This window comes from Macrotis lagotis, chromosome 3 (assembly GCF_037893015.1).
Source record: "Macrotis lagotis isolate mMagLag1 chromosome 3, bilby.v1.9.chrom.fasta, whole genome shotgun sequence".
NCBI lineage: Eukaryota > Metazoa > Chordata > Mammalia > Peramelemorphia > Peramelidae > Macrotis > Macrotis lagotis.
The window spans coordinates 135,615,608-135,687,696 of record NC_133660.1 but is presented as its reverse complement, the minus strand read 5'-3'; the positions used below and the strand labels follow the sequence as shown (position 1 = coordinate 135,687,696).

The window sequence follows — 72,089 nt, the reverse complement described above, 5'->3', positions numbered from 1 at the left end:
TGGCCTCAGGCACTTAATTGCTTAGCTGTGTGACCTTGGGCAAGTCACTTAATCCCATTGCCTTAAATAATTTTTTCAAAGAAAAGTAAGCTTTAGTAAAGACTAACAGACTGCCTTCTTTGGGGGAGAGGGAAGCAAAATTAGGGGAAAATGTAAAACTCAAAATAAATAAAATCTTTCTAAAAAGAAAAAAAAAGTATGTTTCCATCTGTACTCAGAAACCATCAGTTCTTTCTCTGGGAATGAATAGCATTTTTCATAAGTCCTTCAGATTTGTCTTGGATCACTGTTTTGCTGGGAATAGCTAAGTCATTTACAGCTATTCTAAGAACATTCTGCTGATCATTTCATATAGCACCCAAAAAATAATCTGTTTCTCTAATCTCCAGCTTGATGGACATTTCCTCAATTTCCAATTCTTTTCCACAAGAGAAGAGCTGCTATAAATATTGTACACAGAGGTCCTTTTCCTTTTTGTTTTTTTATCTCTTTGCAGATACCTAATAGTGCTATTGCAAAGTCAAAGGTATGCATGATTTTACTATTTTTTGGGCAAAATTCAAAATTTCTGTACAGAATGATTGAATCAGTTCACAACTCTATCAACTTGCATTAATGACTCAATTTTCCTAAATTCCTTTAACATTTGACAATATTTCCTATCTTCTCAGCCTTACCTAATTTTCTTTTCAATCAATACCTAGTTTTTTTTTATATGACTATGGATAGTTTTGATTGCTTAATATGAAAATTGTTCATATCTATTGATCATTTATCAATTTGGGAGGGCTCTTATTTTTATAAATTTGACTAAGTTTTCTACATATTTGAGAAATGAGTCCTTTATAAAAAAATTGGTTTAAATTTTCTCCACAGTTACTATTGCTAACTATTTCTTTCCAATCTATTTCTCTGTTCCTCATTTATACTTTTCTCTTTCTCTTTTCACTTTGGCCCCTCCCTTCAAAACTGTTTTGCTTTTGACTACACCTTCCTCCAATCTACCTTTTCTCTTACCTGTCCTCTCCTCTTATTCCCTTCTCCTCATATACAGTAATATAGATTTCTGTGCTCAATTGAGTATGTTCTGTTATTCTCCTTTTGACCCAATACCAATAATATTGTTCCACTAAATCTCCATTACATGTCTCTTCTTCCCTTTCACTGTAAAAACTTTTCTTGCCTCTTTTATTGTGAGATAATTTGCCCCATTTTACCTCTTGCTTCCCTTTTTTATCAGTATACTATTGTGCATGGTATACATTCTACTTTCACTTGTTAAAGTTTTTGCCCATATTTTTGTCAGTGACCAATAAAGGCATCATTAAGATGATGTCAGTGGCATTACAAAAGTCTCATCAAGAAAAAAAGGGCTTCTGGCCAAGATGGGGGATAGATGACAAGTGTTGTGTTAAGTGTTACACTTTCCCCTCAAAAACAACATGAAAGAAACCTCTTAACAGAAATTCCATCAACAAAACCCAGAAAGAGAAGCTAGGAGAGCACCCATCAAGAAAATCTGTCTCAGGGTGGCTAGGTGGCGTAGTGGATAAAGCACTGGCCTTGGAGTCAGGAGTACCTGGGTTCAAATCTGGTCTCAGATACTTAATAATTACCTCTCTGTGTGGCCTTGGGTAAGCCACTTGCCTTGCAAAAAACCTAAAAAGAAAGTCTCTCAGGGGACCATGGGTGAACAGAGAGATAAGAGCAGAAGGCCAGTGCTGGGACAGCAGCTGGGGGAAGCCAGAAGGCCAGCCTCAGCCTTAGAGACTTTGGTGAGTGGCAGGTGTGAGATCCAACTTTAGCTGGCCAGGGAGAGAGGTGCTATGGTAGGGTGACCTCCTGCAACCTAGTTTCAGAGCACACCTGGAGATGAAGCAGCTGGGCCTAGGACCTGAGCTCCAGAATTTCAGTAGAGTTCTTTGCCCAGAACAAGCAATAAACAAGGCCCCACCCCCTCAGGGCAACAGAGTTCACTCAACCAAAAAAGATTAACTCCCTCCCCCAGGGCTCAGCACATTATTCAAGGTCAACTCAGACCCTGATGCTGAGGGCCCCAAATACTCCAGAGAAAGCAACCAGTGATCTGACTAGCCAGCCCTTAGAATTACTAAGCCTAGTGAACAAAGCCCCTAGGATATTCAAAAGCAAACCTCTGAGAGCCAGAGTCCCCCCACCCAACAAAAGATCTATGAAAAAATTTCAGTGTAAGGGGTGGGGGAAGGCAGGGAGAAATACTGAGAAGAAATAGATTCTAACCCAGAGAGATCTAGCACTTCTGAGGAGAATATGAACTAATCTCCAGCCCAGAAAGACTTCCCTGAATAAATCAGAGCAGAGTTTAAAAATCAATTAGAAAATTTGGGAAAAGAAATTCAAAAGAAAATCAACACCTTTCAACAAGAAAACAAATCCTTGAAAAATACAATTGGACAAATACAAAATGAGAATAACTCTCTCAGATCCTCAATTGGGCAAATGCTAAAAAGAAAATGATTCTCTCAAAACTACACTTGGGCAAACAGAAAAATCCTTCAAAAATAGAATTGACCAACTGGAAAAGGAGTTGCAAAATATAAATGAAGAAAGTTCTTCTTCTTTAAAAAAATGGAATTGGTGGAAACTAATGACTTCCTAAGACATTAAGATTCTAAACAAAACCAAAAGATGGAAAAAGTAGAAGAAAATCTAACATACCTTTATCAGGAAAACTGATGACCTCGAGCACAGATCTAGAAGGGATAACCTGAGAATCATAGGCCTTCCTGAAACTATTGAAGAGAAAAAAACCCTGGCCTTAATATTACAGGATTTAGTGATGGAAAATTGCCCTGATATCATGGAACCAGAGGTAAAAATGATTATTGAAGGAATACATCGATCCCACCCAGAAAGAGATACTTAAATGAAAACACCAAGGAATATTGTGGCCAAATTCCAGAACTGTCAAATAAATGAAAAAATTCTGTGAGCAGCCAGAAAGAAACAATTTAAATACCAAGGAGCCACAGTAAGGATTACTCAGGACCTGGCTATATCAACCTTAAGGGATGGAAGGGCCTGGAATGAGATATTCTTAAGAGCAAGGGAGCTTGGAATGCAGCCAAGAATCCACTATCCTACAAAGCTGCACCTTCTCTTCTAGAGGAAAAGATGGACATTTAAGGAAATGGGAGACTTGCAAAATTTCCTGATGGGAATACCAGAACTAAATAGAAAATTTGGAACTCAAACAGGAGGCTCAAGAAACACATGAAAGGTTAAAAGAAAACAGGGGTAAAGAAAAAAAAAACTGCTCTCCAATAAGATTAAACTGGTATAAACCCACTTGTGAGAAAGAGTCTCATAACTCTTGAGAATTGTAACTCTGTTAGGGAGAATATATTTAGCAAGAAGTGATGTACACTCATAACTTTTCTGTGACTCAGATAGAATGATTTAAAATCAATACCTCCTTAAAAAGGGGGACAGGAAGGAGATGGGAGGATGGAGGAGACTGAATGGGGTAAATTTCATTACATCAAGAGGTACAAAAGACCTACTGTAGTAGAAGGGAAGAAGGTAGGAGGTGAGAACCGCCTGAATCTTCCTCTCATCAGACTTGGCTTAAAGTTAACTTAGACACACTTGGTTAAGTTAAGTTAAGAAACTTATCTTACCTTTCAAGCTAAAAGGGGCAAAAGGGAGGGAGGGGAACAGGGAGGGGGATAAAAAGGGAACTAACAGAAGGAAGGGAAGAAGGGAAAAAAGGAAAGGGGAAAGAAATCAGAGTGGAGTGGATATAGGAGGGAAAACACACTGAAAGTGGCAGTATTCAGAAACAAAACACTGGGGAATGTGGATAAAGGAAAAAAGGGGAAAAATACAAACAGGAAGAAGATAGCATGATAGGCAATAAAGAGATAGGAATTATAATTTTGAATGTGAATGGGATGAACTCTGATAAAATGTAAGGGAATAGCAGAGTGGATTATAAACTAGAATCCTACAAAATGCTACTTACAAGAAACTCATTTGAAGCAGAAAAATATATGAAGGGTAAAGGTAAAAGATTGGAGCAAAATATATTTTGCTTCAACTGAAGTGTAAAAAGCAGGGGTATCAATCCTTATCTTAGACAAAGCAGCTGCAAATTGATAGAATTAAAAGAGATAAGGAAGGAAACTATATCCTCCTAAAAGGTACCATAGACAATAAAGTTATTTCAATACTAAATATGTATGCACCCAATAGTATGGCATGCAGATTCTCAGAGGAGAATTTGAAGCAGCTACAGGAATACATATAGAGCAAAAGTCTACTAGTAGAAGACATCAATCTTCTGCTCTCAGATTTAGATAAATCTAATCATAAAATAAACAAGAAGGAAGTTAAGGAGGTAAATCGATTGTTAGCTAGATATGATAGACATATAGAGGAAACTGAATAGGGAAAGAAAAGAATATACTTTATTTTCTTCGATACATAGTTCTTAAACAAAAATTGATTATGTACTAAGGCATAAAAACTTAATGATGAGTTGCAGTAAGACAGAAATAGTGTATAAATTTTTCTCAGATCATAATGTTAATAAAAATCATATGCACCATTGGTCCAGGGAGATACAGACCCAGAATTAATTGGAAACTAAATAAACTCATTTTAAAGAATGAATGGATCAAGCAACAAATTATAGAAAGAATTAATTATTTCATCCTAGATAATGACAATAATGAAACAATATACCAAAACCTATGGGATAAACTCCAGGAGGCTCTCAGGGGATATATTATAACTTAAAATGCTTACATGACTAAATTAGAGAAAGAAGTAATCAATGAACTAAATATACAACTAAAAAAATTAAGAGAAAGAACAAATTAAAAACCCCCAGTTAAATACCAAATTAGAAATTCTAAAAAAATTATAGGAGAAAATGTTAAATTCAAAAACAAGAAAACTATTGAATTAGAAATAAAATCAAGAGCTGGTTTTATGAAAAAAAGCAATAAAATGGATAAACCTCTGGTCAATTTGATTTAAAAAAAGGAAGAAGAAAACCAAATTCCCATTATTTTAAAAGAAATAGGTGAACTCACCACCAATGAGGAGGAAATTAACATAATAATTTGGAAATATTTTGCCCAACTCTATGCCAATAAATTTAACAATCTAAATGAAATTGAGGAATATTTACAAAATATAAGTTACCCAGATTAAATGAATTGGAAATTAAAAACTTAAATAACCCTTTCTCAGAAAAAGAAATTCAAGCAGCCATTATTGAACTCCCTAAGAAAAAATCTCCAGGGCCAGATGGATTCACAAGTTAATTCTATCAAACTTTTAATGAACAATTCATTCCAATTCTATATAAACTCTTTGGAAAAATAGATGAAGACCGAACTCTGCCTAACTCTTTCTATGACATCAATATAGTTCTGGAAGAGTTAAAAAAGAGTAAAAAAATAGTATAGACCTATCTCCCTGATGAATATAGATGTAAAACTGTTAAATAAAATCTTATCAAAATGACTACAACAAATTATCACTAGGATAATACATTATGATCAAGTAGGATTTATCCCAGGAATTCAGGGTTGGTTCAAAACTGTTAATATAATTAATTATATCAATAACCAACTTAACAGAAATCATATGATCATATCAATAGATACTGAAAAATCATTTGGGAAAATACAGCACCCATTTCTACTAAAAACACTATAGACTGTAGGAATAAATGGATTGTTCCTCAGATTAAAAATCAGTAATGCATCAACCAGCACATCATATGCAACAGGGATAGGCTAGAAGCATTCCCAGTAAGATCTGGGGTGAAACAAGGATGCCCATTATCACCACTACTATTCAGTATTGTATTAGAAATGCTAGCTTCAGCAATAAGAGAAGAAAAAGAAACTGAAGGAATAAGAATTGGGAAAAAAGAGAAAATATTCTCACTCTTTGCAGATGACATGATGGTATACCTAGAGAATCTCAAAAAATCATCTAAAATTACTAGAAATAATTAGCAACTTTAGCAAAGTCACAGAAAATAAAGTAAACTCTCATAAATCCTCAACATTTCTGTATATGACTAGGAAGATACAACAGAGCTAGAAAGAGAAATCCCAGTCAAAGTAACTTCAGACAATAAATATCAAATACCTGGGAGTCTACCTGCAAACTTTTTGAAAACAATTACAAATCTCATCTCACACAAATAAAATTAGATTTAAATAACTGGGCACACCTCAACTGCTCATAGATAGGTAGAGCTAACATAAAAAATTACAGTTCTACAAAAACTAGACTACTTGTTTAGTGCCCTACCAATCAAAATTCCAAAAAAAATTGCTTTAATGAGTTAGGAAAAGTTGTAAGTAAATTTATATGGAGAAATGAAAAGTCAAGAATTTCCAGGGATTCAAAGAAAAAAGTGCAAAAGAAGGTGACTTATCTTTACCATATATAAAATTATATTATAAGGCATCAGTCAAAAACTCTCTGGTATTGGCTAAGAAAAAGAGGGGTGGATCAATAGAAGAGACTAGATACAATAGTAGAAAATTATAGTAATCTGCTGTTTCATAAACCCAGAATCCTGCTATTGGGATAAGAACTCTCTCTTTGATAAAAACATTTGGGAAAATTGGAAGTTAGTATGGAAGAAATTGAGATTTGACCAACACTTCACACCCTATACCAAGATAAGATCTATGTGGATACAGGATATAGTTGTTAAAAAAAAATCCAATATTATAAGCAAACCAGAAGATGAGTGAATAGTTTACTTTTCAGATCTATGGAAGGGGAAGCAGTTTATGACTCAGGAAAAGATGAAGAACATCATTAAAAAGAAACTAAATATTTTGATTACATTAAATTTAAAAGGTTTTGCACAGATAAAACCACTGTAACCAATATCAAAAGAAATGTAGTAAATTGGGAAGCAATTTTTACAGCCAGTATTTATGACAAAAGATTCATTTCTAAAATATACAGACAATTGAGTCAATTTTTTTTTTAAAAACAAGCCATTCCCCATTTGAAAAATGATCAAAGACATGCAAATACAATTTACATTTGAGGAAATCAAAGCAATCCATAGTCACATGAAAAATTGCTCTAAATCATTACTTAATAGATACATGCAAATTAGAGCATCTCTGAGATACCACCACACACCTCTCAGATTGGCCAATATGACCAGAAAAGACAATGATCAATGTTGCAAGGGATCTGGGAAATCTGAGACACTAATACATTGTTGGTGGAGTTATGAACTCATCCAACCTTTCTGGAGAGCAATTTGGAATTATTCCCAAAGGGCAACAAAAATGTCCATACCCTTTGATCCCACAATACCACTACTGGATCTATACCCTGAAGAGATTATGAAAAATGGTGAAAACATTACTCGTACAAAAATATTCATAGTAACCCAGTTTGTGGTGGCAAAGAATTGGAAATTAAGTGAATATCCTTCAATTGAGGAATGGCTTAATAAACTGTGATATAGGTATGTCATGAAACACTATTTTTCTATTTGAAATCAGGAGGGATGAGAATTTAGGGAAGCCTGGAAGGATTTTCATGAACTGATGCTGAGAGAGATGAGCAGATAAACCTTGTACATCCTTACAGCAATATGGGGGTGACAATCAGCTTGATGGACTTGCCCATTCCATTAGTGCAACAACCTTTGACAATTTTGGGCTTCTGAAAGGGATAATACCATATGTATTCCAGAAAAATAATGGTGGGGTTGAACAAAAAAACATATATTATTACCTTAAATTTAAAAAATAAAACCTGATATCTTATTTTGTAATTTTGCTATCTCTTTCGCTTTATTTTTTTTCCTTAATTATACAATTTCTCTCTCAACACAATCAACTGAGATCAATGCATACCATGGAAAGAGAATACCTTCTGTGGGGGAGGGGGGAGGGAAGCAAGAATGGGGGAAAATTGTAAAACTCAAAATAAAATCTTTCTAAAAAAATAAGTCATCAAATTTAAAGACTGAACAATATGAGAGGGAGAGCTGGACAGTACACTGGATCTTTGAGTAAGGGTTTAAAAAGACCTTGATGATGGAAACTATTGGACCAGAACACTTAAATATTATTAAAATAGGAACAAATACATTATACACTTGGATTTAAAAATTCACTAGAGTTTATAGCTTGTCATTTACAAAATGAAATGGAAATTGTATATGAGTGAAAAGTGGATAATGTAATCAAGAAAGCAAACAGTAGATTATATTGAACTAAGAAGCACAGCATCAAGAAATTAGAAGATGATAATTAGTTTATTATAGATTTAGAGTTCAACAGTATCTTATAAGTTACCATTCATAATCCAATCATTTTGGAGATGAAGGGAATAATGCCCTTAGTGTTACTTGCCTAAGATAACAAAAATGATAAATCAAATATTTGAAGTTCAACTTCAGGTCCTCCAGCTTTTGAACTCTCCTTTTTCTATTTGTTGGCTTCCCAATGACAAAATACTCTGCTCAGGTCAGATCACATCTAAGTTTAATACTGGCTTATCATATTTGAAGAGGGCTGATGATAATCTAGATAGTGTCCAAGGGTTTTTAGGGTTCTGAAGTTCTTTGAGTTAAGGATTAGCTCCTGGAACTGAAGATGTCTAGACTTGAGAAGATTTCAGGTGGACATGGTTGCTATCTTAAAATATTTGATTGACTGTTATTTGAATGAGAGTTTATGTTAATTTGGTTTAACACTAGAAGAAAAAACAAATTTATACATGAAGCAAAGTAAACATGTCATTACTTAATGCTTCTAGAACAATGGACTGCCTTTGGGAGCATAAATATTTTTCCAAATTGTGTGTATGCAAGCTGAGTTTGGATGAATACATGCTGTATATGTTGTAGCAAGATGTCTTATAGGATGAACTGAATAGTAATTAAAGACACTTTCAACTCTGAGGTTGTATGATTTATATGGTTAATGGAATTGTTAAGTGGCTAATCATTACTGACCAATCTTTAATAAAAGTAGACTAAAAATAATCATTCTGGTTTAGCAGAATTGTTCTGGGTAGCAATGAAAACATTCTGACAAATTAGAGCAAATATCTTTTTCTTTCTCTTTCTTTTTTCTTTCTTTTCTTTTTCTTCCTTCCTTCCTTCCTTCCTTCCTTCCTTCCTTTCTTTCTTTCTTTCTTTCTTTCTTTCTTTCTTTCTTTCTTTCTTTCTTTCTTTCTTTCTTTCTTTTTCTTCTTTCCTATTATGATATATTAAATTCTAGTCAATATTGCTTTCAAAGTGAAGATATCTGAACATAAAAGTATAGCAAAAAAAAAGATAAATTGATTTCCAGATCTATAAAAACTGTTTTAGATAGACAAGGAAAAAAAGTAAGTCTAAGTGGCTGCAAAACCCTGTCTTATACTTGACCAGGAAAATTTTCAACAATGTTTCTACATTATTCTATAGTTAAACTAAGACATTTTCACAAAAAAAGTGAATTTTCAATAAAAATTCAAATAAAAATCAATGATAGACATTTTTATGGTTATAAATTTGTTTGCAGTGATTTGATTGTAGGTAAAATTCAGGGCACACTGGATGGATATGAGAAATTTTCTTCAGAAATTTGCTGAAATTTCCTGAACCAGCTTCAGTGGAAAAGACTATAAGATGCAATGAAGCTATTTGGAATAAACCACTACCATAAAATAAGCTTCCAAAGTTTTCTCTGAGCATCAGTTTATTTGGATAAAGATGGCCATTCATTATGGGTTCTTCAGATACCACCACCACATTTAACAGGACTGTCAATGAATTAACACTTTTGATATTTTTCAGAATTGGGTGTTAGATTTTTTTCTGAAGGAAATCCATATTCCATCTACATTGCTTGAAACTAATGGATGAAGAGACAATATAATAGCATATCATCTGTTTTCTTCAAGAAAATATAAAACTAATAAAAAATCCATAGAACAATAATTATATAACAAAAAATCCACATACTTGGAGTGGATTTAATTTTTCCCTCTTGTCCATTCATTATCATTAATATTCCTCTTTGCATTAAAAGTAATTCAATAAAATGTCAATACCATGTTTTCAATATTTTATTACACATTCTTTTTCTCTGATTTCTTTTCCCTTTGAAGATAAAAGAGGTATTTTAATTAGGATGCAATGGGAATAAAAACAAAATTAGCATATCGTGGTGTTCAATGAATAACTATTAATTGTAATCTTTTCATTTAAAAAAAAGATTATAAGAAGAGTTAGAACAAGCAAAATAAATGTTCCTTAACTTCCTCCCACCCCTATTTAGGGTTGCCCTATCCAAAGTACCTAAGGAATTGACAAATGGAGTAAAAGAAATTGGAATTCTCATAATATCAAAATTTGGTCTTTCATGGGGTGACGTTTAAGCAAGCAATTTTTGCCCAGGTTGTCAGAATAGAAGGCTAATTCCCAGTACAGAAAGGAAAACTTTCATTTATAAAAAAAGACTGATAATTTCATGTTTCAGTCATTGAATAAGATGTCCATCTTTTGGTTATAGAAAATGTTCTTGCATTAGGGTATAAACAGCCAACTTAATAGTTAAAGTGACCTAGGAGCTCTATGATTATAAATATCTTCCATCCCTTTTTAAATGTCTGTAACTGTCATCTACTTCAGTAATAGAAAATAACTGAAGACCCATATGCTTATTTTGCATGGGTTTGCCACATGTAAAACATTTAAATGCTTGAGGTCAACTTATCCATGAATGGTTCCAACTAATTGGACTGGGCTGTAGAAAGCAGGCACAGTGTATTGACTAAACTATACTTAAAAGTTTTTTTTAGCTTGGTAGAATTTGCCAATGCTTGTGCTATGCTGGTATCCTAAAATAATATAAGGAAATCTTCTGTGACAAAAACGAGGCTACAGAATGAGACTTGCTATGGGGGATTTATCAACAAAATACATTTAAAAATGGTTTCAATAATGATTTTGTGAGCACAACATTATTTATGAAGATCACACTTACATGCTATCATTGGTTCAATGTCATACAAGTGTGGAGAATGGCAGATCAAGTCCCAAACAAGTTGGCTCTCAGCCCAGTGTTGTTTAACATTATCATCAGTGACCTATATGATGGAGCTAAGAGCATGTTGATTAAGCTTATAGGGGACAACACTGGGGGAGAGATGACTAACACCTTGAAGGATGGATTAGAATTAAAAAATAACCTTGAGAAACTGAATAAAATAAGATCTTCCAGTTATTTAATAGATTTCCAGAATTCCTGCCTTTTGAACTGTCAGTAGTGTATATTGAATAAGTAGGAATTATGTTCTGCTTCTCTCACATTTGGCACCTAATTAGCTACTAAAATAGAATTATATGTAAATCTATTGCTCAAAAGGACCTCAAAGGCCATAAATTCTGGCACTGTATTTTTTCAATAGATGAAATATACCCAGGGCAGTTAAGTGACTTGCCAAAGGTAACATAGGTAATATGCTTTTGAGGAAGGATTTAAACCCACATCTTCTAGTTCTATAGCTTATTTTCATTTTATTTTGCCTCTTCCTTATTTTGCATGAGTACCTTGAGTTTTATCCACCCAAATAAGAGATGAACATTATGACATAGTCACTTTAGTTGTATAAGTCAGGGTTAAAGAGAGATTCTAGAAGAATAGAAATGCCCTCAAGATTTAATAAATATCATTTTATTCAATTAAACAATCATATATTAAGTATCTATTATTTAACAAAAGTACAACTTCTTTCAATTCAAGAATCATGTATTAAGCAGTTATTATTCACTAATGGTTGGCTTAGCTGACAGAAAGACAAAAATAAAAAGTCTCTACCTTCCAGAAACTTCTTTTTTTGGGAGTGAAAATAACATATAATATGTAAGAAACACAATCTATACACAAAATAATTACAAAGTAATGAGAAGGGCAAACTAGCATAGCACATGGAATGATCAAGAGGGACCTTCAAAAGAGAGTAATATTTGAGCTAAGCCTCGAGGTAGGGATTGATTTGATTTGATTTGAATTTTTTGGACTATTAAAAAAAAAAAAAAACTTCTGGATCACTGAGAAACCCTGAGGGTCTTATTCTCCCAGGTTAATTTGCTTATGTTTTTTTTTTAATTTTCATTCATGGTCTCTTCTCTTCATCTCTCTCTTACCTAAACTTAATGAATGAATGAGAGTTGTCTCAGTCAAGTTTACTCTAGGAAAGACTTAGCTTTTAAAAGGCCAAGGTCTCCCACTGCATTCAGGTCATCTTCAGTCAATTTGATCCATATCTGGTCACTGAATCCAGATGACTGGAGAGGAGAAAGTGAGGCTGCTGACTGCACAGAACTCCCTCTATTAAATCCAATTCACTTGCATGTGATGGTATCACATTCCTGATATCATGATCTTCTTTGAGAATGAAGGACAAACACCATTCATCATAAGGCATTTTAAGAGGTAGAGATGAAAAGGAAAAGCATGTTATATTGGAGTTGATACAGTCTATGCAAATACAGGGAGTGGGAAAATGTATGCTGATGTGACATTGTTGGTGAAGTTGTAAATTGATTCAACAATTTGGAATGATGTCCAAAGGGCAACACCACTACTAGGTCTAAATCCTGAATATGATGAAAAAGGAGGGGGAAAAATCCATATAAACAAAATTATTCATATCATCTTTTCATGGTGACAATGAATTGCAAATTAAGGGGATGCCCATCAGTTGGAGAATGGCTAAATAAGTTGTGGTTTATGAATGTGATAAAACACTATTTTTCTATAAGATATCATGAGGGAAAGGACTTCAGAAAAACCTGGAAAGACTTATATTAATTAATATTGAGTGAGATGAGCAGAACCATAAGAACATTTTATACACACACACACACACTGAATGATGATCAACTATGATAGGCTTATTCATTTTAGCAACAAAATAATAAAAAATATATAAAAACATTGTGCTGGAAAATACCATACATGAACAGAAAGGGAATTGTAGAGTTGAATTGTAGACCAAAGATTACTATCTTCAATTTTCAAAATTGTCTTATGTATTATGTTGTTTTTTCTGTTTTTTCCCTTTGATTTGGATTTGGTTTTGCACAACATAAAACATAAAGATCTATGTTTAGCTTGATTCCACATGTAGAAACTATATTAAATTACTTTCTGTCAGGAGGAGGAGGAAGGGAAGGGAGGGAGGGAGAAAAATGTAAAACTCAAAACCTTGTAAATAGAAATGACTGATGAAAACTACCACTGCTTGTTGTTGGAAAAGCAAATAAATAAAAATATTAAAAAAAAAGAAAAACAATGCTGAATGTGATGGTCAATAATGCTGAAAAAAAAGTGTAGGTTTGAATGGTAATGTAAAGTAATTTTGATCATATTTGCATGTTTAAAATTAAGCCAGTTCCATTCCCCCCTCTAGAACCTTATCATTTCTCCTTACTCTGAAGTTACAAGACATATATTATAATTTGTGCACTTTCTACAATTATCATAAATTCATTATTGTTTCATTTCTGAACTGTCTTCCCCCCTAATTATTTGTTGAAAATTTCAATCAGATTTACTTTTGCAAAAATCCTTTTGTTCCACAACCTTGGAGCAATATAAATTATGGATAATTACCTCTGTTTACATTCTGTTTAATTTATTTTTTCCATTTCATAAAACAATCCCTAGAAATTTAGTTTTTGATTAATACAACACACCACATGCAATTTATTCTAGATCTGTTATAATAATTTTCTCTAACCAAATTCATTACCAAAAATGCATTCCTTGTTTTTATCATGTGGTATTTGTTCAAAAAAAGTAGTCTCTTTTTTTGAATTTTTTTTCATGTGTTCTTTGATGACTAAATAGTTATTCCTTCCAATATAATGTTTCAATGCTGACAGATTTTCTTTTCACTTAATGACTGCATTGGCTATCTTCCTTTCCTAGAACTCACCTTCGGCATGTCTGCCTTTTAGAATTTATTGTTTCCTTCAAAGTTCAGATTAGTCATCTTACATGGAGTCATTCTAGGTCACTGCAACTTCTAGATCTTTCCCCCCTCTATGATTATCATGAATCTAATTTTTTATAAAATATATCACTTATAGGGTCACTAGGTGGCACAGCGGAAAGAGCACAGGCCCTGGAGTCCTAGATACCTGAGTTCAAATTTGGCCTCAGACACTTAATAATTACCTAGCTGTGTGGCCTTGGCCAAGCCACTTAACCTCATTGCCTTGCAAAAAGCTAAAAAAAAAAAAATAAGATCACTTATATAAGAAAATATCACCTCTATTATCACCTCTATTATTAGAATGCAAGGAATTTGACACCTTATCTTTCCCTTTGATATTCCTAGTGTTTTTATTTACAATGCACCAAAGTAGATAAAGATTACTAGGATTAAATTCCTTTCTCTGATACATACTGGTCTCTGATCCCAGAGAAGTAATTTAGTAATGTAAACTCTCAGTGATGTAGTCTAATCCCTAAGACAGTAATTTAAGAGAAAGTACCAATTTACATTAGCAGAGGAAGTTACTTCTTCTGGTCATCCTGTATACCAATGAAATCACAGGACTACTTCTTATTTCTAACCTTACTGTTTAATAAAGGAGTTAGAACATAGGAAGTAGTTAATAAATGGTTGTTTTCTTATAAAAAATTATTTTATTTCCATTTTATGGGGCAAAACAAATCTTTTAGCATGTACAAAATTGTAGGATGATTGCACATAAAATCACAAATCTACCAAGTACAACTTGTTAATTCTTCTAAATATACAACAGAGTTATCATGCACATTTAGTTTTTTCTCATTGATTATCTATATTGAAATTACTTTGTCTTCTTTATAATCTATTTCATTTGATAAGTAGTCTGCCTAATACTTGTATTGATTTGTCTATATCTTTAGTATAATACCTTTGTAAATAAATCCCTTCTAAAGTTCTTGGTAATTTTTAGAAGTTTATGATGCTGATATTTAGAGCTGGTCTGGAGCTATGAGATATGCAGAAGAAGTAAAGAGCTGAGAGAAGGATATTCATCTTTATGCTTTGTCTCAAAGAAATGACCAATAGTGTTTAATTTTCTGTTTAATGGATTCAACTCCAAATAGAACCAGTGAAAATAAAGTGAGTAATTTATTCTTTATATTATATAAAATTATCAATGTAACTATTTTTTCTGTCATATAAAGTTGTCATTTAATATTTAATGTATTCACTGAATGAGATTATAAACAGACAAATAAAAGGAGGCAGCTAGTATAATGGGAAGCTTACTAGTTTTAGTCAAAGGAAAATGTGTTCAAATTGCACCTCTGACACTCCACATGATGTTAGAAAATAAACTAACCTCTCAGTTTCTTAATATATAAAATAAAATTAGTAAATAGATGAAATCTTAGGTTTTTCCTATTATAAAACTAAGATCAGTTCATCTGTAAGCTGAGGAAGTTGAACTAAATGTTCACTGAGATACTTTTCATGTCTAAATCTTCTTTTTAATGAAGGTCACAGTAAAACTAGCATACATAAAGAAATGTTTCCATTAGGTTATGTGGTATTTACTTGTTTTTATTTAACTCTTTTACTTTAGTGTGTAGGAAACTGTTGAAAAAGTCAAACAAAGATGAACATATATAATATGTCAGTCACTTAAAGATTTAGAGAAATATCGAGATTGTTGAGAGGTTGAGTAACTTGGTCACGGTCAATCAACTAGTATTTGACAAAAACAGAATTAGGGCCCAAGTCTTCCTGACTCTAATGCAAAGTTTCAATTTATTAACCAATGTAGCCTCTTAAGTTTGCTTTCATATTTGTTTGAACCTATTTTGTTGTTTTTTGTTTGTTTATTTTTATTATAGAGACCTTCACTTGTATAAACTCTCTCCACAGAAACAAAGTAGTAACATTTTTCTGTAATGAAGTACATTATATTTTTGCTTTGAATTAACAAATAAAATAATCAATTTGCCTATGGTGTCAGAGCAAGTATACCACTTATAGTGGTAGTATGTGAATTCAGAGATTCCTGACCGCAAGGCCAATCCTATAATAGTTATGCCAAGTTGCAACTTTCCAAAAATAAGTCAATTCAAATTCAGATTGCGAGTGTGTCTCTGTGTGTTTGTGTGTGTGTGTGTGTGTGTGTGTGTATCATCAGTGTAGTCACTGATGACTATGATTAACAAATCATTCAGTTATTAGACCTTTTTGTCCTCACTGTGTAGAAATATTAGTTTGTGGTCAATATGAATACTGACATACTCATGATAGAGATGATTCTTATCAGTGAACTGACATAATATAATCTGTATATTACTGTCCTTCCAAATTTTCATTTCCCTTTTGTATTCTTGAAAGACCTAATTTATTGATAATCATATTAGTGACATTGAAGGGACTAGTACTCTTTTAAGTGGTCTCAGAATTACTTTGTTGATTTATAAATTTGCAAGATGTATTGTGTGGCAATAAATGTAAGTTTTGATTTCCAAATTTTTTCTCAATCTTCTTCCCTGCTTCTCCGCCCTTTCCCATGGCTGAAGTAGGGAAGCAATCAAATATAGGGTATATACAGGCAATTATGGAAAACATAGAATCACTCTTAAATCTAATTGGTTCTGCATGCCACTGATAAGGAAACTTTTAACAGAATAACACTCTACAAATGATTTGTCAACTTCTTTAAACGGGAAAACAATAAAAATATAACCACAAAAGAGGACACATGAGCAAAAGTTGATGTTTAGATTCACTATAGTAACTGAAACAAAATCAAACATTGTGGAAGAGTGTAAAGAATCAAAATCAGGATGCCTAATTTCAAATCCTACACATTTCCATAACTACTGGCATCTCTTCACCTCTGATGCTTCAGCTGTAAAGGAAGTATCCCTAAATAGGGTAATTCTTTATCAGTTTAAAGGGGAAGTAGAGAAATTAGTTTTACTAAGTGAAAAAATCAGAGAAGGTTTCTTGGAGAAGGTGCCAACAGTATTAAAATTATGGACCATATCTCTCCCCAATTATCACTAGAAAATCATAATTATACTTACCATGATATTTGAAATTATTATTAAGAATGAATTGTTAATAAACTGAAAAAGAGAAACTTCATTCAACTAAGGTTAGGGATGCCATTAAAATTTGAATATTTGTATATATATCCACTGTCTAAAAACAGTTCTTCATACAGAAAATACTAATGATAGTAGAAGACAAATACATATGTGGCCAGGGAAAAGACATAGAAGAATGACATGATAAGATTTTAAAAGATATAAATATGCTCCATGAATAATATTAATCAAATTTTGTGGACTTGATTTTTACATTCTCTTTTATTGTTTTATTTAATCTTAGATCATGTTGGATTGATCATTGTCCACTTATACTTTCATATCTTGAAGACATCATCATCTTTCTGGTTACCTTATACCAGTGACTTAAATGTTCTTTTTACCTTGAATGATTCTACTATTGCTTCTGACTCTCCAGATGTAGAAGTATTATCACTGAATATTTCCCACCCACCCCCCTGAAAAAAAAAAGGCTTCCATGCAGCCATTTCTGTATGATCCATAAAAGGCTCTGGTTATGTTCAGGATTTAATTCAAATAATAATACCAAGGATTATGTGACAACAAACACAACATATTTTGATTCTTTTCTTACTCTACCTGTCTAAATGCTATTTTCAGTGCTCTATATAATAGCACCAGATATGTCTGGGTATTTGTATTGAGTTCAATTCAATTGAATTCACATATATTAAATGGCTACTATTGTTAGGAGCTGTAATAAGGATGTATGAAAGGGATATAATAAAAGAGTGAATCTGTCCCTGTATTCAAATATATAACTTTGCTGGGGCAAAGTAAAGGTAGGGACTCTATGAAACTCTCCCTCAAACCACTCCAAATATCTTTAAATAATGACTAATCAAATTCTAGAGTGACAGAAATCACAAAAAGATTGAGTGAAACAATTTTTCAACCCAAGACAACTTGGAAGATAGGGCAGGAAGGGTCTTCTGCATCAGAGTGTGAAAGGAGCACATAACAGTGAGGGTCATGACTGAGCTAGCTGGTCACAATAATCCAGGAACAGACAGCTAGGTGACAGGATCAATGGCAGTGGTGGTAATTTCCAGACTTCTCCAGCCCTGAGATTGCCAACTTGGAAGGTCAGCAGGAAAAATATGTTCCACTACAGTGAGTGGGGAGCACAGTCTATCATAGACCTCAGTAGCACAAACTCAAACCCAACAGACAAGGAGCAGGCTTCGGAAGATACTGAATCATCATCAGTAGTAGCTATTTCAGAGCTCTCAGCAAACGGTAAGGGAGTCAGAAGGAAATTACAGAGTTTTCTTCACTAACACTGAAGCAGAATTCTATTGCTTAGTCCATATTCAGGTCTGAATCACAGGCTGGGGCCCCAGTTCCAAGAAGAAGAACAGAAGCACAACAGAGTTTACTGACTATGTGGAGCAGGAACTCTCCTCACAATTTCAGGACAGATAGAAGTGCTTGTGCTTACCTTCAGACTAGAGCAGAGGCCTGGAGAGTAGTCATAACTTATTAGATCATAGCAACTTGGAAGAACTGAAAATTTTCAGGTCCCTAGAAATCTGAAAACAGCTTCAAAACCCCTCAAAATCTTGAGATAGTGTAATAGAAAGAGTTAAAATCAAGTCATAGTCTGGGTAAATGAGCAAACAACAGAAGAAAATAAATCTGACCACAGGTATTTACATTGATGATAAGAAAGATCAAAATATTCAGTCAGAAGATAACAAAATCAAAGCTTGTCTAGGGGCATGGGATTACTCAAAAAGGATTTTGAAAATCATGTAATGTAGGGAGAGGAAAAATTGGGAAGAGAAATGAGAGATGTGGGAAAATCATGAAAGCTAAGTCAGCAGTTTGGTGAAGGGGATACCAAAACACCACTGAAGAAAATACTATCTTAAAAATCAATCTGATCCAAATGGGAAAAGAGGTCCGAAAACCCAATAAGGAGAATGACTAAAAAAATTACAATTGGTCAAATGGAAAAGGAGATACAATGGCTCACTGAAGAAAATAATTCCGTAAAATATAGTATGGAACAAAGATAAGCCAATAATTTTGTGAGAAATAGGAAACTGTAAAAACAAAACAAAAAAAATTAAAAATAAGAATAAAATGTGAAATAATTCATTGGAAAAAGCAAGTAACCTAAAAATCAGATCCAGGACATATAATTTAAAAATTATTGGAAATACCTGAAAGCCAGGATCAAAAACAAAGAGTCTAGACATCAATTTTCAAGAAATTGTCAAGAAAAACTGCCCTGATATTCCAAAAGCAGAGAGTAAAAGAGAAATTGAAAGAATCCATTGATCACCTCCTGAAAGAAATCCCCAAATAAAAACTACCAGGAGTGTTAAAATAAATTTCAGAGCTCCTAAGTCAAGGAGAAAATAACACAAACCTCTAGACAGAAACAATTCAATTATCATAGAGCCCCAAACAGGATAATACAAGATTTAGCAGCTTTTATATTAAGGGATCATAGGGATTGAAATAAGATTTTCCTAGAGAGCAAAAAGAACTTGGATAAAAGAAATAAGCAACTACCCAGCAAAAATGAACATACTTTCATGGGAAAAGATGGATATTAAATGAATTAGAGGAATTTCCAAATTTACTGATGAAAAGACCATAGCTGACCAGAAGAACATTTGGTCTTCAAACATTAGACTTAAGTGAAGCATAAAAAAAGGTAAACAAAGAAGGCAAATTATAAGAGACTTCAACATGAACATGATACTGATAACTCATGAACTTCCTCATCTATCAGGGTTGTTACAAGGCTTATATAAAAACAAGATTCAGATAGGAATGGAATTTAAAGATATAATATATTAAAAAGCTGGGGTAAATGGATGAGAGAGGAATGTACTGGGCAAAAATGGAAAGGGGGAGCTACAATTGAGTAAAGACAGGAAGCATTTTTATTGGCCCGAAAGAGGGGGAGGTTAAGGGGGAGTGTAAGCCTTACTCTCATCAAAATTGTCTCAGAGAGGGAAAAGAATACACATTCAATTGATGTATAGATGTCTATTTTACCCTAGAGGAAAGTAGGAGTGAAAAGGAAGGGGAGAAGGTGGGGGGGAGGTGACAAAAGGGAGGGAAGATTATGTGAAGAGGTATTCAGGTGTAAAATATTTTTGAGGATGGACAGGGTGAAAGAAGAGAGAGAGAGAGAGAAAGAGAGAGAGAGAGAGAGAGAGAGAGAGAGAGAGAGAGAGAGAGAGAGAGAGAGAGAGAATAAATGAATAAATTGGGGTAAGGGAGATAGATTAGAGAAAATACACAAAGCAACTGTGAGTGTGGAAAAATATTTAAAATATTCTCTGATAAAGACCTTATTTCTCAAATATACCTAATAGAGTGAAATGTATAAAAAAATGAGTCATTCTTCAATTGATAAATGATCAAAATATATGAACAGCTTTCAGGTGAAGTTTCAAAGCAATCTACTTAAGTCATTTTTTAAAAAAATCCGAACTCACTATTGATAGTAGAAGTGTGGGTTGGAACAATTCTGAGGTACTACCTATTAAAGTTGCTAATATGACTGAAAGAGAAGGTGACAAATGTTGGAGTGGATGAGGGAAAATGAAGAGTTGGAGAGAGTGATTCAACATTTCTCTACTGGAATATGGAATCCAAAGGACTATAAAACCATGCTTTTCCATTGACCTAACAGTGCCACTACTAGGTCTATATATCAAAAGAGATGGAAAACAGCAAGGAAAGGGATCAATATGCATAACAGCTCTTTTCCAGTGGCAAGGAATTGGACATGGAGGAGATGCCTAATGGCTGGGAAATGAATAAATTATTGTATATGATTATGATGAAATGCTATTCTATTATAAGAAATGAGCAGGATACTTCTCAGTAAAGAATTTTCATGAGCAGATGCAATTGGACATTTACTATATACAAAGTAACAGCAATGTATCACAGCAGTGCTGTGACTCAAGAATAACTGTGAAGGATTTATGATAAAGAATGTTATCTTTCCCAAAGACAGAATTTATGGTGCCTAAATACAGATTGAAGCATACATTTTCACTTTGCTTTTTTGAAGGTTACCTTTTGGGGGGGGAGTGGGTTATGTTTACTTTTATAACATGAGAATTATGATAAAGTTTTTCATGACTACATATTTTAAACCTGTAACAAGCAATTTGTTTTCTCAAAGGGAGATATTGAGATGGGAGAGAGGGAGAGAATTTGGAACTCAAGGATTTAAGAGTGAATATTAAAATTTTCTTTTATGTGTAACTTGGGAAAATAAAATAAAATTAAGAAAGAATATAACTTTGCCATGGGAGACCCAACGAAATACAAATAAATAGAAAGACTCTCAAGAGACTGGAAATATTAATAGCTAGGAGAATTTGTAAAAGAAGTTTCTAGTAAGAGATGATATATGATTGAAATTACCAAATTTCTACAGCATTATTGATTCATCCATATGAATTTTTGAAATGATGAGTTTACCCCATACTTTAATTAACTTATTATAATATTGTTGTTTAAAAATGTTTTGTTAAATCATATGAATACTTTTCTTTCTTCATAACATCTTACAGTGATGATGTATGAACACACTGAGAATATCCTTAATCAAAGTATGAGAAGGAAGCAGGAAAGCTTTTGTAGTTAATTTTCTTGAACAAAACAAAATTTTGTAAGTTAAATAGTTACTTGAGAGGCATAAGGAAAAAATTCTGATGTGTCTATAGTATATTGACTTTTGAAAATAATTTGACTTAGAATCAACGTGAATTATTTTCTAGGAAAAATTGTTTTTGGAGCTAGGCAAGTTCCATAACTATCCAGTGTCTTAGGAAACTAAGTCTATAAGGTACAGAGAAGATGTTAACCTGTACTCAGAGAAGCACTTTATTTGATAAAATCATAAAAACCAGTTCCTGACAATATTAGAGTCAATGTAACAAATTTCAAATGGAAAACTCACACATATATTCCACACAAGCCTTGAAAATATATATTAACACTGACAGACATGACAAGGGATATATCTTTCTTCAAGCATTGACTATTTACATCCATAGACTGATCATATATGGATACATATATTTACATAAAGACTTCACCAATATCATTAAGAATGCCCAATAGAAAAAGAAAGTTAGAGGAAAATAATCTTCTGATAAGATAGACCTACAAAGGATCTCATTAATAGACATCATCACAGTTATTACATTAAATCATAGAACACTACCAATTTAATAAGTTAATGTTCACAGTAAAATAAATATAAAATAAGAGGGAGCAAGGTATATTGGACTAAGATATACCTCCTATCTTGGTGAGTAATTTATCATATTTTGTGTCTGTGTGTTCTTGGATAATTCACAACCTCTTAATGCTTTAAAAAACTCTCTAAGTCCATAAGTGACAGAGAAATTGCCAGCCTGCATTGATCATTGATAAAGAGAATCTCTTCTTCTGACAAATCCCTGACACTCTTCTATCTATACCCAGAATTTTTCAGTGCTCATTAATTTTCCATTATTAATACTTTGGAATTTTGTAGATCATTGTATTGATCAGATTTGCTATGTTACAATTCTTATGACTTTGAAATAACAAGTCCAGTCCAAGAATATGTTTGTGAGTATGCATGTATACAAAATATGATAAATTTGACTATCATCTATTCTTTTAGATACGTGTTACATGAATCACTTACTTTTACTAATTTATATGTTCTTAAATTTAACTTTTTTCACAATTTTCAACACATATTTTGGTAATATATCATTCCTTACTTAAATCACATATAGGTATTAATATTACTCCTTGTATGCATATTATTTTTATTTTGATGAATTGAATCTCATGATCATGAATTAAAAAGTCTTCTGAAAAGGACCAGAATTTGTGCTCAACCCTTCACCTTGCTAACTCACTTAAATAGCACTCAAAGATACCATCTAGTAGAGAGGACTTTGAGTGAGTGGATTTATTATGGAGAAGAGGCCCATCTTCTTCATCTTCTTCATCTTCTTCAATATCAAATTCTTTCTACTGCCTCTAGCAGGTACGTAGCCATGGGAGCCCTAGGAGATGAAGCAGCTCCTAGACAGCTTCTATTTCTAGCCCAGCCTTCTCAGCCCTTATTGATGAGGTGGCTTCTATGAATAGTTAACCCCACCAGCTGACACCAGATGCAACCTAAAATGCAGATAAATCATTCTGTCTGAAACAACAAATCCCCTTGAAGTAAAGAAAGAAGGAAATATGCATCAGACAAGCCAGACTATCAATACCAGCACCACTTTGTTCATAATCTTCTCTCAGACCCCACTGGAGACATCTTAGGACCCTGATCTCATTTGGGAAGAGAAATGCTTTCAGCCCAGTGCAATTAGCAGTGATCCTGAGAAGTAGTTCATGTGAGGATCTTGCTTGACAGCTGCTCCTGCAGATGCTTGAGTTATGTAATGAAGAACCAGAAAATAGTACTCTTACCACCAAAGTCCTTGTCAAATGTTTGATATCAAAAACTGCTAAGTTTTTCAGAGAAGATAACCTAGAAGAGACATTACCATTTGCTTTGCTGCTACATCCTAAAAACCATGGGATCTTTCCATTTCGATTCTGAAACCTTTCATGTACACTGCCTCCCCACTGAAATGTGAGTTCCTTAAAAACAGGGACTATCTTTTCTTTTTGTTTCCTTAGTCCTTTGCAAATAGCAAGTACTTAATAAGCCATTCCTTCCTTCCTTCCTTCCTTCCTTCCTTCCTTCCTTCCTTCCTTCCTTCCTTCCTTCCTTCCTTCCTTCCTTCCTTCCCCCTCCCTCTCTTCCCCCTTCCCTCCCTCCCTCATAATATTCCTTTATTTGCAGCACTGAGATAATAAGTTATTTAAGAGATGGAATTTTGAATAGATTGAGATCATTGAGAGGATTGCATAACTTGGAAAATAAGACCCAGACAGATTTAAAAATAAGACCCAGACAGATTTACTCTTATGACGCAGTGTCCCTCTGCAGGACTTGGAAACAGTGTGGGTCTCAATCATCAACTTTGTCTAATGGGCAGAATTATAGATGTAAAGTTGCTGGAAGAGTAATGAATAGTTTGCTTAAATACATGTAATTTCAATGGAAATATACACAATTTTGATTAGGAAACACACATAGGCATAAAAATTTCATACACACATGTGATATATACACATATATCCATTTATACATAAACAAACCATAGATTCAAATTTTTATTTTTACACTTCACAAAATACACATCAAAATAGATATATCATTATCTAGATATAAATGTGTATCCAGAAATAGATATCCACATATACATACATATAAAAAAGTAGTTCAGTGTATCTTTTTAGACATGCATACCTATAAATCCATATCCATTCATTTCTCTCTCTATTAATCTAGGTATGCTTTTCAGGACTTATAAATGTAGTGACATATACACAAAGAAAACATTAATTCCTAGAGATTCAAATCTAATAACTATAAATACAAATCCAGTTTCATTTCTGTTGCACAGAAAACAAGAAGATGAATTTACAAAGAAATATAATTTTCCCAGGAATTCAGAATGAGAAGGGATTAATTTTGCTGGCTAATACACATGTATATATGCACATTTGGACACACATGCACTCTTTATATTAAAGTGTGTGTGTTAGCATTGACATATAATCTTAACTTCTGACTTGAATGTTTTTATGTACTGAAACCTTAAGCATTATAGTGGGTTTGGGGAATTTCATTTTTATTTAATTGGAAAAATACTGGATAGAAAAGGAAAGCTCAGGAAGGATTTGGGAGCTCTGATTTTATCTGTCTTTGACTGTACCTGAATCATACTCCTTTATGTTGCAATCTAACATAATTATATAGGAGTGACAGACAAGCTCTTTTTGTTCTCTTTTTATCCTCCTTTTCTTTGTTACCTTATTTCTTCTTTCTTTTCATGGATGCACATGGTAGAGCACAGTTATTTCTGAAATTTAACTGACAAAGTTAGTTTATTAGAAATATATTTAATAGAAACCATAGTGGTTAATAATATTAGAAACTGAAAAGTATTCATTTTTTATTTTTCTTTCATTTTATTTCATCCATCTACAATATGATCTTGGTGTTTTGTCTGTTTTGGCAAAAAATGACTTCATATAGAAAGGGTCAAAGAAAATAAGACCTTTTGGTTCATCATTAGACTGATGTGGGTGTGACACAGGTCAAATCCTGTCCTAAAATTTGACAGTTACTTTCAATAAAGGTCTGATGTATTATCATTTGTTCTTAGCAAGCTTTTAACCTCCATATTTTAAAGAGATTTTGTTATATTTTCTTCTTTAGTTCTATTGTCCTTCAAAGAAGGGAAGCAGGGGATGTTAAAAATGTATTATCATAAGAATTTTATATACTTTTTCTCTTATATTATGGGCACATGAACAAGGAGGCAATTACTTATGTGGAAATTCTAGCAATCCACTTTTTAAATGACATAAAACCTCCAAACGGGTAAAATCTTTTTGGTGCTGTTTGTGTTGATGAAACTGAGCAGTACTTGAAAGAGAGCCATGGGGGAGTACAGTAACTTTTAGCCAGTCTTTCTTCACTTGGGACCAATAAGAGAATGCAGGACTAGAGGAAAGATAGTGTTTTTTTTTCTTTTAATGCTCCATACTTTCTAACTCTAATGGATGGGAAAAATAATGACTCGAATTGAAAGCCCATCTGCTCATTTTAAGATATTGATCATACAGTCATGATCTCCCACCAAAGCCTCCTAGTTTACCAGTCCTAAAGGAAACATTACCCTTGAGGTGAGGCTTAGTGGGTAGGGAGCAGACAGATGATTAAGTTTCAATATTTACCCAACTGAAATATCACAGGAGATGAGTCAGAAAGTTATTAGTAGAAAATGTAAACTCATATAATGACAATTTTAGAGTCAAATGGAACTTCAACAAGCTGCTTACTCCAATCCATAATGAAACAGTATTCTTCTCTATAACATACCCAAGAATTTGTCACCCTGACAACCTCTAGTTATGGATAATCAGAGATTTGTCTCAGCTAGATCTTTGTACAGTTTCCATTTCCTTGAATGATCAACTCAAATGTCTCCTCTTCCATGAAATTTTCATAACTATATTACTGCATAACTATCTTCCCTTTTGTTGTGACCCTAAAATATCCTTTAAGTATTTATAATTTATTTGACATAGCATTTTAAGCTTGGATATTATTTTCATAAAATTGAAGTCATAAAATAATGTGAACATTTCAAGGCCTATTTTATTGTCAGGAGCTTCTCTAAAATAGAAACAATGTTGGTACAAAATGAAAAAAAAATTTTCTATCCCTACAAACCCAGTGTCACCAAACTTTTTCTGTCTTACATCCTTATCTTTTTTTTTCCTATTGGCAAGTCAATCAGGGTTAAGTAATTTGTCCAGAGTCATACTGCCAGTAAGAGTCAATTATCTGAATTGTCCTGACTCCAGGGCCAGTGCTCTTTTTGCTGGACTACCTGACTGGTCCACCCTTAGATTTCAATAGGCATTCTTGTATATTTTGTTAAGTAGGAAGTGAAAAAAATTACAATTTACCATGCACAGACACATAAAAAAGTAAAATAAAACAAAGAAACTGATTAATTTTTTACCAAAAAAACCAGGTTGGTATATATGACATTTATTCCCAATGATGTTAATTATTTTGCAGTATTTCAATAGATATAATTATGTACCAATTATTTTTTCATATCTTTTGATGAGTTCTTCATGACCACAGCAATATGCATACCCTAGATTAAGAATCCCTTCTTCAAACAAGCTGAGTTCAAACTCACTGAAATGTTTTAGAATGGTAGTTACTAGACTACTATTTGGTTTGGGGTGACAGTACTGTGCATCAAAAAGATGTGTTTGTTTTCTTGGTCAATGATAATTTCTCAGTATTACAATTTCTTCTCCTATAAAAATCAATGGGTTGGACTAAATACATTTCCAGATCTAAAATTCAATAAATTTAGTACCTTGTAATGTTTCACTCTCTCCAATTGATTAATGTAGATACTTGCTTAATCTGTCCCAATATGGACTATAACAGTAGCATTCCATCAGTCAACAGTTATTATTAATTACCTATCTTTTGCTAGACACTGTCCTCACCACAGGAGATACAAAGCAAAGTAAAACCAATAAACAAACAAACAATCCTCACTCTCAATGAACTCACAATGAAGAAGAAAAAAAATGCAAACAACTCAGTTTTAAATAAGATTTAGACAGGTTAATCTGGATATAATCTTGGAGAGAAAGCCTTGACTAAAAAGGAAAGACAAATGTAGAAAATGGAACTTTACATAACACTTAAAGGAAGTTACAACATTCATAAGGTCATAAGGTAGAGAAAAAGTATTTCATTTTTTCTGAAATATACAGAAAAAAACACTGAAGCTATGATTTTACTGTTACATATATTCTTTCTAATAATGCACATTGTTACTCATCCATGACTACTCATCTATTGCTACATCCATTTCTTTCTATATGTGATCTGCCAATGCTCTAGAGGTTCCCTGCATATTTAATTTATAAAGACCAAACTTTAAATCTTTTCTTTGATTCTTATTTTCTGTGACCTTACACTTCCTTAAACTCTCTGAGGTTCAGAAGAAATAAAACAAATAAATCATAATTCTACAGTGAAATGTAGAATAAAATGACTCTATAAATCTAAAAATGTGTATTACACCAAAAGGCTGAATTTAAAGGGCTGAGGTAGGCCTAAGGAGGTTGCAACATAAAGTAATGAGAGACTCTAAGAAAGTATATGAGTAGCACATACCATCAAGGAAAATGATAATAGCAAGATAAGATCTGCTGCTCATATAATAGGTATGAAGAAAGAGAACTAGTGCCAGGCCTTTCAGTACTCTTGAGATGTTGAAATAAATCAATATAAATAAATAAATCAAATAAATCAAAATAAATCAAAATAAATCAAGGAAGATCTTCAGCAGGTTGCGGACATCTTTTGTGCTGATTTTGTGGAGGGACATGCACAGAACGGGCAATACTTTGCATTGCTAGATAAAATTTCTGAATTTATAAGATTATAAAACAATTTAAGATTTGAATACTGAGAGGGAAATCCCCAAGTAGGATCTCCTTCTACAAAGACTGAAGATCATCCATGACTTGAGAAATAAGTCCTGGGAAGTTTCACTATGAGGTTAGGTAACTTACCCATGGTCAAATCAAGTCAAATCAACAAGTATTTAATAAACATCTATTTTAGTCATAAGGGGCAGCAAGATGGTGCAGAGTTTAGAATGTCAGGCTTGGAACCAAGAACATTCATCTTTCCAAATTCAGATTTGGCCTAGATATTACTAGTTGCTTGACTAATAGGCAAGTCACTTATCTCTGCTTCAGTTTCATCTGTTTCATGAGTTGGAGAAGGAAACAGGAAATAACTGTAGTATCTTTAGCAAGAAATTCCCAAATGAGATCAAGAAGAGTCAGGAAAAATTAACAAAAATTATTAAACAACCAACAATATGTCATCTAATCTTGTAAATGATGGTAATATAGATGCAAGGATAAAGAGAACTATGAGAATTTGAATTCTTTTTAATAAAGTAAATTAATTTAGTTTTCTACACATTTTTGTAAGCTTTTAAGTTCCAATTTTTCTCCCTCCTTCTCTTCCCTCACTCTTATGTTAAACACATTCTCATGTTTTTACATGAGAATGTTGTAAAAGGAGAATCAAACAAAAAGGGGGAGAAAAACATGAGAAGGCAAAAAAAAATAAACAAATTTTGAAAAGAAATTATACTGTGAAGGGAGAAAGGAGCAAGAAGAATGGGGTAAATAATATGACATTGAAGAGCTACAAAATTTCTCTTACAATAGCAGGGGGGAAATCTATGTTTAAAGGAGTTATTTTCTTTTTTCCATTTGCATAATTCAATTTTTAAATGAGTTGGTTCTTTTTCCATTTGCCAAATTGTACTTTTCTAAGAGTTATTTTCTTCATCACTTTTTGTTCTTCCTTTAGCAAGTTGTAGAATTTCTCCAGCATTTCTTTTCCCAGGTTTTTTTTATGATTTTTAAAATTCTTTTTGAGCTCTTCCAAGACATTTTTTGGGGCTAGAGACCAATTTATATTCCCCTCTAGTGCTCCACAAATATTTTTTTCTGCCATCCTCTTCTGTTGTGAGCTTCCTTATCCCCACAGTAGATTTTTATTATCATGACTTTTTTCTGATTATTCTAATTCATTTTAAACTCTGCTCCTGGGCCATAGGAGTGCTTTTCCATGTTTCTTGTGTTGGGGAAGAGGTCAGTTTGCAGATCTTCCATGTTGGGAATGATAGTACCTTGCTCATTTGCCTGGGGCTGTCCAATTGTGTAGTCTACACTGGAGGTCCTGGGCTCCCATCTTCCATCTGCACTTGTGTTGGAGCCTTCTCAACTGTTTTGCTGTGTAGTTGACTCCCTGAGCTGGAATCCGGATCTCTCTTGTGGCCGAAAATCTCTAACTGAACTACTTTGCATCCTAGCCACATTGGTGTCTGCTCCCTGCCCCAGGCCATACATCTCCTCCCAAGCTAGATAGAACTTAGGTATCTTAGGCTAGAAAATGCTCTATCCATCACTCCAGAATACATTGAGAGGCTTGATTGAAGGCAATCTAGGAGACCTTGGTTCAGTTTCTGGTTTCTTTTGCATCTTGACTCTGCCCCCAGGAGTTTCCATTCTAATAGGAGAAGATATCATATAGAAGGGAATTGGAAAATATTGGATGAAGGGAGGAAAATATTGGTAAGTCATACAGTTATATTAAAAACTTCCAGAAGGATGGGAGTGGAGCTGAGAAAGAAGTGAAGTATGGCTGCCTTGGAAACTTAGTCAAAATGGACTTGCCTGGAGGAAGGAATTGTGTGGTTTAATGATATAGTAACTGATGAATGGTGACTGATAAGTGGTGGAATATTCCAGATTTGAAGTGAAGCTAGAGAGGATTGAGTCACAGAGCTAGTAAATAAAATGTTGGAGAAGAGATAAGAATAAAACCTTCCAAACTTGAAATGCCAGTATAGCATCTTTTTTTATTGTCCTTACTAACAGGAAAAAAAAAAGAAAGAAAAAATAATATACACAAGAATCTTTGAATGAAGCTTTTGGATATCTTCTGTCCTTTCACTTTGTTTTTTTAGGGGGTATTTCTCTTTTTCTCCTTCTCTCTAATTTAATTGTCAGCAATTTTGGCTACTTGTCTCTGTCTCTCTGTCTCTCTGTCTCTCTGTCTCTCTCTCTCATTTCTATTCTCTGTTCATGTATGTATGTATATATATATATATATATATATATATATATATCCTTTTTTTTACTGAGAATCAAAGTTTCAGGTAAATGTAAAATTCAACTTATTTTAACCTGTAACTTTGCAGAATACTCTATATTAGGAGGGGAAAAAATTGTTTTTTTTTTTCTATAGCATATATTGTCTGGCTTGGAATGAATTCATTTTTGCTGTGTTCAGGTACTTACATTTGGGAAAACAACAAATATTTGGTTGGGATCACAGAAGTTATTTCCTCTTGTATTCTGTTTAGTTCAGACTGTATCCTATATTGATTTCTTCTCTCCTTCCTGAACATTTCATAGTTGTAGACCTGGACCCTTGAGTGTTTAGCTGATGTTTATTTTGATGACTTTCTTTTTCTTTCCCCATGAACAATGTACAAAATACTGGGCCTGATAGAATAGTAAAGTTTTAAGTACAATATACAGTTTTCAGAATGCTAGAATATCATTCTTTTGATGTCTTTTGGAAGTCTTAAGATGCACATATTTTCCCCTTTGATCTAATATCTGGATTACTACATACTATCTTTAGTGTACAAGTGACATATGGGCTAACATTTCTCATGGTATTCTCAGTAGCATTTGCTGCTTCTTTTCACTGCTTTTTAACATGTGGCAGTAATGTTCTAAATTCCTCAGCTATATATTTCCACAAGCCTTATATCTCTTACCCAAATTTGATCAGTGTTGGTCTGAATTCCAATTGATAATTCTCTTAATTCAACAATAGTACATTTAGGATAAATGAGGTCAGTATTGAAAGTCTGTTAGTCTACTGTGTCACAGTCTGTGTCACAAACACTCAAGAATTCCCTTTTTATGGCATTAACTCAAGTCAATACCTAGAGTAAAGCAGTGGGGAATTTGTTCTAGCTCAAGGCATCAAAGAGTCCCTGAACAATGTAGAAATATTATCTCAAATCAGTAAGAATAAGTAGCTAAGACTGGAAGAGATTAAATGTTCTAGAGTCAATACTTCTCTCGTTGTCCTTCACCCTCTCATCTAAAAGTATGTGTTCTGCTATTTGGTGCATGTACAAAAGTATTATATGCAAAAAGTATGTATTAAATAAACTTCTGTGAAATATTCCTAATGTGCCATTATAAAATCTTAGAGTAACTTACTTGGTGTATTTTAAGTTATTGTTTTCAAAATAAGCTTGCCAATCCCTTCCCCAACACACACACTCAAACACATAGCACACACACACATACCATTTGCAACTAGAGGTTACTTTAGTAAACATTAAATATTTATAATTTCCCTAATGTAGAATCATAGTTCTAGAAAGGTTTTGTGGAGAGATCTAATCCATAGTTAAATCAGAGTCTGATCTATTTTCACTGATAAAAAAATCAACTAATGCTAATTATGAAGTTATCCAGACCTGAGATCTAAATCTGCCTCTCTACAACTTTCTTTCTTTGTTCTTACTTTTGGATTCTTGTGCCAAGTGGAAAAAAATCTATTCTCTCTTCAAAATAGTGGTTTTAAAAATATCTAAATCCATTTATCATCCCAACCTTTCTACTCATTAGTCAAAATTTTTATTCTAGGAGAAAATTGTGCTAAGAATTTAAAAGAAACAAAACAGAAGCATCAACAAAAACAAACCAGAAAGAGAGTTGTTGTCCTGGAAGAATTAATAATTTAATGGCTAAAACAAAAAGTCTACAATGCTGTAACAGGGGGAGTATAAATCTATACTATCAGCATTGTATTCATATGGAATTTTGATACAGAGGAAGAAAAATGAGTGATTTGGAAATATAAAGAGTACAAAGTTTCATGAAAAGGCACCAGACATTCACATAGGAAATAGAGAACAAATTATTGTTTAATATATGTGTATTTGCTGTTATTGAGTCATTTCCATCATCTCATTTCTTTTTTATCCTATTTTTGGTTTCCTTGGCAAAGGAAATATTGAAATACCTTTTCATTTCTTTTTGAAGCTCATTTTACAATTGATGAAACTAAGGTAAACAGGGTTAAGTATTTTCCCAGAGTCACATCGATAATGTGTCTAAACCTGGATTTGAACTTAGATCTTTCTGACTACAAGCCTAGTGCTCTTATCCACTATACCCTACAGCTACCATATATATATCTGCATACATACAAACATACATACATATTCATGAGAAAAACTAGTTCATGTCTGGATAAGTATAAGCATGGACTAACAAGAGGAAGACAAAGTAGTATTTACCATGAGTATGTTCCTTTCTGTGGCAGTGTTTCGACCTTTGGCTGCTTCAGTCTGATTGAATGCCATCATATCAACTTTGACTTCATTCCTAAGAGGAAGTGTGGTATGGGAGAAAGGAAAAAAATTAGTTTAACAAAATCTGAGGTTTGTCCCTCATTAGCTGTGTGATCATGGGTCAATTCCTCTCCCTCTGATCCTCAGCTATCTGTTGTGAAAAGCAAGGGAGTGTGAAGGGGCCAGCTAAGGCCCTTCCAGCACAGAAATTTGATCTATGATTCAAAGGAAAAAGAAGTGTTTGCATGCTTTAAGCACATCATCACTTACCAGCATAATAAGATTAGGCAATGAGAAGGTTATAACTAACAGCACTGACCCTATAGACAATTTCTCTTGAGAGTGCCCATGGTTGCTAATAGGATGATCTTAACGGAAATGAAATGCTTCTGTACCACAAGTGTTTCTCATTGGTATAATAGCTTAAATGAATTAGCCACCCTTGGAAAGGTCACTTTTCCAATAAATGGCAAATCAGAAAAAAAGTTAATACAATTATTCAGACACATTCATTGTCACTTATAAGAATTACAAATGCTGCCAGATATCTATATGTGCATATTTATAAGCAGAGCTCTCAAAATTGTATCGAGCTATTTTTTCAGCTACTTTGTTTTGCCAACTAGTCTTGTGAAGTGAAGCAACACTTCCTTTTTCATTTTTCAGCAGGTGATCTCTCTTTTCATAAATAGAGGACTGTAATGGAACATGTAAAATATATATGCATATCTATCTATGTATCTACCTATCTATCTAGCACCTACTTGGTTGGAGGGAGGTGGATGCAGATTACATAAAGTATAGTACTTGCCCTCATAAAAATTATAATCTAGTAGGGGAATGTTACTGAAAATATATACATAAATATATATATATGCATATATTACTGGTGGTCAGCAGCCAGACTTTGATTAAAACTATTGATTGAAAATGAATATACAAACATTTGGGGATAACTGAATATTTTTGAATATTTTCTGATATCAACCCTTAAATTTGCTTCTTTGGATGCAGGGCACCTAATTCTATTAACTGACTTCCCCTTCCTGATGACATCATTTTAAATATTACATAATGGCTATTAAGTCAGTTATATTAAAAGGAAATAAATACACATTAAAGTGCCTACTGCATACCAGATACCAGAAACTCTTTCACTTCTTTTTGAAACTAAACATTATAATTTTCATCAACAAACCTTTTTGGGTGTCATATTTGAGACCCTAGTGCAAGACAAAGAATATTTGAAGTAAGAGGACCTAAGGAACCTATATGGGCACTTCCTTTTTGGATATCAAATTATCATCTCATAAAAAATGAGAAGGTTCTACTAGAAATCCTCGAATGAACTGAGCTTCAAAGGTTGATCCCATTATTCCAGTTGCCTTTCTGTACATATTTTCCAGTTAGTCAGTGTTATTACCAAACTTTATCATCAAGAACTAAGCACAACACACTGAATATTTTCTAATCATGAATCTAATTCCATGCTTCCCTCACTGCTGCCCCAGATCATATTAAAGTATTTGTTTTGGAACATCTTGATTCACTTTGATCTTATAGTCAACAGTAGAGTGCATCTTATAGAGGATAATCTGTTTATGGTGAAAACTGAATATAGGATTGAGAAAGATTCAAGGAAAATGAAGTTATGACTAGAGGCTTAACCAATGCAAACTAATGATGGGGCTTAAAGACATGAATCCAAGTGTACTCATGGTGGAGGGGTGTTCTGACTTAGAAAAAAAAACAGTGAAAAACCAGAATCATACATTGTAATGGACTCAGAGGGATCTGAGAAATCAGGTAGCTTAATCTCTCATTCATCAGAGAAGGAAATATAGAGAGGTTAAGTAAATTTTCAAAGATTACAAATATAGTCCCTGGAAAAATGAGACTCAAAATCATTTTATGATTCCATCCCATTCTCTTTCACTTGACCCATCAGAACTGTTTCTAAAAAATTAAAGGAAAATTAAATTAAATGCATTGACACTTCAATTTGTACCCTTTCAAAGCATTTAATTCTTCATTGCAAATATATGTCTATGTAAATCTCTACTTTTCACTATGGAAAAATATGCACCTTCACTTACAAAAATAAAAATAAAACAAAGTTTTCAAGTGCCCTTGCCCTTACTATTTCTCTTTTGTGGTGAAGAGCAGGGATCATTTTCTAGAAAAATAAATCCAGTTTATTTACGAACAAATGAAATTTCTAGAATAAAATTCATTAGTATAGTAACTCCTTGATCTGAAGGCAGATTCCCTAGCTGGAATTTATTGTCTGAAAGCAAGGATTCTTAATTTGAGATTTGTGAAACTATTTTAGAATTTTTATACAGTTATTTAAATACAGCATAATTGGTTTGTATTATAATTTTATGCAATTTAACATTTTCATTTAAAATATTATTCTAAATAGAAGCTCTTTCTTTAGTGTGCCATAAAGATGCATCACACACAAAAGAGAAGAACTTAAGTTTTAGAAGATTGTTTGAAGCTCAAGGATAATAAATGGCATTTCCATAATAATATATTAATTGACAGAATATGAACACAGGTATTATAGTATTCCCTTTTTCTATTATATTCTGTTGTCTTTTCATAAAAAGGGGACTATTTATAGAAGATTTTGATTTCTTGCATGATGAACAATTTATTCTCTTCTATCACTTAAATAAGACAATATTGTGTCCTGTGAATTTGGATCGGCAGAGTTATTTTAGCAATTATTAGCAACATTTTTGAGAAGTGAAGATATTTAGAAATTAAAAACTGTCATTAAGTAGAACAAAGTCTTTTAAAAAAGCTTAATTAAATATTCATTTATTTTATTGCTAAATTTGAGAAGAAGGATCATGGTGGTGGTGGTGGTGATGCTCAAAGGAAGTATGTCTAAGAATATATAACCTTCCTTATTTGGAAAATGTGGAGTTTGAACTAGGTTATTTCCAGATATAGAATCCAAATTCTTTAATATACTATATTATTTCTTCATTACATGACCAAGAAGAGGTAACCGAGACCTTCTGAACTTTTTAACAATTTAAGTTGCATCTACCTGATTCCCTTTTAATTTTATCCTTTACACAATTCCTGTTTTGCTTTGTTTTTTTGCTGTGTTCACATAATTCCTGTATTCAAAAAACTTCAAGGATTCACCATGGTTTATGAAATAAAATATAAGTGCCTGATCTTCGAATGTAAGACTTTCCATTTTTTCTCTCTAAGTGTTTTAGCCTTCTCTCATATTATTCTCCTTCATATGATCTATGGTTCATATAAACTAGAATGAATCTTCTTTCATTCCCAAATTTTCTTTTGATCTATTCCCTTTCCTTTCTTGACATATTACCTCTTACTTAGATTGTATCCTCAGCAAACACTCCTGTCCCTACTGAAAACACAATCCAACTTATGAAATTATTCTTTTTTGAAATTATTTTTATCTTTTACAAAGTTTCCTCTAACCTCATAGAATAAAAAAAATATCTTTTTCATATTTTCAGAGCATTTCCATTGGATTTATGTTCTCTATGTGATAATAGTTTTTTTGTGCATTTCTTCTTTTTTATATAATAGTATATTAAAATGACAACAGAGTTTTACACATTAAAGGTTTTAAAATAAAAATTTTAACAAAGTATCTCAAAACTTTTGGAAGGCCTTATATTGGAGGCAACATCAAAGAAAGGACTGAGTTATATCCTTGAATCTGAGTTATCATTTTTTCTTTCACAGTGTCTTGCAAACAAGGAAAGTTCTGAGATTTTTGAATGAATGTATTCACAAACCAGAGGATTAATATATATATATATATATATGTATATATATATATATATATGTATATTAATGCACCCTTCACTTACAAATAAAAAAGGAAGGAAATTTCATGGATATTTTGAAGGGTTTGAAATTTTAAAAGGAGATTTATCATAAAATTTGTGATTTAAAAATTTTACATTTTAGATTTCATCTAGGGAGGTATCTTCATATGGTAGATATAATATTGGACATATTCAAAAGATCTGGTTCTAAAACCCTCTGCCACACTCACTAGCTGAAGATGTTTTAATTTCTATATGCCTCAAGCAATTCCATACAATTTATTTATTAGGTCACAAAAAAGGATCCATTTTACATAAGATGACACAATTATTTAGGAAATCATCTAGTCCACCCAAATTAATTTTATTTTTTAATTTTTTATTATTTTAGTTTTTCATTCTTTTGATTTTGTTTTATTTCATTATTCCAAATACATGTTATGAAAGTTTTTCAACATTCATCTTTATGCATATGTATATTTCTTTCCACCCTTCCTTTCTACCACCTCAGCAGAAAACAGTCAGGTTAACACTGTACATACATATTTGTGAAAAAACATGTTTCCACAGGAGAAATTAGGACTAAGGGAAAAAGATATATGAGATAATTTTTATAAAATGTTCATCAGATTCTGAAGGGTTTTTTATTTGTTTTTTTGCTTTGTTTTGTTTTGCTTTCTCTGAATGAGGATAGCATTACCAATAGTCAGTCTAATATGGTTGTCCTAGCTCTCTGAACTGCTGAGAGGAGCTGCTTCCATCAGGGTTGATCATCTCACAATAATTTTTTAAATGTGTACATTGTTCTCTTGGTTCTGATCCCTTTGCTTAACATCAGGTCCTGTAACTCATTCCATGCTTCTCTAGAGTCAGAGCACTTATGATTTCATATAGAACAATAATGTTCCATAATATTCATGTATCATAACTTGTTAAGCCATTCCCCAATTGATCACCTCAATTTCCAATTCTTTGCCACAACACAAAGAGCTTCTTTGAATAGTTGGGAAATGTGGGCCTTTTGCCCTTTTCATGATTTTTTCTGGATGTAATCCAGAATTGGAATTGTTGGTCAAATGGTATGATTAGTTTTACTGTTCTTTGGGTATCATTCCATATTGCTCTCCAGAATGGTTAGAGAAGTTCACAACTCCATCAGAAATGCATCCATGTCCCAATAGAGCCATGGCCAGAGAAACCAAAAACTAATTGGAAACTAAATAACTTAATCTTAAATAATGGGTGGATCAAACAGAAAAATCAATGATTATATCCAAGAAAATGTCACTAATGAGATATCATACAAAAATTTATGGGATGTAGTCAAGGAAATGTTGAGGGGGAAACTATATTTCTTTTTTTTTTAACTTAAAGATTTTATTTATTTTGAGTTTTACAATTGTTCCCCTAATCTTACTCCCCCCCCGCAGGAGGCAATTTGCCAGTCTTTACATTGTTTTCATGGTATACATTGATCCAAATTGAATGTGATGAGAGAGAAATCATGTCCTTAAGGAAGAGGGATAAAATATAAGTGAAAGCAAGATAAGACCATAAGATATCAGATTTTTTCCCCTAAATTCATGGTAATAGTCCTTGGTCTTTATTCGAACTCCACAGTTCTTTCTCTGTATACAAATGGTATTCTCCATTGCAGACAGCCCCAAATTGTCCCTGATTGTTGCACTGATGGAATGAGTGAGTCCATCAAGGTGGATCATCACCCTGAAACTTTGTATTTCTAAATGTCTATATGACTAAAATAGGGAAAAATGAGATCAATGAATTTGGTTTTCAACTAAAAAAAGCTAGAAAAAGAACAAATTAAAGATCCCTAATTAAATGAAATTTTAGAAATTCTGAAAATCAACTGAGAAATTAATGAAACTGAAAGTAAGAAAACCATTGACCTCATGAATAAAACTAACAGTAGGTTTATGAAAAAGACAATAAAGACAGCATTTTGTTTAATCTATTAAAAAAAAAAAAGAAGATAACCAAATCATTATTGAAGTTTAATGACTATGGAAGAGATTTTGAGACTGATGACTGCTTGCAACTCTGCTTCAATTAAATCCAATTCCTCCACTAGTTAAGATATTGTCCTATGATATCAGTGATCTTCTTTGAAAATAAAGAATGAACACTAACTGTTACTACTGCTATTACTACTAACAATACATTGTTAGCAATAGTAACAATTATGAAAGATAATAATAAACAGATGACTCAGTGAATCATTTCTTTGGCATAAGGAAGAGCTAAGTTTAAAAATGATCTAATTTAGGCCTAATGACCTAAAAGCAAAACAGTAATAGCACACAGCATGACCTATTTTTATTATTATCTATTTACTACTACTACTACTACTACTACTACTACTACTACTACTACTACTAGCACTACTATTAAAATGATAGTGTATTTTGTTGTTGTTATCTTCATCATCTTCAATAGCAATGTCATTTAGCATTTTGTAAGCTAGAAGTCATATAGAGTTAGGGTTTTTTTTTTTTGCAAGACAATGGGGTTAAGTGACTTGCCCAAGACCACACAGCTAGGTAATTATTAAGTGTCTGAGGCGGCTGGATTTGAAGTCAGGTATTCCTGACTCCAGGGCCAGTGCTCTATCCACTGTGCCACCTATCCACCTCCATATAGATTTAAATCTAGAAATCCAAGATGTCCTTCTTTCCAAAATATTTACAGTGTATGGTATAGTGGATACAGTTCTGGAGCTGAAGATTGGAAGGCCTGAGGTTTAAATCCAGCCTCATATACTTATTAGCAGAGTGAACTTGGAAATGTCACTTAAACTCTTTTTACCTCAACTCCTTTAAATATAAAATGGTGATAATAATAGCTGTTGTTATGATCAAACATTATTTTTTTTGAAATGCTTAGCACAATGCCTAAAACATAATAGGTACTAAAACATTCTTATTCCTTTTCCCTTTCTTATTGATCATTTTCTAGGTACTCAGAGTTTTACTGGGAGAGGAAGAGATTGATAATTATATATCTACATATACAGATATGTAATTATATATGCACTTATATATATTTATGTTCAATAGTATTGAATTATTTCTATCTGCATATGTAACTATAAAATTATATGTTCGATTCAACCAACATTTACTGAACTATAACTATAAAATGTCTTTGTGTGTGTGTGTGTGTGTGTGTGTGTGTGTGTGTGTATGTACTGTCTAAGTAGATGCATCTGTGTAATATTGTAGCAACTTAATAAATATTGGTTTAATTGAACAGAACAATTTTGTGAGGTGTCTTTCCATTGAATTTTAGGTTACTTGGAAATTGATTCTTTGGCATTGTGGTATTATTGTGATTTGTGCTGTAAATGTGTCTTAGGCAAATATTGATCTTAAAAAAATATTTTTGTATTTTAAGGAGTAGATTGGTAACTTTGAAAGTGATATTCAATTGCCCAGATCACTACTTTGCCTCCTTCTTTCTCCTATTTGTATATATATATATATATATATATATATATATATATATATGTATATATATATATATATATATATATATATATATGCAATACTTGATTGAAACTTAAATTTTTTTTTTTTTTAGGTTTTCGTAAGGCAAACGGGGTTAAATGGCTTGCTCAAGGCCACACAGCTAAGTAATTATTAAGTGTCTGAGACTGGATTTGAACCCAGGTACTCCTGACTCCAGGGCTGTTGCTTTATCCACTACGCCACCTAGCTGCCCCCAAACTTAAGTCTTTATAAAATAATTCAGAATCACTAACATACATATCATCATCTAAGCAGATGACATTTTCCATCCCAATATTGCTTCTGGGTGAACTGTGAGGTTAATCCCTATATAGTGGTTATGAATAGAATCTGAATTGCTCTGTGACTTGATGAAATCAGCATGATGAAATGAACAAACTATAATATGTGGAGTGCTTCAAACTCTCATCTATAAAAAATTTCTCCTTCATTTTGACATTGTTCAAAAATTCAAGGTCACTTTCAAGTTCAAGATAATGATTACCTAGAATTTGGAATAAGTGGAAAAACATAAAATCATTCATAAAACAATGTATGCAGTTTGCAGGAAGGAATTCCTCCCACAAAACTTCTATAATGTAGTAATGGTGATAATAATGACAATAATGATGATGATGATGGCAGTGGTGAGGGTAATAACATATGTATGTGAATGTCTTAACAATTTGCAATATGCTTTGCTTTTTAATAGTCTACTGGTTTTAAAATGCTTTTCCTCAATGCTAGTTGTGTTCAACATAAGTTGTATTAAAGGACCTCATTATTTTTTTGAAGAAACAAAACTAATTTATAAGAAAAAATTGTGAAATTATGTTCTGATTATAAAATGAAATACAATTTAGAGAAAGAAGAGATTTTTATGGGCTAGACTAGACACAAGAAGAAAATGAAACTTGAATCAGCTTTTACTTTTGGATAGGATTTGCATTTTAAGGGATGTTTGTGTATTTGTATAGGAGATGGGGTAGTAGATTGGGCTTAAGACTGGAGAGAGTAACATGATAAGCATGGGGAAAGCAGTAATAAAAGTGTAGAAGCAGGAATATGTCAGGTGTGTTGCACAATAGGAAGACTAGTTTGCTTAAAAACAAACTTGCAAATTGGAGTTCAGAATTTAAGTTTCATTAAGTAGAATGGGTTAAGATTATCAAATGCCTTGAAAGTCAAAGATAGAATTTTGTATGTGACACAGCAGTTTCATCTAGGCTATTAAAAAGTTATTAAAAGAATGTCTTAGGAAAATTATTCTTGCAGATATATTCAAGACAGACTAAAGGGGATAAAAGAGAAAAACTGATTAAGAGACTTTTTCCCCATTACTCCAGGAAAGAATTTATGAGTTGTACTAGGTATTGATAGTTTTAATAGAAAGGGAAGGATTTAAAAAAAAAAACTGCGTTGATAGATCAATTGTGTAGACTAAAAATGCAAAGAAAAAATCAAAGATGAGTCCAATGTTTATAGTTTGGGAAAATAAATGAATGTTGGTATCTTTGAAAAGGCTGAGAGTTTTGAGAAAGAATAAAGTACAATGAAAGGTCATCAAAGATGAACCAGGAATTGAGAAGAAATAAAGATTGAAAATATCTATAGATACCAATTGCCTATGGGAATAAAACTTAAATTTAATTTTCTCTCTTAAGTTATTATGTCGATGCTTTTATCATGTTTTAACACTTTTCAGGATAAATTTCTTTGTAAATTACCACTGATTTAATTTATAAGTAGAGCTCATTTAAATTGCTTTCCATATAATCACACTTGGCTCATTTCTCCTCACCATGGTAGACTTCATAACCTCTGAGAAACCTTATAACTATCAAGTCCTTATCTTCATATTATCTTACAGCATATTGTAGTATTTCATTTGAGAATTCTGAGTAATGTGAAAAGATAAGAAACATATGAATATCTATATCACTATTGTACATAATAAATAGCAACATTCAATGATAGAAGTTTATATGTTGATCATGCATATTGAGGTATATGCTTAGTTTAGCATCTCTTTCTATATCAAGCATGTTATTTTCCTTTCTTTGTTCAAAAAAAATTAAACAGAAAATAGATCTCCTCCATTATTTCCTGATATGTTGAGAATAATATTCATGACATATCTGTTCTTTCTTAGCAGTGATAGACTTTCCCTTTCCTACATCTTCAGGATTGCACTGCATGCTTCTAAATCCATGATGGAAGTGAGGAAGATTAAATTTTGAATATATAATTGGATTAAAGAATCTAATTTCAAGGTTATTGTTTTTAGAATAGTATTAATTCCAAAATGGGCAGACAAAATACTGATTTAAGAGATACAAATAATAAACATTTGATGCACAAAAGACAAAGAATTCTACAAAAATTTTCCTATTTCATCCTCATAGCAACCTGTGAGTTAGCAAACTTTAAAGATAAAATATTTACCAAATGAAGCTTGGATTTAATTTTGAATCAGATATGACCACAAATCCTTATTTTCTCTAAAAGAGGAAAAAAGAGTTGTTAGAAAATTTAAGTAGCAAACTTCTTGGCATTATTAATGGTAGGCATAACCCTCTATCTTGGGGACAGTTTGCAGTGCAGAAGGGAACACATTTCACATATGAATATAGCTTTAATATGAATTTAGCTTTAATAGTTCACAGGGTCTCAGCACTGTCAGCAGTGCTATTTTTGAATCTGAAGTATGATAAGGTCTCTTTGTGCAAGTATGAGGTAGTATTTGTACTACTTGGCCTCATTGTGAGATTAAAAACACATTGGACATTAGGATTGTGCTTGCACAAAGCATATTCTTTGGGTGTGTGAGTGATAATACTAATAATCAGAATAACAATGACAACAGCAAATAAGTTTAGACACAGAAGGAAGTGCAAGGTGGACACTCAGAGTTTTTCATTTAGCAACACTTGAAAATTATTTAGGAAGTGAGTAGAAGAAAGTAAAATTCATAGTATGGAAGGTGAAGAGAGAATCCATGGACAAAAATGACTCAGAATACAATCTTTAGGGGGAAAAATGACTTCTGATTGTTAGTGCTACTAAGCACAATTCTTGGAATTGACTAACATAGTCACTATGTTTATGTGCACTAAATATTGCTCTAGTCACTAAAAAGCTTAATTTGATATACTTCCATAAACTTTATAATCTATGGAGAGAAAGAAGTTAAAAAGCAATTAGAATTAATATTGATTTTTAGTTTCTGAATATTCTGAAAGGATGATCATTCTGAGTTGTGGAGAGAAGGAGGGAGTTAAGTATAACAATAAATGATATTTCTTACTTGGAGTTATAACCTACCAATAAACTACTAGTAAGAGTACTTAAACCTAGAATAAATGAAGATAAAATAGCAACTTGTTTCTTGCTGTTTTGACTCTTTAACCCTGAAACTGAAAGTCTAATTTCCCAGAACTCTAGGGGGAAAAATGGAAGTAACGGAAACAAATCAATTGCACTTCTTTTGACTATTACTGTGCCTCTTACTAGTTCCTTTTCCCCCTCTATTTATCATTCTCATTTCCCCCAATATTTAGTCTTATACGTAACAGATACAAAAGACTTCCTAAACACATATGCAGATGGATTCTTGTTTGCTATCTATAGATGGAATATTTAAATATATATACATATATATATACATATATGCATGCATATATACATACATATAGTATATATATGATATATATATATGATGTAGGGTAGAAATTAGTTATGCAATTCAAAAGCAGGCAAGCTGAATCTTAGAAGGTAGATTTTCAGTTTCATTCATCCCCTTCCTGAATCTGGAAAACAGAGAGCCAAGTGAAAATTAACTGAAATTCTAAATAAACATCTGTAGTTATTCATTTTTGGTGGATTGAACTTTATACATGGCATATCATTATTTCAGTTATGTCCTTGACAAAACTTCTCATAATATCTTTGTGTATAAGATTGAGAAATGTGGTCTGGCTAATGGTGCAGTTAAGTCTATTTGTAATTGGTTGAACAATTATTAACAAATGTATTGATTAATCAATTAACTTTAACTTGGAATAGTGTGTCTAATGACTTTTCCCAGAGATCTTTCCTTGACCTTGTCCTGATATATATATATATATATATATGTATGTATGTATATGTATATATAAATCAACTAGTTCATTGTTATTATAGAAGGCTTAATTGTCCAACTACTGGAGAATAAAACTTGGAGGGTCAACTAACACTTTGGATAACATAATCAAAACTGAAAATGTTTCTGACAGACGGGTCCAAGGAATAGAAAATTGTTAAATGTATGAAATTTGATATAGGGAAATCAAACATTCTGAGCTATGGAAATAAAAATTAAATTTAAAGAAAGAAGGAAACTTGGTTAAAAGCAATTCATGTGTGACAGGTCTGAGAATTTTATGCTCAGCATGACTAGGAGTTTGTCAAAGCTACCCACAAAACCAATGTGCACAGGCTGCATTCATAAGTAATATCTATGGCAAAAGCTTTACTTGAAGTCAGGAGGTTGGGTTTGAAATGATACTTTAGAACCTTATTGGCAATATGGCTCTGAGAATATTAATCATTTTGAAACGCAACATCTTTGTAAAAATGGTAGCTTGTATTTTTTTCTTTCACAGACTTATGATAAAAATATTCTTAGGATAAAAGTAAGATACAAATAATTTATTATTTTTACATAATATTTTATTGTCCATTTAAAATTTATGAAAGTTTTTCAACATTGAAACACATGTATATGTATATTTTAAGTTTCATAATTTCCTTTTGGCCTTTCTTTCCATTCCCCTCCTCTCATCAAAAAAATAGTCGGGTAAATATTTTAAGTACACATTTGTGTTTAACATGTATATAGATTAGTTATTTTCTATATGTGGAATTAGGATTAAGGAATAAGAAAGAAACTATGAGATAGTAAAGAAAAGCATAAGAGAAAAAATTTTAAAAAAGTAATTGTGTTCATTCAGATTCTTTAGGGTTTTTTTTTTTGTTTTTTATTTGATGTTTTTCTTTCTTTCTCTGGGTGTGGATAGTATTGTCCATAGCAGTTCTACTAGCAAAGTCCTAGTTCTTTGAACTACTGAGAGATACTGCATCCATCAAGGTTGACCAAGTCACAATGTCATTGTTAATACAATGTTTTCTTGCTTCTACTCCTTTTACTCAGCATCAATTCCTATAATTCATCCTATGCTTCTCCAGAGTTCAACTATTCATAATTTTCTTTTATAGATCAATAGTACTCCATAACATTCATATACCATAACTTGTTTAGTTATTCTCCAATTGATGGGCATCCCCTCAATTTGCACTTCTTTGCCACAACAAAAAGAGCTGTTATGAATCTTTTGGAATATGTGGGACTTCTCCCATTCGTCTGGATATTGACCTTGTATTTGTATTGTTCGGTCAAAAGATATGATCAGTTTAACTATTCTTTGAAAATAATACCATTTGGCTCTCTGGAATGGTTGAATCTGTTCACACTCCACCAACAATGCATTAATGTCCCAATCCTTTTACAACCTCTCCAACATTGATCATTTCCCTTTTAGTTATGTTAGCCAATCTAATAGCTGTGAGGTGGAACCTCCTAAATGTTTTAATTTGCATTTCTCTAATCAGTAATGATTTGTAGCATTTTTTTCTATTGTTATATATAGCTTTAATTTCTTCATTTGAAAACTGTTTGTCCATATCCTTCAACCATTTATCAATTGGGCAATGACTTTTAATCTTATAAATTTGATGTAATTCTCTATATTATTTTTGAGTTATTATTCTAAGTCTCATTAGACTTTGTTTATACAAGCACCATTTGAATTTTTTATTTATATTTGGACACTATAAAAGGAGAGACAGGAGGCAGTTTGGTGAAAATAGAGAAAATTTGCTATATCAAGTCTGTTCAATAAAATTAGTTTTCTCAAGCTTGAAAAAATAAAAGACCTATTGGAAGATAGACCAAGAGTAATTTTTAAAAATATTTGAAGCATTGGGATGTCAAAGATGAGTAAGGGTTCATTCAAAAGAGAAAATTAGAACCAGTGGATAGAAGCTTAAATGATACAAATTTGGGTTTAATATATGGATTTTCTTTCAATTAAAACAGTTCTCAAATAGAAAGAATTCCTCTCACTGGGTAGTATTTGTGTAGTGAATGATCCTGATTATTACCCTCAGTAATATGGGAAAGATATTCTTGATTTGGCTTGAGGAAATGACATCTTGATTCTAATTAGTTCCAGTATTCTGTGATTTCTTTGATTCATATATTATTCCTTTACTTTTTTAGGTACAAGAAAATGAAATTTTGGTTGTTTTATTTTTTTCCTCACTCTCTGTCAACATAAGCAAATACTCCATATAAAAATGAGTATAAATGGTAAACAGGTGTAAATTTTTAAAAAGAAAGAAGCCAAATTTACTCTTTAACAAAAACAAAAAATGTTCCCAAGTATTTAAACAAAAATTAAAAAACAATCATTTGAACCTTTAAACAAGAAGTGGGGAAGCATATTTGCTCTTAATTGGGCATTGATTCAAGGGGAGAAAATAACCCGCAGGTCATAGAAAGTAAGAATGCAGTATATTTTTTCAACAACAAACACAGAGGTCAACTATCATTTATATCTTTAAGAAACCCACAATAATTTTATGTAATAGGGAAAGAATAAATGAGCATCTCAGAATAAGAAAGATAAAAGGGTTTTCAGTATATTAAACAAGTGATATCTACTATACTTTTATTCCAAATTGTATCCTGTTAAAGCAGAAAGAGGGAAATGCAGAGAAATGAAAGAACTAAGAGATTTTGAAGATATTGATTCTTATTACACATGCCTTCTCCTCTTAAAAAATACACTTCAACCTTGTCTTAGTATGCTACTATAAGTAACCCTTAAACTCCAAGGGTAATTGGAAATTTGTCCCTCCTTTCATCTCCCAGGGTAGAATGTGATAAAAACAAAACAAAATTAATATTCATTTGGAAATGCTTATAAAAACAAATTTTTTATTGATGTAATAGTATATTTAAATATATAGAATGTCATTGAAACATAGGAAAAGGTGAAATAAAACAGCAAAGAAATAAGAACTAAGAAAAGAATCTATCCAATGATAACAAAATAGCAATTAAACAGTATTCTGATAAGTACAATGGATAATCATGACTGCAGTTCCTCGATTAAAAACACTCTCTTATTTATAAAATATTCGTGAATAATTTGTGAGAAATGTTGCAATAATAAGGTGGTATACTTAGAGAATCCTAGATAATCAACTAAAAAACTTCTTGAAACAAATAGCAACTTTAGCAAAGCTGAAGAAAATAAAATAAGCCCAAATAAACCAGCAGTATTTCCCTTAATTACCAACAAAGTTCAGCAGAAAGAGATAGAAAGAGAAATTACATTTGAAGTGAAGACAACATATAATACTTGGGAATCTACCTCCTAAGAGATACCCAGAAATTAAATGAACACAATTACAGAATATTTTTCACACAAATAAAGTCAGATTTAAACAATTAGAGAAATGTAAATTAATTATGAGTAGGCTAAGCTAATATAAGAAAAATGGCAATTTACCCCAATTAAATTAAGTATTCAGTCTATCATACTATCAAAAATATTTTTCAGAGCTAGAAAAACAATAACAAAATTTACCTAGAGGAACCAAAGGTCAGTAATATGAAGGGAATTAATGAAAAAAATACACAGGATGCTGGCCTATCTCAAATCTAAAATTGTAATATAAAGTGACAGTCATCAAAATTGGTATAGACTAAGAAATAGAGTGATGGATCAGTGAAAAAGATTAGGTACAAATGAGAGGGTTGTTAATGACTATGGTAAATTATTATTTCATAAAGTCTCCACCTTCAAGGATCAAAAACTATTTGACAAAATCTGCTTGGAAAATTGGAAAATAACGTGACAGAAACTTTGCAAAGACCAGCATCTCACACCTTATACCAAGATAAGGTCAAATTGGGTATTTAAGTTAGGCATAAAGAGTAATACCATGAGCCAATTGAGAGAAGAAGGAATCTTGGGATTTGATGCTGAGTGAAAGGAGTAGAGGCAAGAGAACAACAATATTATGAGATGTATAACTTTGATAGAAGCAGCTCCTCTCTGCAGTTTAGCTAGTGCAACTGTAACTGATTAGTTATGGCCTCTTTTATTCCCCCAAAGGAAGAAAAACAAACAGAACTCAGACAAAAATCCTTCTGAATCTGATGAAAACATAAAAATTATGATTTATGTATCTCTTTGCCTTAATCCTAATTTCTCATGCCAAAAATCACTAATTTGTAAATATGTTTAGAAAAATGTGTATGCAAAATGCTAAACTGACTGTTTCTTGCTCAGGGGAAGGTGATTGGAAGGGACAGTTGTGGGAAATTTTGTAACTTGGAAATATGCATATACAAATTGATGAAAATAACTTACTTTTTAAAAAAAGGAATATAAGATCTATGGAGAGGGGAGGAGTTTATTACTAAATAAGAGATGGAGAACATTCTAAAATTTAAAATAGATTGAGTCTATTAACTTAGAAAAATTTTTGCAATGATATTTTATTATTTGCAAAAAATACCCAATACAACCAAGATTCAAAGGAACACACAAAGCCAGTAAACAATTTTCAAAGCTAGTGTTTCTGACAAATATAGTATATGCATATATTATATAGTATGACATATACTATGTAATATATAGATAGTCCAATATATAATGCATATATGTATACATATAATTAAATAATTGAGTTAAATTTATAAGAACTCAACTCATTCCCTTATCCTCAATGAACTGGTTGTTTTCAGTGGAGGAAATTAAAGCTACCTATGGGCATATGAAAATTGTTCTAAATCATTAAATTAGTTTGTGAAAGGCAAACTAGAAAAATTCTGAGGGAGATATCCATCAATTGGGGAATGGTTGAACAAATAATGGAATATGAATGTGATAGAGTAATAATGTTCTGTATGAAATCATAACCAGACTTTAGAAAAAAGCCTGAACTGATTTGCATGAACTGATGTTGAGTGAAGTGAACAGAAGTAGAACTTTGTATACATTAACAACATTATGTCATGATTAACTATGAAGGACTTAGGTCCTCTCAGGAGTTCAATGGTAAAGCACAATTCTGAAAGACTTGCTTTGGAAAATGCCATCCACATAAAGAAAAAAAAGTTTTCTGAATGTAGATTCAGACATACTATTTTCACTTTTTAAAGCTTGTTTTCTTTTTTCTTTCTCATATTTTCCCCCTATAGTTCTGATTTTTCTTTTAGATAATTATGAATATAGATAGGCATGATTGCACTTATATCTCTCTTATCAGGTTACTCACTGTCTTGGGAAGAGAGGTAGGTAAAAACATGAAACTCACAATGTTGAAAACTATCTTTGCAAGTAATTAGGAAAAATATAATGAAAAAATTTTAAAAATCTGTTCTAGGAGAAGAATTAAAACTTGCTTCAAATAGCTTTAAACAAACTCTAGTTTTCATTTTTGTGGAATATGTTTATGTTTTGTTTTATTTCACATTTGAAGTTAATATCATTTTTCTTGCCTTCACTGAGTGGATAAGGGAAGGAGGGAAGGAGAGAATTTGAATCTCAATTTTTAAAAAATGCTAAAAATCGATAAATAACACATTTTTAAAAAGAAACATTTTAAATCTAAAAGTAGGGCAGATTAAATCCAGGTATTTAATGGGAAAAAAATGCAAAATAAGGTAGCTTAGCCCTACCGTATCTAAAATTATACTATAAAGCATCAGTCATCAAAACTGTCTGGTATTGGCTAAGAAATAGAGGGGGTAGATCAGTGGGATAGACCAGCTGCAAGACAGATAGTAGTAACCAAGGAAAAGATGGAGAATATCATTAAAAACTAACTAGATAATTTTAATTATATTGAATTAAAAGGCTTTTGCACAGACAAAAGCACTGTAACCAAGATCAAAAGAAATATAGTAAACTGGAAAACAGTTTTTACAATTGGTATTTCTGACAAAGGACTCACTTCTAAAATATACAAAGAACTGAGTCATTTTTTTTAGAAAAAAAAAACAAGCCATTCCCCAATTGGCAAATAGTCAGAGGATATGCAAAGGCAATTTAAAGATAAGGAAATTAAAGCAATCTATAGTTACATGAAAAATTGCTCTAAATCATTACTTACTAGAGAAATACAAATTAAAGTATCTCTGAGGTACCACCTCATGCCTCTCAGACTGGCCAAATAATTAGAAAGGACAATGATCAATGTTGAAAGGGATAAGAGAAATTTGGGACACTAATACATGGTTGGTGGAGCTGTGAACTCATCCAAACTTTCTGGAAAGTGATTTGGAATTACACCTAAATGGCAACAAAAATATGCAAGCCCTTTGATCCAGCAATACTCCTACTGGGTCTATACCCTGATGTGTTTATGAACAAGGGTAAAAACATCACTTGCACAAAAATATTCATAGTATCCCTGTTTGTGGAAGCAAAGAATTGGAAATTGTGGAATGACTTAATGAACTGTGGTAATTGTATGTGATGGAACACTATTGTTCTTTTAGAAAACAAGGGAGATGGGAAATCAGGAAAGCCTAGAAGGATATGCATGAATTGATTCTGAGAGAGATGACCAGTACGAGAACATTTACCCTAACAGCATACATGGGGGTTTTGATCAACTTTAATGGACTTGCTCATTCCAATAGTGCAACATTTAGGCACAATTTAGGGGTATCTGTAATGGAGAATACCATCTTTGCCCAGAGAAAGAATTGTGGGAATTTGAACAATTTAATTTAAAACTTAAAAAAACAATTTTAAAAACAATTTAATTAAAAAAAACATTCTTATGTAATTTTGCTATCTCTTATACTTTATTTTTCTTCCTTAAGGAAGATCTCTCTTATGACAATCAACTTAGATCAATGTATACCATGGAAACAATGCAAAGACTATGAGACTGCCTTCTGTGCAGGGTGGGGGAAGGGAAGTGAGATTAAGGGAAAAATTGTAAAATTATAAATTAATAAATTAAATATTTTTTAAAAGTAGGAGAGAGAGAATCAGACAGAACAAAGTATAATCTAACTTAAGGCTAGATTTTTTTCTGTTACTTCATGTTCACCTAAATTTTGAATTTGTTTAAATGGATTATATTTGAAAACAAATTGCCAAGAAAACCCATAATATAGCAGTATATCAACGGCCCACTTATAAAGTGTCTTTAAAGCAGAGTACAATTCAAATAGTGCCCATAAGTCCCTTCATTTCTACCCTCAGTAATGAAATAGTGCATATGTAAATGTAGAAAATATGCATTTGTATATGACAACAGCTAGATGATATATAGATTATCCATAGAGAGTAGATGGAAGGTGTTGTTACTATATTCTACTTTATTTCCTTTTGGGTCAGTTTGAGGCTGAAAGGAGTGGGAAAAAGTACTTTTGCATGAAGACAAATAATGTTTGATCAATTAGTGAAGAATATAAATTATTGTTTTTTCTCAGAATTGAATAATTTCAGTTCTGAAAGGAGTAGGAAAATTATATTGTCTTGATAAAAAATATAACACTGAAATATAAAAGAATATTCTGAAAAACTGTATTTGTTTTAAAAATGCAGTTGACAATGACTATCAAATCCTTTAGAAGAGATAAAGAGATGTGAATGAGGTGAATGAAGGTAGTTTTTCTCAGAATTAGTTGAAAATTTAAGCCTAAATGATAGTGCTTAATATATCAGACTCAGTCTCTATGGTCTTCTGTACTGGAATGCTTAAGGCCTCTATCTTTGACCCTGTTTGACTATTTTTATTAGTTACTTGGATGAAGTCAATATATGGACACTACAAAGTTTCGAGGAATTATAAATTAATTATATCACAAAATGATTTTGACAGGCATGGCCTGATAAACAGAATCTATTAAGGTAAAATATAATTGAGATAAATGTCTTATACTTGCATGACACATACAAACACACACAAGACATTTATAAAATATTATTTTGGAAACCATGAATGGATAATGTTCCTCAGGAATCTCCCTTGTAATAACCACAAATTCAATATCACTTAACAAGGTAGCAGAGAAAGCTAAAAGAAATACAAGTTTTTAAAATTCTATTTTATTTTCCAATTTCCTCTTCTTTGAAACCTCTTACCATTGGTGTAAAACAAAAAAGATTATCTTTGGAACAAATTTATGTAAACAAAATAAATTCACAAAAAATTCAATTCTTATTTTTCATCCTGAATCTATTCCTTCTCTACAGTGACTCCTTTGGTTGGAGTCATGATTGGTCATTACATTGATAAGAAGTCTGAAATCTTTCAGTTGTTTCTTTTTGTAATGTTATTGAGTGCAACTTAGCTCAAAGACCATTTGAAAAAGTCTCTTCACTAGTAGAGATCGACTTTTCAATGCTTTGTAACTAGATGAGGGGATCAAGTTGATAAATTCCTGGTATAATACAGAGCCTGCTCTTCTGGATGTTTGCTTCATGAGACAAAACATATGCTTCCCGTTTCTCTTCAGTGAGAACTCTTTGAGGAATAAGAAGAAACTTGCTTATAAAAAAATTAGCACCTTGATTGTGGCCCTATCTCCAATATACTAATGTTAAGGGAATCTGAGCTTATTTTCTTGAGTTATCCTATTTTTAGGAAGGAATTGCTTTCCACTCTACTTTCACTCCCAAGCTATTATAGTCCTCAAACGTTTTTCTTTGGATTGTGAATTCCTTATTTAAAATAAAATACCCATATTTATGTGACTTTCTCTTGTAATAAATAAAGTCATTACCCATTTCTAATGAAGTATTTTTTGGTTTGATTTTGGTTGACAGTTTATTTTTCCAGATACATGCTATGAAAGTTTTTCAACATTCTTCCATTCCTTCTTCCCTCCCTTTCCCCTCCCCTACACTCAGTGGCAAACAGTCAGATGAATATTGTACATACACATTTTTGTTAAATGTGCTAGCATAATAGTAATTTTTCAGCATGAGGAATTAGGAGTAAGGAAAGAAATGTATAAGAGGGATATTTTGAAAAGTGAATGTAAGAAGTCTTCAGGGGGCAAACAGGAGTACAGCCTCATTTGGTGCTCTTTCCAAAAAATTTCAAAAACATTAAAGTTATGACTCTAAATTATTGAGAGACCAGAACCTACAGAAAGATCTAGTGATGCAAGTCTTCAGGCCAAGTTAACCTGGAAAATAGTGGGAAGACTCTCAGGGCTAGAGGGACGGCACCATGGAGCCAAGGAAATTCAGGTTCCTGGGAAAAGTCTCATGGCATCTGGGAGCACCAGATCCTAGCAGTAGCAGCAGTTTCATGATCTGTACCCTAGGAAGCACCAAGCACAAATTTGAAATTAGCAGGGATACCTGTGTCAGAGCCAGTGTGAAGCCCAGGCCCTCAGGGCAGCCCTGAAATTCAGAGCAGCCCAGATCCCAGGAAACATAAACAGGACAGTGGAGCAGCCCAGTAGGAGCCCCCAGGCAGCAGCACCCTGAGTGCTCAGCCCACGGAAGGTAAGGAAGTGGAGGGAGACAGCAGAGGTCTGTCCTCTGTCCCTGGAACAGGACTTTGGGGCTTTGACCACATTCTGACCCTGGTCACAGTCTAGGCCCCCCATAGAGCACCCACCCTCACAACCCTATGCCAGAGGGGACCACTTGTGGTCATTCAACAGACCAGTGGAGCATTCAGAGCATCACACAATGATGTCCTTGTAGAACGGTGTCTCAATAATAATCAAAAGTTCAGGAAGCACCCCCAAATCAAGCACAGGCTGTGGCAATGAGTAAACAGAAAAAAAAATGAACCTGACTATAGACAATTACTTTTCTCCCATGGAAGACCAAACTACACAACCAGAAGATGAGAAAGTCCAAGCTTCTGCAACTAAAGAATCCAAGAAATACAGAAGTTGGGCTGAGACTATGACAGAGCTCAAAAAAGATTCTGAAAATCAAGTAAGGTAGATAGAAGAAAAATTGGGGAAAGAAATGAGAGAGATAGAGGAAAACCATGAAAACGAAGCCATCAGCTTAGTCAAGGAGATGCAAAAAAATGCTGAAGGAAATAGCATATTAAAAACCAGCTTAGGTTAAATGGATAAAACAGTTTAAAAAGTTATTGAGAAGAATGCTTTAAAAAACAGAATTGGCCAGATGGAAAAGGAGATAAGGAAGATCTCTGAGGGAAACAAATCTTTCAGATGTGGAATGGAGTTAAAGGAAGCTGATGACTTTGAGAGAAATTAAGACTCAATACTTCAAGGCCAACTGGATGAACAATTATAACATGTGAAATATCTCATTGAAAAAACAACTGATCTGGAAAATAGGTGCAGGAAAAATAATTTTAAAATTATTGAGATACCTGAAAGTCATGATCAGGAAAGGATCATTGACCTCATTTTAAAAGAATTTCTACAGGAAAATTGCCCAGATATCCTAGAAGCAGGGGGGTAAAATAGAAATTGAGAGACTCTACTCATCTCCCCCAAAAAGAAATCCTAAAAAAATAACCACCCCCAGGAATATTATAGCCAAGTTCCAGAACTACCAAGTCAAAGAAAAATTATTATAAGCAGCCAGTAGGACATAATTCAAATATCTTGGAGCTGCACTAAGTATCACACAGGACTTAGCAGCAACTACATTAAGGGCTCATAAGGCTTGGAAAATAATATTCTGGAAGGCAAAAGAGCTTGGAATGCAACCGACAATAAACTACCCAGCAAAACATAACATCATCTTCCAGGGGAAAAGAAGGACTTTTAAAGAACAGGAGAATTCCAAATGTTCCTGTTGAAATGACTGAGCAGGGGCAGCTAGGTGGTGCAGTGGATAGAGCACCAGCCCTAGAATCAGGAGTACCTGAGTTCAAATCCATCCTCAGACACTTAATAATTAACCAGCTCTGTGGCCTTGGGCAAGCCACTTAACCCTATTTGCCTTACAAAAACCTAAAAAATATGAGCAGAGCTGAATAGAAAGTTTGATCTTCAAGTATAGGACTCAGGTGAAGCATAGAGAGTAGATGAGAAGGATAAATTATGAAGGACTTAATGATCATGAACTGTGTGTATTCCTTCATGGAAAGAAGATCCTGATGATGTTCATATGAACCTTCTCAATTCATAAAGCAGGTATAAGGAGCTTTTATAGATGAGGCACAAGAGAGAGCAGAATTTGAAGATATAATGTATTGTAAAAATGGAGTCAATGGGTAAAAGGGAAATGTACTGGGAATAAGAGAAAGGAGAGTTAGAATAGGCTAAGATATCTCATACAAAAGATATTTCATGTAGATTATGCAGTGATATGGAAGGGGAAAGCTGAGGGGGAATGAGGGAGCCTTCATTCTCTTCGAAAATGGCTCAGAGAGGAAATAGCATACACACTCAATAGGGTACAGACATCTAGAAGACAAAGGAGAGAAGGGGGAGAGGGGAAGGAGAGGGGTATGTGGGTGATAGAGGTAGATAATAGGAGAGGATAGTCAGATATAATACATTTTATATTTTAATTTTTGCAAGGTGCTGGGATTTTGAGTGGTCTGTCTGGGACCATGGGGCCAAGTAGTTGCTGGGTCTCTGGAATGGGATATGGGCTTAGGCCCTGGGGCTGGTGGTCTGCTGCTGAGCCACTTGATGTACCATTTGGCTGCCCCACAGCATATTTTTGAAGTGGGACAGAGTGAGAGGAGGGAGAAAATATAATAGATGATAGTGGGGAGAAATGGATGGAGGGAAAATCAGCAACAGCAAATGTGGAAAAATATGGAAGTATCTTTGATGGTGGACTTATGATAAAGAAAGTAATCCATCTGAGACAGAACTGATGGTACAAGAATACAGACTGGAATACATCTTATTCTCTTTCTTTCCCTTTTTTTCTCATGAGGTTTTATATTTTTGTGGGGGAAGGGTTATTATGTTTACTCAAGAATATCTTTGTAATGTATAAATAAATTAAAGAAAACAGTGAATGTGGTGTTCATCAGATTATGAAAGGTTTTTGTTTAAAACAAAACATTTTTCTTCCCATGAATAGGTATAGCATCATCCATAGCAGGTCTAATAGGATGGTCTTAGTTTTCTTAACTGTTGAGAAGACCTGCATCCGTCAAGCCTGATCAACTCACAATGTTGTTGTTAATGTGTAGAAGGTTCTCATGTTTCTGCTCCCTTCACTCAACAACAGATCCTGTAATTCATTCCAAGCTTCTCCAGAGGTCAACCATTTATTGCTTTTTGTAGAACAAGAGTATTTCATAATATTCATGTACCATAACTTGCTCAACCATTCCCCAATTAATGGGCATCCCCTCAATTTCCAGTTCACTGCCACTACAAAAAGAACTGCTATAAGTATTTTGGAACATGTGGGACTTTTCACATTTTTTATTATTTCTTCTGCTTATAGCCCTAGTATTGGAATTGTTGGGTCAAAAGGTATGATCTGCATGTTGCTCCTTGAGTATTATTCCATTTTGCTCTCCAGAATGGTTGAATCAGTTCACAAGTCCACCAGCAATGCATTAAAGTTCCAATACTCCCACAACCTCTCCAGCATTGATCATTTCCCCTCTTTTCTCATCTTAGCCAATCTGATACATGTAGTTGATACCTCATAATTGTTTTAATTTGCATTTCTCTAATAAATAATGATTTGGAACATTTTTTCATGAGCTTATATATAGCTTTATTTTCTTCATTTGAAAACTGTTCATATCCTTTGACCATTTATCAACTGGGGAATGACTTGTAACTGTATAGATTTAGCTTAATTCTCTAAATATTTTGGAAACAAGACTTTTATCAGAACCTCCAGTTGTGAAAATTTTTTTCAGCTTTTTGTTTTCTCTAATTTTTGCAGCATGGATTTTATTAGTGCAAAACTTTTTAAAATTTATTATAATTAAAATCATCCATTTTGTAATTTGTAATGTACTCTATTTCTTGCTTGCTCATGAATTTCTGCCCTTTTCATAGATTTGACAGAGTATTTCTTGGTCTATTAATTTATCTATGGTACACACTTGATGTTGACATAAATCTTGTATGCATTTTGAACTTATTTTGGTATAAAGATACAAGATGTGGGTCTATACTTATTTTTTGCAATACTCTTGTCCAATTTTCCCAACAATTGTTGTGAGTAGTAAGTTCTTACCTCAGAAAGTAATGTCTTTGACTTTGTCAAACAGTAAATTTCTGCAGTCATTTGCTACCCTTTCTTTTGAACTCATTTTAATACACTGATACATTACTCTATTTCTTAACCAGTACCAGGGAATTTTGATGATTGCCAATTTATTGAATAGTTTTAGATCTGTTAGGGCTAGACCAACTTCTTTTACCTTTTTTTTTAAAAATTGTTTCCTTTTCTATTCTTGACCTTTTGTTGCTGAAGATGAATTGTTACTATTTTTTTCTAGCTTGGTAGAATAATTATTTGGTAGTTTGATTGGTATGGCATTGAATAAGTATTTTAATTTGGGTAGAAATTTTATTTTTCTCATCTCAGTTTGATCTTACCCGGAGAAAATGACATTTTTCAAATTGTTCATAACCTGACTTTATTTAGGCAAGAAGTACTTTGTAATTGGGCCCATTCAGTTTCTGGGTTTGCCATGGGAGATAAATTCTTGAGTTCTATTTCTTGCTCTGGGAATTTGTTGTTCATATATAGAAATGCTGATAATTTATGAAGTTGTATTTTATATCCTGCTACTTTGACAAATTTGTTAATTGTTTCAAGAAGATTTTTAAGATGATTTTCTCAAGTTCACGAAGTATACCATCATATCATCTGCAAAGAATAAAAGCTTGGCTTCTTCATTGCCAATTTTTATTCCTTTAATTTCTTTTTCTTCTCTTATTGCTAAAGCTAACATTTATAATACCATATTGCTTAGTTATGGTGATAATGGATATCCTTGTTTCACCTCTGTTCTTATTAGAAATGCTCTTAGTTTATCCCCATATATATAACATTTGTTGATGTTTTAGATACTACTTATTTTAATGAATACTTCATTTATATCTATTTTATAGTGTTTTTAATTGAAATGGTTGTATTTTATCAAAGGTGTTTTCAGCAACTATTGAGATCATCATAGGATTTCTGTTCAATTGTTCAATTATGTTCAATTATTTTTCAACTGATATGTTCAGTTATGGTGTTTTCCTAATTTTGAACCATCTCTGCCTACCTGGTATAAATCCTACCTTATCATGGTATGTTATCTTAGTATTAATTTGCTGAGATCTCTTTGCTAAAATTTTATTTGAGAATTTTGCTTCAATGCTCACTAATGAGATTGGTCTAATAAATAATTTCCTTTGATTTGGTTCTTCCTGGTTTTGGTATCAGTAGCATATTAGTGTCATAAGAGGAATTTGGCAGAACTCCACCAGTTTTTTAAATAGTTTATATAGAATAGGACTGAATTATTCTGTAAATGTTTGGTAGAATTCAGTTGCAAATCCATCTGGACCTGGAGACTTTTTCTTAGGGATTTTATTTATGATTTCTTCAATTTCTTTTTCTGAAATGGAATGATTAAGTATATTAAGTATTTAAGTAAATTTCCACTTCTGTCAATCTGGGAAGTTTTATGTTTGTAAATATTCATCCATTTCACTCAGGTTTTCAAATTTATTCGCATACAATTCATCAAAATAGCTCCAAATTATCTCTTTAATTTCTATCTCATTGAGGGTTAGTTCACACTTTTCATTTTTTGATACTAATAATTTAGTTATCTTCTTTATTTTTTAATCAGATTAACTAAAAATTTATATATATATATATATATATATATATATTTCAGAGAATAAACTCTTAGTTTTGTTTATTAGATTTTATTAGGTTTTCTTGCTGTCAGTTTTATTGATCACTCCCTTGATTTTCAGAATTTCTATTAAGGAACCTTAATTTATTCTTTGTCCAGCTATTTTAGTTGCATACCCACTTCATTGATCTCATCTTTCTCTATATTATTGATATAAACTTTTTTTAAAGAATGATTTTATTTTGAGTTTTATAATTTTCACCTATTCTTCCTTCCTCCCCCCCCCCCCCAGAATGCAGTTTGTTAGTCTTTGCATTGTTTTCATGGTGTACATTGATCCAAGTTGAATGTGATGGGAGAGAAATCATATCCTTAAGAAAAAAAATAAAGTACAAGTGATAGCAAAATTACATAAGACAATGTATTTTTTTTACATTAAAGGTAGTAGTCCTTGATCTTTGTTGAAATTCCACAGTTCCTTCTCTGGATACAAATGTTATTCTCCATTGCAGATACCCCTAAATTGTGCCTGAAGGAATGAGGAATTCAACAAGGTTGATCATGTCCCCCATGTATACTGTTAGGGGAATGTTCTTCTGGTTCTGCTCACTCACCATCAGTTTATGCAAATCCTTCCAGTCTTCCCTGACTTCCCATTCCCTCCTAGTTTCTAACAGAAAAATAGTGTTCCATGATCTATATTTACCAGAGTTTGCTAAGCCATTCCCTAATAAAAGGACATTCACTTAATTTCCAGTTCTTTATTACCAAAAACAGGGCTGTTATGAATATTTTTGTACAAGTGACGTTTTTATCCTTTTTCATGATCTCTTCAGGGCACAGATCCAGTAATGGTACTACTGGATCACAGGGTATGCACATTTTTGTTGCTCTTTGTGTATAATTCCAAATTGCTCTCCAGGAAGATTGGATGAGTTCACAGCTCCAAGGACAAAGTATTAGTGAACCAGATTACCCACATCCTTTCCAGCTTTGATCATTGTCATCTCTGGTCTGAAAGGCTTGAGGTGGTACCTCAGAGATGCTTTAATTTTCATTTCTCTAAAAAGCAATAATTTAGAACAACTTTTCATATGACTGGATCACTTTGATTTCTTCATCTGTAAATTACCTTTGCATACCTTTGATCATTTATCAATTGGGTAATGGCTTGTTTTTTAGAAATTTTGACTCAGTTCTCTTTATATTTTAGAAATGAGTTCTCTATCAGAAATACTATTTATAAATATTATTTCCCATTTACATTTCTTTTGATCTTGGTTAGAGAGGTTTTATCTGTACAAAAGCTTTTGAATTTAATATAATCAAAATGGTCTAGTGTGTTTTAAATGATGTTCTCCATCTCTTCCTTGGTCATAAACTGTTTTCCTTTCCATAGATATCACAGTTAAACTACTACTTGATCTTCTAGTTTGCTTATAATATTATACTTTATCTCCAAATCCTGTATTTATTTTGATCTTATCTTGGTATGTAGGGTATGATATGTTGGTCTAATGCAAGTTTCTTCCATACTAACTTTGAATATTCCCAACAGTTTTTTTCTGAAGAGAGAGATTTTATCCCAATAACTGGATTCTTTGGGTTTTTCAAAGAGCAGATTACTATAATCATTTTTTGCTATTGCACCTAATCTATTCCACTGTTCCACCACTCTATTTCTTAGCCAGTACCAGACAGTTTTGATGCCTGATGCTTTATAATATAGTTTTATATCTGGTAAGAATAAGTCACCTTCTTTTGCACTTTTTTTTTCATTGAATGCCTGGAAATTCTTGACTTTTTATTTCTCCATATGAATTTGATTTCAATTTTTTCTAACGCATCAAAGTATTTTTTTTGGAATTTTGATTGGTAGGGCACTAAACAAGTAGTTTAATTTTGGTAGATTTGGCATTTGTGTTATATTAGTTTGACCTATCTATGAGCAGTTGAAGTTTGTGCAGCAATTTAAATCTTATTTTACTTCTGTGAGAAGTGTTTTGTAATTGTTTTCAAAAAGTTTTTGATTCTGCCTTGACAGGTAGACTCCCAGGTAAATTCTATTGACTGAGGTGACTTTCAATAGGATTTAGTTCTAGTTCTTTATGCTGTATTTTGCTAGTCGTATATAGAAATGTTGAGGATTTATGAGGGCTTATTTCATATCCTGCAACTTTGCTAAAGTGACTAATTATTTCTATTAGTTTTTAGAAGAAGCTTTGGGACACTCTAGGTGATACCATCATGTCATCTGCAAAGACTGAGAATTTTGTCTCTTCCTTCCTAATTCTAATTCCTTCATTTTCATTTTCTTCTCTTATTTCTGAAACTAACATTTATAAATCAATATTGAGTAATAGTGGTGATAATTGGCATTATTATTTCACCCCCTGATCTTATTGGGAATGTCTCTAGGCTATGCTCATTGCATAGAATGCTTATTTATGGTTTCAGATAGTTATAGCTTATGATTCTAGTCTTTTCCCAAGCAACGGGTGATTTATTTTGTCAAAAATTTTTTCAGCATCTACCATATGATTTCTGGTAGGTTTGTTATGGATATAAAATTAATTATAGTAACAATTTTCCTAATATTGAACCAACCCTGTATTCCTGGGATAAATCCAACTTGGTCATAATGTATTATCTTAGTGATAACTTGTTGTAATCATTTTTATAAGATTTTATTTTAGATTTTTGCATCTATATCCATCAGGGAGATAGGTCTACAATTTTCTTTTTCTCTTTTAATTCTTCCTGGTTTAGGTAATTCTTCCTAGTTTCATAGAAAGAGTTAGGTAGAGTTCTGTCTTCACCTATTTTTCCAAAGAGTTTATATAGAATTGGAGCCAGTTGTTCCTTAAATGTTTGATAGAATTCACTTGTGAATCCATCCTGCCCTGGAGATTTTTTTCTTAGAGAGTTCAATAATGATATTGTATTTCTTTTTTCTGAGAAAGGGTTATTCCTTTTCATTTAATCTAGAAACACTATATTTTTGTAAATATTCATCCATTTCACTTAGATTGTCAAATTTATTGGCACAAAGTTGGGCAAAATAATTTTAATTATTACTTTATTTCCTCCTCATTGGTGGTGAGTTCACCTTTTTCATTTATGATACTAAAAATTTGGTTTTCTTCTTTCTTTTATTAAACAAATTGACCAGAGGTTTATCAATTTTATTTTTTTCATAAAACCAGCACTTGGTTTTATTTATTACTTCAATAGTTTTCTTCCTTTAGATTTTTATTAATTTCTCCTTTAATTTTTAGAATTGATAATCTAGTATTTAATTGGGGTTTTAAATTGTTCTTTCTCTAATGTTTAAGTAATATATTTAATCCATTGGTTTCCTCTTTCTCTAATTTATTCACATAAGAATTTAAAGATATAATATATCCCCTGGCAGCTTCCTTGAGTGTATCCCATATGTTTTGATTTGTTGTTTCATTATTTTCATTATCTAGGATGAACTAATTCTTTCCATAATTTGTTGCTTAATCCATCTATTCATTAAAATGATGTTATTCAGTTTCCAATTACTTCTGGGTCTATATCTCCCTGGACCAATATTGCATATGTTTTTATTGAATTATGATTTGAGAAAGATGTATTCACTATTTCTGCCTATTTTGCAATTTATCATTAGGTTTTTATGCCATTGTACATGGTCACTTTTTATGTAAGTGCCTCGTACTGCAGAAAAAAAATGTATACTCATTTCTCTCCCCATACAATTTCCTCCATAAGTCTACCATATCTAGATTTTCTAACAATCTATTTCATTAACTTCTTTCTTGTTTATTTCATAATTAGAATTATCTATACCTGTGAGAGAATGGTTGAGGTCTTCCACTAGTAGAGTTTTGCAGATCATGTCTTCCTGTAATTCTTTCAACTTCTCCTCTAAGAATTTGGATGCTATATGATTGGGTACACCAACATATTTAGTATTGAATTTACTTTATTGTCTATGGTACCTTTTAGGAATATATAGTTTTCTTCTTTATCTCTTTTAACATTATTTTTGCACTGATTTTTTCTGAAAAAAGGATTGCTTCCCCTGCCTTTTTCACATCAGCTGAAGCAAAATATATTTGGCTCCAACCTTTTACCTTTACTCTATCTGCATATCTATGCTTCAAATGGGTTTCTGGTAAGCAGCATATTGTAGGATTCAGGTTTTTAATCCAATTTGTTATTAACTTAAGTTTTAAAGGAGAGTTCAACCCATTCACATTCAAAGTTATATTTACTAACTCTTCATTTCCCTCCATTTTTATCTTCCCTCTGTTTGTAATTTTCTCCTTTTTTTCACTTTATCCATTTCCCTAGTATTTTCTTTCTGAATACTGCCACCTTCAGTGTGTTTGTCCTCCTATATCAACCACTGTCCCCTTTCTTTTCCCTTTCCTTTTTCCCCTTCTTCCATCCCTTCCTTCTGTTATTTCTCCCTTTTTTCTCCCTCTCCCTGCCCCCCTTCCCTTCCCCCTTTAATACTGGAAAGATAAGATACATTTCTTGACTTAACTTAGTGTGTATAAATTAACTTTAAGCCAAGTCTGATGAGATGAACATTCAGGTGGTTCTCACCTCCTCCCTTCTTCACCTCTATTTTAATAGGTCATTTGTACCTCATAATGTAATGAGATTTAAATCATTCAATCTCCTCCATCTTCCAGTCTCCTTATTGTCCCCCTTTTTAAGGAGGTATTGTTTTTAAATCATTCTATCTGAGTCACAGAAAAGTCATGACTGTCCATTACTCCTGGCTAAGTATATTCTCTCTAATAGGGTTACCATTCTCAAGAGTTATGAGAATCTTTCTAATAAGTGGGTATATAGCTGGGTTCATTTTATTGGATAACAGACTTTTTTTCCTTTACCTATTTATGTTTTCTTTTCATCTTTTCCTGTGTTTCTTGAGCCTCCGGCTTGGTGTCCAAATTTTCTATTTAGCTCTGATGTTTTCATCAGGAAATGTTGGAAGTTTCCCATTTCATTAAATGTCCATCTTTTCCCCTGGAAGAGGAGGTGCAGGTTTGCTGGATAGTAGATCTTGGCTGTATTCCAGCCTCCCTTGGTCTCATTCTAGGCTCTTCTATCCCTTAAGCTTGTTGCAACTAGGTCCTGCATAATCCTTACTGTGGCCCTGTGGTATTTAAATTGTTTCTTCTGGCTTCTTGCAGGATTTTTCTCTTTAATCTGATAGTTCTGGAATTTGGCCATAACAATCCTTGGTGCTTACATTTTAGGATCTCTTTCGGGAGGGGATCAATGTATTATTTCAATAACTATTTTCCCTCTGGCTCATGATATCAGAACTATTTTCCATCACTAGATCCTGTTATATTAATTATGGCTTTTTTTTCTTTTCAATGTCTTCAGGAAGTCCTATAATTCTCATGTTTTTTCCTTCTGGATCTATTCTTGAGTTCACTGCTTTTGCTGATGAGTTATTTTCCATTTTCTTCTATTTTTTCAATCTTTTGTTTGGTTTAACAGAATCTTTTTGTCTCATGAAGTCATTAGTTTCCATGGATTCTGTTCTTTTTTTTAGAGAAAAATTTTCTTCATTTATGTTTTGCAAGTCCTTTTCCAGTTGGTCAATTCTATTTTTGAAGACACTTTCCATTTTGCCAAGTGTAGTTTTGATTGAATTATTTTCTTTTTATTTGCCCATTTGAGGACCTGAGAGAATTATTTGATTTTGAATTTGTCCAATTGTATTTCCTAAAGTTTTGTTTTCTTGTTGCACTGTGCTGTTCTACTCTTGATTTCTTTTCCCAAATATTCCATTTGATATTTATACACCTCCTGATTTCTTCAAGGAAGTCTTTCTGTGCTGGAGACCAATTCATATTCTCCTCAGAGGTGCAAGATCTCTCTGGGTTAGAATCTGTTATATCTAAGCATTTCTCCATGGGCCCCCCCTTTTTGCTGACCTTTCTTCATTTTCCTAGGATCTTGTGTTGGGGATGAGGCTGCCTCTCAGAGGTTTGCTTTTGAAAGCCCTACAGGCTTTGTTCATTTGGCTTAGTAATTGCCAGTGGTCAGTCATTAGGAGGTGTTGGTTTCTTTCTCTGGAGTGTTTGAAGCCCTCTCCCTAATCCTGAAGTGCGTAAGGAGGGAGTCAGAAGGGGCAGCCAGATCTGAGTTGACTTTGAACAATGGTTTGGGCCCTTTCAGGGGGAATTAATCTCCTTTTCAGCTGAGTGAACTCTGTTGCCCACTCCTGAGTCTTGAGGGTTGTAGCGGGGTGTTTACCGTTCATTCTGGTGAGAATGCTCAACAAAAAGTATGGAGCTCAGGTTCCTTGCCCAGCTAGTCATTTTCCAGGCTCGCTCTGCAACTCTCTGTGCTGGGACTCACCCTTCAGTCTACTGGGACTCACCAGAGCTCCTCTCCCTGTGACCAAAAATTCCAAGGCTACAGTTTGTCCTCAGACCGCCACTCACCAAAGCCTCTGTGGCTAAGGTCAGTCCTCTGGCTTCAAATTGCTGTTGTTCCTGTGCTCTCCCTCTGTTCTTTGTTCTTGGTTCACCCAGGGACCCCTGAGACAGACCTTTTTTGTAGGTGTTCTTCTCCTAAGTTCTTTTTCTTGGTTTTGTCTATCAAATTTCTGTTAAGGTTTTTTCGTGTTTTTTTGAGGTGAACGAGGAACAGTTAGCACAGTGCTTGTCTTCTCTTCTCCACCTTGACCTATCTTTAAGAAGACTTTACAAGTATTCCCTATATTATAAAATATTATACTTTGTTTAGGACCAAATAATTTGATTGTTTTGTGAAATAAATTCCCTTTCAAATCATTGGTTGATGTATTAAAATTATATGGCTAAACTTTCTCAATATTGTATATTTGAAAAATTAAATTTTGAGCAAACATTACAGGAATAAAAATATAGGTCATATCCTGTGAATGATGAATTGCCTTCATTCTATGTCATATTTCATTATGCTACTAATTAGACTACCTAAGTTAAAGATATTTAGCAATTAGTATATTCATATATGATGGCATTATTCTTAAAATTTGCTACTATGGATATGTGCTTTCTACATTTCTGTTAGACTGAAATATAGAATATTAGAGGATATAATATTATGCTTTGTAATACAGGAATTGGATGCTTTAATATTTGGATAGGTCAACTAATTTATCATCTTAATGTTAGGAATTCCTCCTCCACCAGTGTGGAACAGAATGGGAAATGGGGAGACCAGCAGAAAGATAGCTCATATCTACCACTGGTATCCAACCAAAATGATGAGAACAAGAAGAATCTTCCTGACATGTTAAGAACAAATGGAGGTTTATGAGATGACATAAATAAGCTTGGCACAGAGTAGTTGTGATTTGCATCCTTGAAAGAAGCAGCTAACAATAAGAATCACTCTGTTGAAGCATGAAAGTACTATAAATGATAGCATGATGTTTTTGTTTTTTTTCTTATAAAGATCTAAATTTAATGTGTCAGGTAAGTGAAAACACCAGTCTTTTAACCCTAGTTATATCTAATTGTCAATGATACAATTCTTAAGGATTTTTTTATCAGATGTGATTAATCTAGCTGCTGAAATAGTTTTTAACTTTCTTATTTTAATTTACATTAGGTGAAAACTTGACATAGAAGTTCCTGTTGGAGAGAGAGATTTATTTTACTAAATTGCTTTTAAATTGGTTAAACTGCTTTGGAAATTAAAGAACAGCTAGGAACAAATTGTTGGCATATTTTGATGGCATCCAGAACCCACATCAAAATTGCTCATTCCATTTGAATTTGGCAGCTAAATCCTGGGGAGAGGAGGAAACTTTATAGATTTCAGTTTTCAGTAAATGACCTTCAAAAGGTAGATGTAAAGATTTCTCAGTATACAAGCTATTTACCACACATAGAATTCCTCCTATTGCTATTATTCATTCTTTGAATATTTTCCATGCCTTAACACAACAGAAAATACTAAGAAATGAATATGGCAACACAAAACAAGTGGCAGATGGATAAGGATCTATGGTTGTAAAAATAATGTTTTCCTCGGCATAGCTCCAATATATTAAATTTCACTTTCCTTGCTGTATTGCCATTTCCAAAGGACCTTGGGAGGGAGACAATTGGCAATGACTAAAAACTTTACTTAAGATTTATTGTCCTTTCATAGGGTTTAATTACTTCTATTACTTTTAAGTGCAATTGAGAAATCATTTGATTTTCTTCAGCTAACTTGTAGAGTTTTCTTCATAAGATATTACTTGTTTGTTATCCTTTTAGAAATCATTAAAAGTAGGAAGAACTAGGTATAGAGCAGTGTATTCTGATATCTCACTTGAATTAAAACAAAATTATGATGGATTGTCTTCTATTTCTTCTTGGCAAGGCATCCTTTGAATTATAGACATTTATTAGACAGTTTATATCATTGACCTTTGAAGAACCAAAGAATGCAAGAGTGTAAAAATGAAACTGATGATTAGTGCTGCTGCGACATTCATAGAACTCCAGTCCTCACACTAATTTCATTGCTACTTAATTATGCATATATTACATTTCTTTTTGTAATTGTGAACTGTGCTGGTAGAAAAAACTGACTTTCTTTTGCTCAACATTGCAGCCAAACAGGACTACTAAGGAGCTTATTTGAGATCCCACCTCTATGTCTTTTCTAGGCTCTCCCTTGTACCTGACATTCTCTCCCTTCATACCTGCAATTCTTAGATCCCTAGCTTTCTTCAAAAGTTAACTCATGGGCTTCTTAATAAAGACCTTTGCTGATCCCCTACTTGTTAGTAGTTTTTCTTTCTTGTTAAATGATAGTGTTGAGAGTTAAATTTTTATATCTTAAACACACCCGAAAGAGTTTACAATCTAATTTAGAGGAAGCTCAAAGTCTAGCAGGGAATTAGATTCAATTTGAATTATGAATATGAAATAACAAAGATATCTAAGGAACACAAAGTGATATAATATACACTATATTGCATTGGGAGATAGGAGATCAAGGTTGTACTTTTAAACTTACCACTATATATCCATAGGAATCTTTGGGGAAACTACTTCAAAGAATCATATAATTTTGAATCAACAAGAGATATTAATCCTTAATTTATGAAATTGTGAAATTATGAAATAGGGACAGGCATGCCTAACTCTTTGTGTGCTTGGAAGGAAAACCAGGATTAGAATCAGGAAATAGAAAGACAATCACACTTCAACAAGGCACAAAAGATATAGAGACAAGTGACAAAAAGTAGGGAAGGATACAGAGAGGTAGTCTGTACAGCTCAGGAATTGGAGAATGGGATAGTAAAGGGAGGCACCATGAATAAGTGGAGATGCAGAAGACTTCCTGCCAAGATGGTGGAGAGAAGACAGGCACAATGATAATCTCCTGATCTTCCCTTATAAATAACATGAAACAAACCTCGAAACAGAAATCTGATCAACAAAACACAGAAAGAAAAGCCAGGAGTAGAACACCCACCTCAGGATGTGTCTTCCGAGATCATGGGTGAGTCTGGGTGCAGAAGGTGGACTCTTCTGGGAGCACAGGACCAGGAAGAGTCTGCTAGCCTGTATCAGCCATGGCTTAGTCTGATTAGCAGCAGGGCAGGAGCTCGGGAGCCTGAGGACCCGAGAAATGGAACAGCATGATCAGCTGCTGGGCTAGAGCATGGTCGAATATGGAGGGTGCTGGTCAACCAGGTTGCAGAGGCATTGGTGGTGGCACTGAAGCTTGCAGGAAGGGTTGAAGGGAGAGCTCTGGTGCTGGAGAGCTGCAGACATCAATCCTTGGGCTTCTCTGGTCAGGAGAAAATCAGAGTCCACACCTCCATTTCAGCTGAAGCCTCTTCCTAGAGCAATGGGATAGCATCCAAATTCTTAAATGACAGGTTAAAAGAAGTATAGGAAGACATAGACAGCAAAAGCCTATAAGGAGGAGACCACAGCCTCTTGCTCTCAGATTTAGATAAATCAAATCATAAACTAAACAAAAAAGAAGTTAAGGAGGTAAATAGATTGTTAGAAAACCTAGATATGATAGACTTATGGAGGAAACTGAATGAGGATAGAAATGAATATACCTTTTTTATGTAGTATATGGCACCTACACTAAAATTATCATGTAATAGGGCATAAAACCTAATAATCAATTGCAGAAAAGCAGAAATAGTGAATACATCTTTCTCAGATTATAATGCAGTAAAAATCATATGCAATATTGGTCCAGGGAGATATGGACCCAGAACTAATTAGAAACTGAATAACCTCATTTTAAAGAATTAGTGGATCAAGCAAAAAAATATAAAGAATTAATTATTTTATCCAGATAATGATAATAATGAAACAACATAACAAAATCTATGGGATTCACTCAAAGCATCTGTCAGGGGATATGTTATATCTTTAAATGTTTTCATGAATAAATTAGATAAAGAGGAAATCAATGAACTAAATATGCAACTAAAAAATAGAGAAAGAACAAATTAAAAACCCCCAATTTAAAACCAAATTAATAATTCTTAAAATTAAAGGAGAAATTAATAAAATTGAAGGCAAAAAAGCTATTGAATTAATAAAATCAAGAATTGGTTTTATGAAAAAACAAATAAAATTGATAAACCTCTGGTCAATTTGATTTAAAAAAGAATGAAGAAAACCAACTTGCAGAAATCATAAATTAAAAAGGTGAACTCACCACCAATGAGGAGGAAATTAAAGTAATAACTCAGAATTATTTTGCCCAACTCTATTCCAATAAATTTGACAATCTAAGTGAAATGGATGAATATTTACAAAAAAAAAAAGTTGCCCAGGTTAAATAAAGAGGAAGTTAAATACCTAAACAACTCTATCTCAGAAAAAGAAATTCAACAAACCATAATTGCCTAAGAAAAAATCTCCAGGGTCTTATGGATTCAAAAGTGAATTCTACCAAACATTTAAGGAACAATTGACTCCAATTCTGTATAAACTCTTTGAACAAATAGGGAAAGATGGAACTCTGCCTAACTCTTTCTATGACACCAATATGTTGCTGAAACCTAAACCAGGAAGAGTTAAAACAGAGAAAAAAATTATAGACCTATCTCCCTGATGAATATAGATGCAAAAATCTTAAATAAAATGTTAGTAAAATGATTACAACAAGTTATCACTAGGATAATACATTATGACCAAGTAGGATTTATCCCAGGAATGCAGGACTAATTCAACATTAGGAAAACTGTTAGTATAATTAATTATATCAATAACAAACCTATTAGAAATTATATGATTATATCAATAGATGCTGAAAAAACTTTTGACAAAATACAAGACCCATTCCTACTAAAAACACTAGAGAGCAGGAATGAATGGACTGTTCCTTAGAATAATTAGCAGTATCTATCTGAAACCATCAACAAGCATTATATTCAATGGGGAGAGGCTATAGGCATTCCTAATGAGAGGAGTGAAACAAGGATGCCCATTATCACCACTACTATTCAATATCATATTAGAAATGTTATCCTCAGCAATAAGAGAAGAAAAAGAAATTGAAGGAATTAGAATTGGGAAGGAAGAGATAAAACTCTCACTCTGTGAAGATGACATGACCCAGAGAATTCCAAGAAATCGTCCAAAAAAAACTACTGGAAACCATTAGCAACTTTAGCAAAGTTGCAGGTTATAAAATAAACCCTCATAAGTCCTCATCTTTTCTACATATGACTAGCAAGATACTGCAGGAAAAGTTAGAAAGAGAATTTCCATTCAAAGTAATCTCTGACAATATACAATACTTAACCTCTATTTTGACAAAGCAGACTCAGAAACTTTTTGAAAACCATTACAAAACACTTCTGACACAAATAAAATCAGATTTAAATAACTGGGCAAACATCAACTGCTCATGGATAGGTCAAGCTAATGTAATAAAAATGGCAATTATACCAAAACATATCCATAGTTCCCTACCAATCAAAAGTCCGAAAAATTACTTTAATGATATAGAAAATGTGGTAATTAAATTCATATGTCAAAATAAAAAGTCAAGAATTTCCAGGGATTCAATGAAAAAAATACAAAAGAAGGTGGATTAACCATACCAGATCGAAAATTATATTATAAAGTGTCAATCATCAAAACTGTCTGGTATTGGCTAAGAAATAGAGTGGTGGATCAGTGGAATAGACTAGGTGCAACAGCAGGAAACATAGTAATCTGCTCTTTGATAAACGCCAAGAATCCAGCTCTTGGGATAAGAACTCTCTCTGATAAAAACTGTTCAGAAAATTGGAAGTTATTATGAACAAAACTTAGATTAGAAGAACACCTCACACCCTATACCAAGATAAGATCCTTGTGGATACAGGATTTAGACATAAAAAAACAATATTATAAGCAAACGTGTAAAAAAAGGAGTTTACCTGTCAGCTCTATGAAAAGGGAAGTAGTTTATGACTAAGGAAGAGATGGAGAACATTACTAAAAACAAACTGGATGATTTTGATTACACTAAATTAAAAAGCTTTTGCACAGACAAAACCACTGTAACCAAGATCAAAAGAAATGTAGTAAACTGGGAAACAATCTTTACAATTAGTATTTCTGACAAAGGACTCATTTCTAAAATATACAGAGAACTGAGTCAAATTAAAAATAAAAAAGTCATTCCCCAATTGACAAATGGTCAAAGGATATGCAAGGGCAATTTACAGATATGGAGATCAAAGCAATCCATAGTCATGTGAAAAATTGCTCTAAATTGTTACTTATTAGAGAAATACAAATTAAAGCATCTCTGAGGTACCACCTCACACCTCTCAGACTGGCCAATATGACCAGAAAGGACAGTGATCATTGTTGAAAGTGTTGTGGGAAATCTGGGACACTAATACATTATTCATGGAGCTGTGAACTTATCCAGATTTTCTGGAGAGCAGTCTTGAACTATGCCCAAAGGGCAACAAAAATGTGTATACCCTTTTATCTAGCAATACCAGTCCTGGTCCTACGCCCTGAAGAAATGATGAAAATGGATAAAGCATTCCTTGTACAAAAATATTCATAGTAGTCCTGTTATGTCATTGAATGCTATTGTTTT

At 32.8% G+C, this 72,089-nt stretch overlaps 1 long non-coding RNA gene across 1 annotated transcript; it reads right to left on the bottom strand.

Moving 5' to 3' along the window:
- Nucleotides 1-29,367: 29,367 nt before the first annotated feature.
- On the bottom strand, nucleotides 29,368-68,846 carry LOC141516253 (uncharacterized). The gene is made up of 3 exons (XR_012476653.1): nucleotides 68,484-68,846; nucleotides 32,714-32,801; nucleotides 29,368-29,889 (listed from the first exon to the last, which is right to left on the bottom strand). It is a non-coding gene; the product is annotated as an uncharacterized LOC141516253 (long non-coding RNA).
- Nucleotides 68,847-72,089: the final 3,243 nt, after the last annotated feature.